At 37.8% G+C, this 68137-nt stretch overlaps 4 protein-coding genes, 1 long non-coding RNA gene, 2 other non-coding genes and 3 pseudogenes across 10 annotated transcripts; 7 read left to right on the plus strand and 3 right to left on the minus strand.

The window, feature by feature from the left end:
• Nucleotides 1-2623: 2623 nt before the first annotated feature.
• LOC122659886 (gamma-tubulin complex component 5-like) lies at nt 2624-13499 on the plus strand. Of its 3 annotated transcripts, XM_043855041.1 has the most exons (20): nt 2624-2704; nt 3683-3799; nt 4544-4662; nt 4781-5044; nt 5135-5232; nt 5531-5693; nt 5797-5907; nt 8361-9341; nt 9439-9591; nt 9682-9781; nt 10251-10345; nt 10931-11122; nt 11593-11649; nt 11742-11813; nt 11999-12097; nt 12176-12307; nt 12451-12624; nt 12882-13060; nt 13116-13139; nt 13236-13499. In XM_043855041.1, exons 2-18 carry the CDS (start codon nt 3778-3780, stop codon nt 13047-13049), a joined length of 3000 nt encoding a protein of 999 aa, XP_043710976.1. In that variant the 5' UTR covers nt 2624-2704; nt 3683-3777; the 3' UTR covers nt 13050-13060; nt 13116-13139; nt 13236-13499. The 3 variants fall into 3 exon arrangements, with proteins under 3 accessions (XP_043710976.1, XP_043710975.1, XP_043710977.1); XM_043855040.1 differs by having other exon boundaries at nt 13116-13499; XM_043855042.1 differs by having other exon boundaries at nt 4547-4662; nt 13116-13499.
• Nucleotides 13500-15884: 2385 nt separating this feature from the next.
• Nucleotides 15885-19387, plus strand: LOC122659027 (annotated as a pseudogene).
• Nucleotides 19388-22561: 3174 nt separating this feature from the next.
• Nucleotides 22562-22635, plus strand: TRNAI-AAU. Its single transcript has one exon. It is a non-coding gene; the product is annotated as a tRNA-Ile (tRNA).
• A 172-nt stretch (nt 22636-22807) lies between these two features.
• Nucleotides 22808-23202, plus strand: LOC122657520. The gene is made up of 2 exons (XR_006332320.1): nt 22808-22896; nt 23001-23202. It is a non-coding gene; the product is annotated as an uncharacterized LOC122657520 (long non-coding RNA).
• A 448-nt stretch (nt 23203-23650) lies between these two features.
• LOC122659028 lies at nt 23651-25333 on the minus strand. Its single transcript, XM_043854189.1, has 2 exons — nt 24467-25333; nt 23651-23669 (listed from the first exon to the last, which is right to left on the minus strand). Exon 1 carries the CDS (start codon nt 25331-25333, stop codon nt 24482-24484), a length of 852 nt encoding a protein of 283 aa, XP_043710124.1. The 3' UTR covers nt 23651-23669; nt 24467-24481.
• Nucleotides 25334-30985: 5652 nt separating this feature from the next.
• Nucleotides 30986-37576, minus strand: LOC122657518 (desiccation-related protein At2g46140-like). 2 transcript variants are annotated; one of them, XM_043852241.1, is made up of 2 exons: nt 36578-37576; nt 30986-31023 (listed from the first exon to the last, which is right to left on the minus strand). In XM_043852241.1, the coding sequence occupies exons 1-2, from the start codon at nt 37484-37486 to the stop codon at nt 31018-31020; spliced, it is 915 nt and encodes a 304-aa protein (XP_043708176.1). In that variant the 5' UTR covers nt 37487-37576; the 3' UTR covers nt 30986-31017. The 2 variants fall into 2 exon arrangements, with proteins under 2 accessions (XP_043708176.1, XP_043708177.1); XM_043852242.1 differs by lacking the exon at nt 30986-31023 and adding an exon at nt 35416-35427.
• LOC122658113 lies at nt 31939-33967 on the minus strand (annotated as a pseudogene).
• TRNAI-AAU lies at nt 34111-34184 on the plus strand. Its single transcript has one exon. It is a non-coding gene; the product is annotated as a tRNA-Ile (tRNA).
• A 1666-nt stretch (nt 37577-39242) lies between the features above and the next one.
• LOC122659029 lies at nt 39243-47032 on the plus strand (annotated as a pseudogene).
• A 6484-nt stretch (nt 47033-53516) lies between these two features.
• On the plus strand, nt 53517-56043 carry LOC122657854 (peroxidase 10-like). The gene is made up of 4 exons (XM_043852649.1): nt 53517-53773; nt 54073-54264; nt 54803-54974; nt 55577-56043. Exons 1-4 carry the CDS (start codon nt 53555-53557, stop codon nt 55981-55983), a joined length of 990 nt encoding a protein of 329 aa, XP_043708584.1. The 5' UTR covers nt 53517-53554; the 3' UTR covers nt 55984-56043.
• Nucleotides 56044-68137: the final 12094 nt, after the last annotated feature.

Below are 68137 nucleotides of genomic sequence, written 5' to 3' on the forward strand. Positions count from 1 at the left end.
AACGTTTTAATCAAAAAAACTTCCGTCCCAGCATTTTTTCGTATTTTTACAAAAAAATACATTTTTTAAGCGTTCGAGTATTAAACGTGTATAATTAGCATATTATATGATTTTTATACTTTTTAAACCTAATGTTAAAAAAAAACAAAAAAAAAAAAAAAAAAAAAAAATCAAAAAAAAAAAACAAAAAAAAAAACAAACAAACAGAAATATCTATCGTTTCACTTTCCCTTTCTCCATTCTCTGCGATTTACGAATTGTCGAACTCGAACCCTAGCAGCTACCCCCCCAATCTCCAATCATCCTCACCATCTCCGTTCAACAGTCACCGGCGATCATCCAATCCTCAACGGCAACGGCTTCTCTTCTCAATCTTGAAGGCCTCACGGTTCTCTTCTCTTCTCTTCTCAATCTTAAAAAACAAGAGAGATACACAACAGGTTTGTATTTTTCCCTTGTTTGATCTCACAATTCCTATGACCTATCTTGTAAAGAAAATTGTTCTTCCTAATTTCATTTTTTTTTTCTTCTCTGTGAATCGATTTAACCTTAAAAAAAAAGAGAGGGAGAAGATGGGCAAATTCACGGTCCTATCTGCAGTTTATTGTTCTTCCTACTTTGATATTCACATATTTGAATCATGTTAATGTATGCATGTGATTCATGCTGAAATTGACTGTGACCATTGTTGCTGCTATTTCATGAATTTTAATTAAAGCTTTTGTATGACTTAAATGATGAGCAGATGGATAGCGTGAAGTATGTACTAGAACCAATCTCTTGGGTTCGTGAAACTATTATCGCGAAATCCATTTGGTAAATTAAACTCTGCCAAACTGTTGCAGAGTAAGATGACGAAAGGATTCTGATTATAGACCCCACTAAAGATCATGGAGCATCTTCTCCATTGGAAGTTTAATGGGAAGAAGCCAGGGAAGGGTGGTGGTCAAGTCCTTTACTACTGACAGCAAACTAGGACAGATGGGGAAGAGAGACATACTAGAAAACTTGATGTGACTAACCCCTATCAAATTATTTTGTATGAAACTTGATCAATGGGTTTTGCGTACTGATAAAATTTTGATAGATTGACATAGAAAAGAAATTTATGGGGAAGCTTTGATATACGATTAAGAGATAGAGCAGTCATCAAATGCAATGAACTTAGCTAGAAAAGATTTGAAAATCGATTGAAGATTGAGTTAAATAACTTTAGAGAAAAAATTAGAGACCTATGAAGAAATGATGACTTGATTCGAGAATGAGGCAGATACGCAGGCTTATAAACCGCGCTTCAAAGTGATGTTCGGCAGAAGAATTGTAGCCGATTCTTTCCTTTTGTTTTTCGAGGATAAAGAAGAAGAAGGGAAAGAGATGTTTAGGGTTCGACTCTCATTTTCATTTGAATTTGGAGAAGATTTGCAAACGAGGAAGATGAAGAAAGAGATGGAGTTTGACCTTTAGGGTTCTCTTGTTCGAGAGAGCGAGCTTATGAGAATCGTGTTTGGAGAAGAATTGTGCATGAAGGGAAAAGATGGGGGTTTGGAGAAGATTTGAAACAAAGCGGCGGATGATTAAAGAGATAGTTGAGCATTTTGAAGTGTGAATCGATTTGAGGTGTTTTGAGTTTTGAGGTGTTTTTTATTTTCCATTTTTGAGTGTTATTATAATATAAATATCTATATTATCTATATATATATATATATATATATATATATATATATATATATATATATATATATATATATATATATATATATACTTATAATTAAATACGAGGTCGGAACAGCTACCATTTGGATAAGCACAGGATCTAAACCACTGACCCAGCCCACCCTGCCCGGGGCCAGGCTATAACTAAACCCAAACCCCCTCGGGTTGAAAAATCGAGGAGTCGGGTCGGGCGGGCTCAGGGCGGGTTCGGGCCAGCCGGGCTTTATTGACACCCCTACAGCAAACTAAGACAGATGGGGAAGAGAGACATACTAGAAAACTTGATGTGACTAACCCCTATCAAATTATTTTGTTTATTAGGTGGTGAATGTATGTTACATAATAAATATATGTCCCTTTTTTTAAAAGTATTATTGCCTCTAGGCTGTATTAAACACGTATTAAACACGTATCATATTATTATCGTATGTATTTTATTAAGTCGGATTTTTTAAAAGTATTATTGCTGTCTAGTCCATTTAATTGCCGTACGTATCCATTCCCGTTCAATTGCCGTTCCTGAACTTACTAAGGCTGTCACCGCTGCAACTCATGGAAGGGAGGAGAATTTTTTTCATTGGAAATACGCCAAGTCGTGTTTTAATCGCGTATAATACGGGTCTCAATGGAATCCGCAGATTTTTAAAACGGTTTTTTGAGCCATACCTGTGTGTATACGCGTATAGTATGCATATAATACACGTATAATGCGCGAACCACTTTCTCTTTTGGCGCTTTTTTTTTTATTCCTTTTCTTAATTCTTTCACACAACACACATCCAGTGATCCAGTATGCAATTTCAAAATCCATTTTTCTTTTCGGGGAAGTTATTTTCTTCTTACTTCTCATTTGAATTAATGATCGAATCTGAATCTGTGTTCCTCGTGGTCTGCCTTCACATCAGGCCTCAGGGCGGCAAGAAGATGTGGCTCTGTACCTGAAGGTGGATATGGCTTCGGAGTTCCTGCGATAACCAGATTGGAGTTATAGGTACAGTGTCACTCTCTTCTTGTCAAACATCTTATGCAAAATGTTCTCTCTACACTCTCCCAACACCCAAAACTTTGCAAAGAGACTTCACCTTTAGCGCCCTTCTTCCCTTGAATCTTAATCTCAACAGCAAACCTTGAACATCATCTTCAAGATTCTGCCCTATCTATCCCCTCTTCAACTCTGAAGCCCACTTTTTTCATCAAAGAATCCGCCATTTTTTCATATCACCTGAGAAATGATTCCTTTTTTAATCCTTGTAGATTAATCTATTAGTATGACTTCTCCCAGAATACATCCCTTCCTGTATGGCTACAGTTCTCCTATCTTCACCTATCCCTTACTTTTGATACTTTGGCATTCTGTCTTGTGCCAGTTTTTTCTTTTGGAACTGATATTAATCGCTCAAGAATTTGGGGCAACGTTTGGTGTTGATACCGTATCAACAACATGGAATAATAAGTTGAATTTCTCAAAATTAATTGTGAGGGGTATGGTTAGAAGTTACATGCTACATACTTGAGCTCAAATTTACTTGGGGCTTGACTGTTTGCAAGTAGAGGGAAATGTAGGGAAGTTAAATTAATTTTAAAAAGAAGAAGGGGAACTTCTGTAATCATAATTGCATAACTAGCTTAAAATCTTACCTAATATAGTTATTTAATAATTTAGTGATTCAGCTTTTCAAGTGAATTTTTTATTTTCATATTCAAATCAAAGCATTTTGATTGAAAAGTGAAGTAAAATTCAATTGGTAGATTTAGTAAGTTTTTTTTTTTGTTGTTAATTACATACTCATTATTGGTAATGATTAGAAAATCCATTTTATATTTTGTTTTAATTTCATTTCCCTTCCTTCCCTTCACTTCACATCCAATCAGACGGAGCCTATGTGTCATTGCATATTTCATCTGTAATGAATTTCCTGATATCGATTTACATAATTATGGACTTGAGCTTGTCATATTTCTATTGCAGGTAGATGGTTTCCAATTTTCACATTGATTAGAGCCGTTATCAGTGGGGCTTCCTTGCTTGAAGCACAGACTGTTACAAGCTTGCAGAGTATTTAAATGGGAAATCCCATTTACAATGGTACTAGTAATCATTTATCTCTGGTAGTTCACTTCAGATTGCAAAATACTATGGTACTTTTCTTTGAGTAAGGTTTTGCTAAATTTTGATTTAGAGCTCATGCTTCAGGATTTGTTGGACCTGGTCTAGGTTCTGTTTTGTATGGTGTTTCATGCCTTACGGAATATCCTCGTCAGTTGATCCTTCTCATGTTAAGGGATGAACTTAGAGATTATCATATTTGATTTAATGGGTGAACAGGTGCATCTTGTGGAAGTTTTTAGTGGCATTTTTGAATGCTTGTTGTTCTATAAGTATGTGGCTTTTGTAAAACACTTGAAGAGTATTAACCATGCAATTGTGTAATTTTCAGATGGCAAGGGTACAAAAGGCTTCATTTTGGGGTTTGACTTGGAGATTCATCAGAGTTGTTAATACTCTGGTTTTGACTTGAGTGGTTGATAACTTAGACTTAGTATTAATTGTCATTATAAAGCAATAATTTCAATTCTTAGGATAAGCTCAAGAAAATTGGCACAAGTCGATTATTATGTCCCCCACCCCCCGAAAAAAAAAAAAAAAAGAAAAGAAAAGAAAAAAGAAAAAAAAAACTAAAAGAGAAAAGAAAAGGCTAGGGGCTTGGAACAATATCTTGGTGTTGCATGAGCTTTTTTTTATAATGATGGATGGAATGGGCTATACTAAGTGCAAGGCCATTCTGAATACCGTACTAATACTGTTATGCCTCTTTGACAATGTTTGCAGCAGATAGATTTACAACAGGAACTGCAAAAAGTTTAGTCAGCAGGCTAAATAGCATTTTCTCAGATGACCTTCCCTTGGCAGCTCCAGCTGCCAATTTGAAGGCCAATGAGCTTGATCTGGTATACTAGTATCTTGATTCATGTAACTTATGCTATATTTGGATCTAAATGCGTAAATTGTTATACTGTCTGGTCCTACTTATGCTCATCTTAATCATGCTTTATTGTTTTTATATAGGTTAGGGGTGTCTTACGAATGCTACAAGGATTCTCCAGTTCAGTGTTTTTCTGGGATGATGGAGGGCAAAGTTTCTGTGCCAAAAATGAGATTTATGTGACTCACCTTTCGCAGACAAGTCTCAGGGTCATTCTCAACCAGTTTATCTATGGTGCAACATGCTTCCAGCTGGTTGAAATTTTCATCAAAAAGATGGAGAGATCTTCTTTGGGATCACCTCCTACCTTGAAGGCATTTGCAAGTTCTGTGTCTTCATGGCTTAAGGTATCTATGTTTCCAATTTTTTACCTGTCCATTTTGAGTTTTTCATTTTTCATAATGGAGGGAAGGCTGACTTCTCGTGTTGTGAAACAGAGATTGCGTGATGTTGCTTTAAGGGAGGAAATGAAAATAGCTGAGTCTGATGCTAAAACCACTCCAACCCTCCTAGGATTAGTAAATTCCTTATCAAGGTGCTGCCTTTGACTTTAACCATGTAAGCTGAAAATTACTATGATTGAAACTAAGGAATCTGAGGGATAAAGTAGTAAAAGCTTTATGTTAGGGACTACAATCAATCACACCTTTGGATTTTCCGTATAGAGCACCTTTTGTTCTCATGGCCCAAATCTAATTTTTGAAAAGCTGCAGCACCTCGATTCCTTTTAGTACTGGGTAGCAAACTGAATTGTGTATGATTCATTCCCACTCCCACATCATACATGTGCTATACGCTGTATTTGCAACTAAGCTTATGTATCTATTTCGCAGCCTTTGTGCAAGTGCTGAATATCTACTGCAAGTAGTGCGTGAAGCAATACCCAATGTTTACCTTGAGGCTGGATCTTCTTTTCCAGCTGGTGAATTAGCAGTTCATATCCTCGACCACCTTTACCAGAAGTTAAATGAAGTTTGTCTCATGCAAGGTGGCGAGGTTGAGGAATTTTTTTAACCATGCTTGATGCTCTAAATTCCCTCTGCTTGTGATTATCTTATTCTATATGATTCTTATGGAAGATCATTTTTCCTGATTTCAGGAAGAATCATACCAGATGCTCTTGTATATATTTGTTGGGAGTTTATTTCCATACATTGAGGGGCTTGATTCCTGGCTTTATGATGGAACTCTTGATGATCCATTTAAGGAGGTAATTACATTTAGGTGTTTTATATGTTGTCCTAAAGTTGAAATTGACCATTTATTGGGCTAGTCATATTAAATGGTGGAGATAATGGGTTGTTGTCATCCCTCTCCCAGGATGCAACTTCGGTAGGCGAGGGCTCCACTTATGGTTGATGCTGAGACTTAAACAGTTAAAATTGTAACCAAACCCAAACCATGCTGAGGTGCTTGACTTAACGCCACTCAATTCTAATTTGCAAACAATTACTAAACATGGGTTGTATTGGGTTATGAGTTGGGCTATAATATTATTTATGTGGAGCAAGAACTAAAAGGGAAGTTCATCCCTAAGGAAAGTGGTTAATATTTATATGGGGAACTATCTTTGGCCTAATCAGCCAAGTACTGACGGCAAGCATAATAGAATAGACGGTGGCGACAGCTGCATTTCTACCTATTTCAGTTACTCAAAATCTCAACAATCAAGTTAGTAGGCATACTTTTGGAGTTTTGGTATCTTCGGCATTGTTTTTTCTTTCTCGTGTTGGATTTAGTCTAATCATTTTTTTTTACAATATTTTGCAAATCCAATGTATCTATTTTGAAGATGGGTTCTAAGCCCAGGTCTCTTTTCTTTGGTCTAGAGGTCTGGTGGAATTGCCTGTCTCGTGCTTTATATATATATATATATATATTATTATATGTATTAATTATTGTTGATTTAACAACTTCTACTATAGAACTTAATGCTGTATCATGCATGTATGTCGAACATGTTCCTAGCAAGTTTCGAACGATGGAAAAGAAATTGTATTGCGAATCCTGAAGTTTGGATAAGACCTAGTTCAGTTGATTATTTTGATCATGTTTGGTAAATATGATGTTATGTTAAATATGAAATAATCTGCACATGTTTAATTGTTTTACCTTTTAATGAAGTTTTAAATACAATCAGGTCTATGCAAGTGTAGTATGTATCATAGTTGTCAAGGTGTTGCCTAGGTGTCCAGCTGCCTTGGTCACCTAGGTGGGGGGCCAATGCTTTGGGTCGCCCATACGCCTTGACAACTATCGTATGTGTATAATTTGGAAGATTAAAGTGTGGAATCCAAATGAATGAACTTAGGTAAAAAGAGTAGAAGAGACCAGAGTCATACAACTGCACAGGAAGAGACTGTTATGGGTTGGAGTGTTGGACTGTTAGAGTTCATGTAATAGGGGTGTACTTTTGTCACTGGTTTACTTTAATGTCATATTGAATTGTAATTTTTATCCTTTTTACTTTTTATCTTTTACCTCCCTAGGGAGGCATATGTAATTTGAAGGAATGTTTAATGGACAATACAAGGGAGAGAATACGATTCTCTCTCCCAGCGGTTCTCTGTCAAGTCTTCTCCTCCTCTCTTCTCCGCTTTTACTCCTTATTCCTTAGTTGAATCAATACATACCTGATTTCTATCTTGGACTTCTAGACATTTAGAACACCTATGTCCTGCTTCCACATGGAATAGTTCATGTATCAGTGTATCACTGACATTTTAAAACAAAGTCTCCTAGTTACTTGGACATAGACTGCTTGTTAGGATGTATTAGTAAATAATAATATGTCAAGTCATGCAAAATATGGTTCTATTCATGAAAAAGTTGGCCCTAACTCTTTTTTAACCTTAATAATGTTTTCCATTGATTAATGTTGTATCTTTTCCCTGGACTCCTGTAGATGGATGGGAAATGGGCTGTTCTTCCTTGCTTCTTTTCTAAGGTAGTGCTTCCAAACCGTAGGTTGTAGTTCTATTTTTAGTTCCACCAGGTGGAGTAGCATATATAAGCATAAGATTAGGGAGATCCAAATCCCTCCGCATCCAATTCTGATTGATGAAGTTGTTCCCCCACTAGATCATAGTAGATCTGACCCCTTTCCCAAATAAAGGAGTTCTGGCTGATGGTGTTCCTCCATTGAGATATACTAGATGCTATCAATCCTCGGATCTGGTGCAACACTTTCCTTTCTCCTCCGCACCTTCTGGATAAACAGGGGAAATTCATACTTTCCTTGCAACAAAGAAATTAACATTCTCAATTAGATTATGAGATTTATCATTTCTTACATAAAATTTCTAAATGGTAAACTAGCATTGCTACATGAATTTATGCCTTTGTTCAGGAGTATATCAGTATATGGTAGAGAGGAATGCTAAATAGCAATAGACAGTTGGACCAGTGCCTGTGCAGCCACATTGGAAAAAAAATTGTCTGATGACTGGGTCATTCTGATATCATCACTTGAAAAGGATTATTTGAATCCATTGTTTTGTTTGTTATTGCAGACAAATAATTCTTTTGCTGTTATGTTTGAATCTATTGCAAAGCTGTAATCCTACTGTTAGAATTAGCCAAAATTGACATTCAATATTCCTATACTTTAACAATAACCTTAACATTCCTTCTATTGTTTTGCTGTTTCACTTGGTATTGTAGTTGTTTTTTTATGCCAATAATACAATATCAATCGATGAGGCTGCATTCTGGGAAAAGAGCTATCTATTGAGACCATTACAACACCAAACGTTAGATCCTGGGCTCTCTTCTGTTACTTGTGCCAGCAATGGTGAATCAGTAAAAGGGACTGATCAGAGTGGAGTAGTCATTGAAGTCTGTCCTCTGTTCATTAGGGACATAGCCAAAGCTATTGTGTCTGCAGGAAAATCACTACAGTTAATCCGGCATGTTCCTGGGGAATATAAAACAATATCTGATTGTATTGATGGTTATGGAAGTCATGTGGGTGGGAATGACTTGAGTGGGATACTTTGTCGGAAGAGCATTGGGGGGTTAACCTTGTCAGAAGTATTCAGCCTATCCTTGGTGGGTCTCATAGGTGATCATGATCACATCTCTATGTACTTAAAGCAGGATAGTCCATGGAACCCCTCATTTACCCATTTGCTCGAGTCTTGTACAAGGAAACAGAAGCTGGCAGAAGGAAATGACGCAACTTCCCTAGCTTCTACTTTCTCGGAGAAGATATGGTTCAAGTTCTTAGATGATAGAGTGTTACAGAAAAAGGAGAGCTGTTCAAAATCTGCAGTCAAGGGTGCAAAAAGTTCTCATGAAGTGAAGGATAAAGATATAGCTCATAATTTTTTGAATGAATCAACTTTCCTTTGTTCATTCTGTCCTGAAAATCCTGTTATCACTGTATGCCAAACACCACTGCTTGAAAACAGTGAAAAGTGGAATATGTTGCACTTAGGTAGAAATTTCCACCTCCCTCCTTTAAATGATGAGAATTTACGAGAAGCTATTTTTGGTGTAAAAGATAGAACACCCTATGCAGTCAGAGGGACAGACTTTACTTTCGGTTTTCAATTTGGGGAGTCTGAATATATTCGTTCAGAGGATGACATGAAGACATTAAGAGAATTGTACTTCTTCCCGACCATTCTACCTTCTTTTCAGGTACTATCAGTTATCTGATTAACAATAACCAGAATAGTTTTGCTGTTATAGATTTTCCTAGAAACTCTTGAGAAACAAATTCATTATGCTGTAACAGGAAGACCTGTGTATTTCAGAGGTCTTACCTTTCCAGAGAAACAGCACCTTGGTCTCAAGAGTTCTTAACTGGATTGGAAGTTTTGAAGCAAAGGCTACTCCACTTCCTCTTGTTATTATGCAGGAATGCTTCATTGTCTACATCAAGAAACAGGTAGGCAGCTCAAGCTGGTTTCTGAAAATTCCTAATATGATGTTGAAGCTTTCTATCCACTCAAAGTTTCTACATTCATTATTGTGCCAGGTGGATTACATCGGCAGGCATATCTTGTTAAAGTTGATGAATGGTTGGAGATTGATGGATGAGCTTGGAGTATTGCGTGCTATTTACTTGTTGGGTTCAGGTACTGTTTAGTTATTTTAAATCCTATAGAGATTGGTCTATCTGGTTTGTTGATAGGAAAAAGGTTATTTACATGGCAAAATTTTAGGGTACTTATTGGGTGTTCCTATATAGAACACTTAGTTCTGCACTGTTGAAGGATGAGTTGGTAATTTCAACTGTTCAATTGATACATAGGGCACTGTTTGGATTGGCGATGTGTATTAAAGTGAAATTCAACCCAACTCCCCACTCCCCAAAAAAAAAGAAAGATAAATTCAACTCTATGACCCCATGTATCAACATCTTCCCTTGTATTTTTCATCTGTTGATTTGTTTTCGATCATTTTTCAAAAATTGAATTTTTAATGGATTTTTTAAATATTAGGGCTGTATAGGAAGTCCTTCCTACATGGGCCATACAGGAAGCATACCACTTGTTATATGAAGCTAATTTCACATTTTTTTATTTGTGTGTTGTCATATGTCAGGTGACCTGCTGCAGCAATTTCTGACTGTTCTTTTTGAGAAGTTGGACAAGGGAGAATCTTGGGATGATGATTTTGAGTTGAATACGATACTACAGGTGCAGTGAATCATGTTTCAGTAAAAAAAAATTGATATAATTAGTTACAGATACGTGTCTAGCAGAACTAGTGGGCAATGTACTGGTGTGGCGTGCATGCAGGGTAGTGGGACCCGCTATTGGATCTGTTCCCTACCATGGAAATCTACAGCAAAAGCTGACTGGCTGAGTGGTTTTGTGTTTTTCTGTGGCATTCTTTTTCGAGTTTCGACTGATTGATATATTCTTTGTAACTATCCATTGAATGTGAAGAGGCGTAAACATCCTATGAGTTTCAACCAGGGAAATAGTCTAGCTGGTTTCATCGAATGCTGGGCTCCAGGAGCCCTGCATCGGCATCGCATCTGCCAGTACTCTGGAATACTTGATGTTAAGGCAAAAAAATTTATGCACGGCCGTGCATGTGCCCAACCGGCATTAAATGCAGTCAGATTCGCATAAGTGCCCATCTGAAATGTCATAACTCCCCTGCCCCCCCCCCCCCCCATTTGATGAAATCGATAGGAGAATCTCCCGTGCACGAATACCTTCCCCTTTTTTTAATTCTAAGGTTGCTGTTAATGGGAGACTGCTTGTTGACTGCAGGAATCCATTAGAAACTCTGCTGATGGAATGCTTATAAGTGCACCGGATTCGTTGGTTGTGTCAGTCACAAAACAGCATGCTTCCAGTGGTGATGGTCAACATAATGCAGCTAACCTTGTCTCGACTCCTCATAAAGGTCGCAACCTCTTGTTTGGGGTTGATGCCCTTGATTTACTGAAATTCACATACAAGGTAGTTCTTCTGGTATATGGAGGCTGGTCCTTTCTTTGTACCTGTTTAATTTTATAAATTGGCGCGGAATGACTTTCAGCGCAGTGACAATGACTGCCGCATGGCAGCTCAATTTAGAGATATTTAAGTGGACATGTCATTCATGTGATCATATACTCATGGGTGAATTTTTAGCCCAAGTAGACATCAGCATATACCAATATAATGCTTTGAAAACTATTTGAAGAACAAGTAACTCTTGAAAAAGCTCGATACGTTATGGACTATGCGGTTGAGATAGGTTACTGAATATGACATGTAGCCTATACCTGGAATTCCCATATGTCCAACACTTAAGAATGAAAAATCAACAGTCCACGAGGCAAAAATAGGTGATTCCGGCACTGTAGGTTCTGGACACCATTTTCTTTCTTTATTTATTTATATCTATCTTATATTTTCTTTTTATCATAAGTTGTTGCATGTGATAGGTCTCTTGGCCCCTTGAACTTATTGCTAACACTGAGGCAATTAAAAAATATAACCAGGTATAGCTTTTGCATTTGCTTTTCATCTGAATGTAATGGATAATCATCTACTGTCTCGATTTATTATGTGTTCTGATCATGTTGGTTGTTAGGTCATGGGTTTCTTATTGAAAGTGAAGCGTGCAAAATTTGTTCTTGACAAAGCTCGAAGGTGGATGTGGAAGGTTGGTTGTTTTTGAAGTCTTTCGCACTGTTCTTCTATCTTTCGTTGTAGTATGATAGCTAAAAAATGGATGAACTCACATATCAATTACCAGACTCATTTAACAGGCGCTAGAGGCATTTAGTTTCCCTCCCCATTTCTTATATGATGGTCATTTTGGTGGTATCTGTTGATTCCTTCCATCAGGGTAGAAGCACTGCAGCAATCAATCATAAGCATCACTGGTTAGTGGAGCAGAAGCTCCTCCATTTTGTGGATGCTTTCCACCAATATGTCATGGACAGGGTACAATCTTGACATATCGTGTAGTTTTTTATGATGGAATTTAGAACTCTTTAACTCTGACAAGGATTTGGTAAGCAGGTCTTTCATGGTGCATGGCATGAACTCTGTGAAGGTATGGCATCAGCTGGTTCTCTTGATGAAGTCATTGATGTGCACGAGGCCTACCTCTTATCTATCCAGCGCCAGTGCTTTGTGGTTCCAGATAAACTGGTAGGGTAACTGTCTCAAGTTTCTGCTGGGGTTTGTCCGTATTTGGGATTTATTTACATGCTCTAGTCTCTGTTGAACTAGGGATCTCACCGTGAAAGAAATGATGTATACTGTTGTCTGATAATCTGTTATGGAACTCACAGTGGGCATTGATTGCAAGCCGAATCAAGAACATTCTTGGGTTAGCTCTAGACTTCTACTCCGTTCAGCAGACTTTAAGTAGTGGTGGAGGTGCCCTTGCAATCAAGGCAAGATGTGAAATGGAAGTGGACCGGATTGAGAAACAATTTGATGACTGTGTTGCTTTTCTTCTGAGAGTAATCTTCTATCCATCTCAGTTATATTGCTTGCTTACGTCTTTTTGTGACTTGAGCTACAAAACCTCCACATTGCTGTTTTACATATAATATGTCTGCTTGCTTACATCTTTTTGTGACTCGAGCTACAAAACCTCCACATATGCTGTTTTACATATAATATGTCTTCTGCTTGCATGAATATAGTGGTTCCACCGGTATTTGTAGTAGCAGACATACATACATACAAAGCTGATTCTTGCCTCATATGTGTATAGGTCTTGTCCTTCAAGCTCAATGTGGGGCACTTTTCTCATTTGGCAGATTTGGTTACAAGAATCAACTACAACTACTACTACATGTCTGATAGTGGTAACTTGCTAACTGTCCCTGGTGCTGAAAGTGCTGTTTCTAAGCTGGGTAAAGGGCTTTCTGGTCAGGCCTGATGGATAAGGGTATGATCAGGAGAACTTTTCCCACCGGGTCAATTAGGGCTACTTTTGCTTCTGGAAAGAATGGCCAGCCTGTCAATTATGGTTTGTAAAAGCATATTTATATCTTAATGTCTGCTTATTTGAGTTGTACAGAATTTAGAAATGGCTTTTCCTTTTAGTGTTTTTTTTTGTGACAACAATGAGAACCAGAACAAGCTCTGTGTTTATCATGTAAACACAGAGAACTGGAAGGTGGTCCTACGTGGTAAAGAAAACAGCAATTGAAGGGACGCAAAGGAAATTGAGCATGGTCCATGTTGAAGAATACAGTGCTTTTAATCATGAACATTAGCGAATTGCCCCTGACCAATAACAGTTTTTCCAGTATACGAATCTTGTAATTTTGAAAGACGGTTATCTACTTCTCTAGACTAAATTTGCTGCAAATTTTCCAGTTGGTGGCACTACTTAAGGTTGGCAATGTAGGAATTTGTCCCCTCCCCCCTTCCTTTTTTGCTATGTGAACAATATTACTTGCCGTTTTGATTGTTAGATATCTCAATTGTATAACCCATCATGTATCAGGCTCTTCCTTTTGATTTTTTAATGGTTACTATTCTTTAAACTGTTTCTTGTACACAGTTTGCAAAAAGTAAAAGTCATATTTGTGTTAATTTATACGTGACTAGATAGTGATGAGGACAACATATCCATTGAATCCAGGGACAAACTTAGTTATGACATAGCTATTGTAGACTTGTAGTGGGTGTGTAGGAATCCTTCTACCCACTTCTAAAATTTCCCTTCAACATGTTTATTAAACTGATGCTTGTTGATGCAGCAAAATATGTAATGTTGCATCAACCAACCTAGTTTTGAGACCTTTTGGTATCAAAAAAATTGAGATGGGGGGGCGGGGGGAAGGTGGTTTGGATCCACCAGTTCAGAACCCCTCTTTGTTTGGTCGAGTCCACATCTGTTCAATGTTGCCATCCAAATTTTGGGATGTACAAAAAATTATCACCTAAACTCATCTGAGATACTCAAAATTTTGACTAGAAAAGGGAAGCCTTGACACTTGAGTAGCCTTCTTCCCCATCACTTCCAGGAACCCAACTTCTCTTCATGCTGAATCTTTTCCCCAGAAAGGTTCTCACACCCCAAAAGTAAATACTTCTATAAAGATGCATCCTTGAAATTATTCCTGCTGGTATTGTATGACCCTGTGCTAAACTAATATTGGCTGCTTCATACTTACGTGTCTGAGACTCAACCGAAAACTTAAGGGCTGGTTTAGTCAGGACCCGAACCAGGGTTTGAAGAATCGGGATCTGGATCAGCGATAAATCGGTCAATCAGCCCAAAATTGCTCTAACCTTAGATTTTTGGAATGGAATCGACTAGAAAGTTGGGATTCAGCTGATTGACAAAGCTTCCTAACAAGACTGGGGAGGGCTCCAGGAAGCAAAAGACTGGGGATTTAGAAAAATGATTCTTCATTCTTTGCTGCTGAGGTGGGATGAGCTTCTTCATCAACCTTTGATAATAGGCCATGGTTCTTTAGTATTTACTATGGATGTATGTAAGTTTTATATATGTTCCGAGATATAATGTCCCTTCTTTAACATCTTTTCCTAAAGAAACGGTGGGCTTTGTTGGGTTGGGCTCTTTTCATGTCAAAAGTGAGCCTTCCCCTCCCCTATCTCAACAAGTCAAACTTTAAACGTCTAGTAGGTATCTTCAAACTCTTCCATTGACCGTCCATCCAGAGTGCAGGGAATGTTCACGTACGTGAGTGTAAGTGAACAACTCACGGTCGCTCAAATGGAATCTATTTTATGGGAATGTTTCATCTAAACGACAGTGAGTCATTCACGTACGCGAACATTCACCCCCCTTAGAAAGGTGTTTGAGGTTCGATGAAATTTGAGTTTCAAATTACGACATGGGCTTCCGCTTGCCCGTAACTTGACTCGGCTATTAGATGAGAACCTTCCGTTTTTAACCAATATGAACCTATTAGATGAGAACCTTCCGTTTTTAACCAATATGAATGGGCCGAGTCCTGAATAGAATCCAAAGAAGAAATTCTAACTGATTGTCAGAACCTTGAAATCTATACCAACACCACAGATGTTGGACTTGGTGCTTTAAAATGCTTAAAAGCCCCCGTTTTGTATTTATATATATGGGCAAGAGATTCACTGCCTGATCAGGTACTCTTGCCTCAACACGGGAGCCAATAAGAGCACACGCAGGGACATCAATATGGATGGACATTTTTTATTTCATGCTGCCAAGGCTATGGTGCATGGGCCTATACATAGGACGATTGCAATGACCGCTCCACCTCCATGAAATGAAAACTCCCCTATTGGATTCTCCCACACGCACGTGCTCTCATTAAAAGCTGTTTTAGTGGCGGATCAAAAAACTGGATCTCTTGGGTGGGGAATCGATTGAGTTGGGATCGATCCAACCCGATTCCAAACCGATCTGGATTGAAACCGTCTGGACTCGAACAGAGTCACGATTCCGAATTTAATAACATAGAGAAAGGAGGTGTTTGGTTTCGTGGCCCATCCCATTTTAGGCCAATTATTAGGAAACAGAGTTCACAATGCCATTCGAAACCTGCGAGCCACGCGTCAATATATGATTGGCTTATATAACCAAATGTAATACAAAACGCCGTGGTGGCGGGAAAGCAGAGCAAGATCCGATCAAATCAACTTGTATAGGAGGTTGCATGAGGGGAGAGAGGGACACAGAGAGAGAGAGAGAGAGATAACATTTGGAATTTAGAAAGAAAGAGAGAAACCAGAGAGAAACCAGAGAGAAAAGGAAATGGCAGAAGAGAAAGCCGAAGAAAAGCTCAATGAATCCAGACAAGTACAGATGAACAATTTCAAGGCTACTTCAGTCAAATTCAACGCCGACGCACCCGAATTCGTCCCTGGAGCACAGACCCAGATGCCTCTTTCGGATTACTCCTATCCTTGCTTCGACTTTCTTGATGGAAACAGCGACTCTGATTGGTTCTATGTTGCAGAGCAAGAACAATTAAACGCCCACGCACCAGAATTCGTCCCTGGAGCACAGACCTATATGCCTCTTTCGGATTACTCCTATCCTGGCTTGGACTTTCTTGATGGGAGCAGCGACTCTGATTGGTTCTATGTTGCGGAGCAAGAACAATTCAACACCCACGCACCTAATTTTGTCTCTAGAGCACAGACCCAGATGCCTCTTTTGGATTTCCACTTTCTTGGTGAGAGCAGAGGCTTTGATTGGGTCTATGTTGCGGAGCAAGAACAAGTCCAGCAAATCCCCAATTCCAACATTGCACTCCCCGACACTACCAACAACTTCCTCAGCAATGGTCTCCACCGAAAGATCATTAAACTGGTATTGTTAAAGGCCATTACTGGTTGTGGTTCTTGTTCTTGGACGGATTTGTTCTTGTGGACGATTTTTCTTTCTCCAGTGATTTATATGATGATCTGTGAATTGGATTTCGCTTTATTTTCTTTTCCGGTCTAGATGAGATGCATTACTCATCAGGGAACTTGCAAATACTAGTAATCAGGAGTCAGGACGGCTCTTGCTTCGAGTTTAAAACTAAATGTAGGAAAATCTCCTTGTCCAAGACTTGGAATTGCTTTATATGTCATATGATTCTATTCTTTATGAGAAGCACCTTTCTTTTAAGCAGCCATAAAAAACAGCAATCTAAGAACTTCCGTAGTTAAATCTTGTTGATTTTAGCACTTCAAAATTCATAGGTGTGTAAGGCAGAAAAAGCCCACTTCGGAGTCTTCTTACTGGCAAATTCTTGATGGATATCTAACATAGATAGGTGAGTTGCTGGCGTAGATAGCACCATTTTCCTAGTTCAACAATAAATCATGGTTATTTATCTGTTGTTTTGATTGGTAGATCATTCTGTTAATTCAGGGCCTTCTTTCATCTTCCTCATCCCAAGTAGCTTTATCCTTTTATCATTCTCAGTTGGATTTTGATATAATGTTGGTGATGGAATTTGAGGTGTCACTTTTTTAACTTCAGAGTGAAAGTTCTCTACACTGATGTCCATACATGTATCCCTTTCCAGCACCCTGAAAGTTCAATGCGAATTGGGTAATCAGGTTCTTTTGAGAAATTAGGCCTCCTAACTTTATACCATCCCACAGAGAATTCAAACTGTATTCAATCAAATTGCAGATAGGATCAGACCTCTGGCTTCAGTCCTATCTTTAGGATTCCAGAGAGGACCTCTTTGTCAGAAAGGCAGTTTCTTCCTTGGTGGATGGACTCAAATTCTCATCCTGTCATGAATTTTCTGTTTCATCGGGATTTCAGTTCCCATGCTTCTAGATATTTTCTGGCATGATATAAATCTGTTCTAAAACCATGCTGAAACCAACCCAAGCATCCATGTCTGAGTCAATCATTTCCTGCGGGTAAATGCCATAATGGATTTCTAGGTTCTGTTCTGCATTTGATAACTGTTTCATTTCCATGTCTTCTAAGTGCTAGGGATTGGTCTCCTACATTGATATTATAGCAGTTTTTAATTATATCTTATACTTTTATATGGACTTCAGTTTCAGTTTTATTTTGAGTCTGAAATCGGTCTATATGCATTACAGGTAGAACACCAGTTCAGTGATATGAGTTTGGTAGCCAATGATTTGTTAGCAAAGCATATAGATAAAGACCCTGAGGGTTATGGTAAGGATTCCTACATTGATTAGAGAATAATATGGCTAATATTGCTTGGGGAGTTGTTTGATATTTTAGTTTCTAACAGTTTTGTTTGCGAAAATTGGTAATGTTACAGTTCCAATATCTGTTGTTGCATCCTTCAAGGAAATAAAGCCCCTCGTCAAGAACAATCATTTGCTTGTCGAAGTACTCCGAGCATCACCAAAACTGGTAACTTTTCATAATTTACTTAAATCATTCCTTCTTTTGTTCATTTTTATACCAATTGAACAATGGTTTGGTTTTTTTTTCTGCTGATACAATTTCTCCTTTTCTTGTGTTCTGAAGGTCGTGAGTAATGATGGCAAGAAAGTCAAACGTAAAGACTTTTTCACTGAGCGAGACAAAGAGGAGTTGCAGGTCAGTACACCTGAATAAATTCCCTCATCTCATACTCATGCTTCAAACTCAGCTCTTTTGAATACATATCATTTTCTTTTCTTCTGTACTTTCCAGTCTCGTACAGTTTCTGTTGACAATTTGCCTGAAGATTATTCTCACCAAAACCTTGAGAGAATTTTTGGTGTGGTTGGAAGGTTTGAACTTCACCGAATAATTGCATTCTACTTCTGATGTTTTACAAATCAAGAAAACCTTGAATGTATATTAACAATACACTTCTGTGATGGGCAGTGTGAAGACCATCAGAATATGCTATCCGCAAGAATACAGTGCTTCTCGTTCAAAGACTGACATGGTCATCAGTAATAAAGTATAAGCTACAGCCGTAGTCAACTTGAATTTGCTAAGATGTATAGCAAAGAAATTTTCTGATACCAGTTGCTTTCTGTCTACCTTCTTTTCTCTTTTCACGTTTAAGCTTCATGCACTTGTGGAGTTTGAGACTATAGAACAAGCAGAGAAAGCGGTAAGTGAACTTGCATTGTTAGGACTTGAGGCTAATAAAAGAGATTTTTTTTATCACCCCTGCCCTATAATGACAACTTCAAGAGGCTAACTTGAGCAGGTTGAAAAGCTAAATGATAAAAGGAACAGAGGAGAAGGCCTCTGTGTAAGATTGCTGCTTAGACGTTCGGTCTGTCTACTTAAATAAAAAGATCTTTCTCCCAGTTCTCTCTCTTGTCCTCTTTATTTTTATGATCATCTGACAAAGTACATTTGCTTTATTCTTTATGGTCATGGTCATTGAAATTTTTTCCAAATTTACATTCTTCAAATGTCAGCCAAGATCTGTTATGAAGAGTAGGAAATCAGATTATGATCAGTTTGATAAGAACTCAGGTGAAGATGAGGCACCTTCCTCCAAATCATTGGAAGACTCCCATAAGTCTAATACTGTGGAACTAACCATTGTAAGTTAGCATGTTTATTTAAATGATACCTGCATACTTCAATTTTGTTGCTCCTGGAGTATAATACTGTGCCATTGTGATTTCACATGATACATGTTGGTAGACTGAGGATAATTCAATCAGGACAAAGAGAGGCAGGGCAAGAGCGAAGTCCCATGGATGCACTCAGGACGTGGTCTACTTTCTTCCTCACAACCTAGCAGCTCCATCCAGTGCAAAACATCTACCAAACTGACTCCGAAGAGACTACCCAGTTCTCCTGGGGAGTGATTTGTAGTTCTCTGGTTTTGATACTGTGTATTTGGTACTAAGAACTTTTCAACATTATAAATAGAATCAATTACTGAAGGTGTATAGTACTCCATAGTGGCATTCAAGACAAATATATGTTCTCTTCACCACAACATTCTCTTTTCTTCCCCCCCCCCCCCCTTTTGTTGATTGTATGATCTATACGAGTAATGAAGTTATGGAAGTTAGGTGCACAATAATCTCCTCTCTTATCCAAGTTGATTCCCAATTTCTTATCATTCTTGTTCTGGTCATTTGATACTCAATTGGGTTAAGTCTAGATGAATTCACAATTGCAAAGATAGGTGTAACTCTTTGTTCTTTTACATCATTCTGTTGGTACTTCTTTTATTTCATTGCAATTCATAAGTAAACATAACCGTAAGTACAGATTATGCATCATGTAGTTCAATTCGGCAAGACCAGGGCCGTTATCTTGTAATCAGATCAGGATAGAATGGAATTGAAGCAATCCTGTGGGGACTATTTACAACATATTTTAAGCTTCACTCCTATCACACAAAATTTCTAACACAAACAGTAAATGATAAATCAATGGAATTAACAGAGAGGGTCTGGGAAGTAGAATGTATCCTCTCTCTTCTCCTTCCCTCTCCTCCCAACTCTTGATGTCCAACCCTAACTAATAACTTGAATGCTGAATCAACAGATTCATTGAACAACTCTTGAGTAAAGTAATTGGGGAAAAGAACTCTGTCCGGGAGTGTGGCCTACACCAGCACTCCCATGAGTCTATCCCTCTCCTCCCTATATGAAAAGACACCTATGCCCCCTTGTTTTGAGGAAGAGAGAGATGACACATGGGAGTGCTGGCGTAGGCCACACTCATGGACAGAAAACTACTTCCCGTATCAGTATTTCAAGACTATGATACGATATAGGCCAAAACAGTTTGATACAATATGTAAATATCGATATTATCCATACGTCCAATTTAGTGGTTCAAAAAAAAAATTAAAGTATCGGTACGTATCGCATTGTACCGGCTGATACTGTGTCATGCGATGTGATATTGTTGATACATTACGATATGACCATCATAAAGGCACAAGCAACTTCAAATTGTAATTCTAGAAACCAAAAAGCACCCGGCGGACGAGTTCTCACACAAAACTTCGATTTTATGCCCTCTTCTTGCTCTTTCAAATATCCAACTTGGGGCTTTGATTCCTTGCTGAAAGCTAATCAAATGAAGGAAACAAACTGCACTTTGGTTTAATCAATACTCATATCTCAAATTGAAGAGCTCCCAAAAGAATATATGTTTCTCAAGAACTTTTTTTTTTTTTTTTTTTGTGTGGCTCGAATCTTTATTTTTTTTCATTAGTTACATGGATTTAGGTAAAACTAACAAAATGATTGCATCAAACATGAGTTATTGCATGAATTGATGATTGATTACTTGATTGGGGTGAGTATTGTGCTTATGTTTGATCGGTGCACAACATCATTCTACTTGCTTCTATTCTTGTAGATCCTTCTAGATATGAGTTTGAATCATCCTGACACTCTTCATGGCATTAGACTATTACTACATATAAGAAATCTCATCCCTTATAACAATTTTAATTTAATGCACTTGTCTTGTTATACGTTGTTCCCCATTTTAGTGTTTATGCATGATACATGTTATATATTGCTTATTAATATATATATTTGTTTCAAAAGTGTATTTCCAGGTATACCATGGCAATTTCCATGTGTATCTTTAGCGTATCTTTGATATTATACAATATGTCTCTTAAAATCACCCCATTGATATGATACGCGATACTAATACTTTAAACTTTGGTTGGAATTGCCTCATCACATTTTTGCATGGACCAACTAGGTGTGCAAGTCCATAGATTCCTTAGGTTGTGTTTGGTATGTATTCTTGGAATGCACAGCCTAACTCTTTCACCCATGGTCTTAAATATCTAGTTCTATTACTTATTTAATGTTTATTTGTCATCTCAACTTTACAACATCAACATTTTGTGGGTTTTAGACACCCCACCTTTATCGGAGGAAAAAAAAAAAAAAAAAACAGACACCCCAGCAATAAGATTGCAACTCTACACTGGGGTTAAAGAGAATGAACTATACAATTAAACTTTGACAGTGTTTGGATTTGTATGGTGGACTATTTGAAATTTAGACTGTATAAATATGATTTCTTGGAATACATTATCGACCTCGAATACATACCAAACACAACATTAGTGTACAATTTGTCCTAAAAATTTTAAATCAATAAATGAGTAGATGATCATAATATTTTTTTTTACCAAATTTGAAAAGTAAATATTAAAAAAAATAATATTTAATAATAATAATAAACTACCAACAACGAATCCTCTCTTACCAAGTATTCTTTCTTTCTCTCCCCCCTATAATTGTTCCACGTTCAACTTTCGTTTGTATCACCGATACCATATATGTATTTACTATGCAGTATTTCTTTTATTTTTTGGTAGAAACCATGGAGTATTGACTAGTGTATTAAGTTGGAGACCCATGAAATGATTTAATGATTTATTTTAATAATATATTATCTTTTGGTAGATTTTAGGTTCGTAGATGTTACCATTTTTTTAATTTTTAAATCCAAGGTTGTAAATTCTATAAGAATTAAAAGTTCAATAAATTGGCAAAATTTACCCAAATGATAGAATTTGTAATTCTATTAATTACAATTCCAAATCCATGGATTCCAAAATAGCAAAATATAAATCCATTAACTCTAAATCAAATTTTTGTGATTTAAATGCACCCTTATGGAATTTTGGTCATAGTATACCACTAGCAAGAGTATCTAGAGGACACTTCTATTGGTGTATTTAGAACTTGACACTTTTATTTAATTTCCCTTTATTTTATTCTCAAAAGTATTTAATGAAGTGTTTGCAACAAGGATAAATCTGTCATTTCATATAGGAACTATATATTAAATGACTTTCAAAAATTTTTTAAAACCCTTGCATTAATTTGTTTGTATGGGAATAAAACAATAGACAAAAAAAGTAAAATTACAAATCTATTGAGACCAGGTGTTAATGAGAAATACCCTAACTAATTGCATTAGGGTGTGTTAGCAGACTGTATGAAACAGAATACAAAACCTAAAACCTTTCAAAACATAAACAAATCGGCCTATTAGCTCAGTTGGTTAGAGCGTCGTGCTAATAACGCGAAGGTTGCAGGTTCGAGACCTGCATAGGCCAAATGTGTTAATTATTTATTAATTAGCCTTGCACCTCTCATTTTTTTCATAATCTTATTAATTAGTTGCCTGTGCACCTCTCATTCAGTTTTTTTCATAATCTATAGTATCATTATCTTCCATAGTGGACTCTTTTTCAGTTGACGAAGAAAGTGAGTATAACGTGGAACTCTTCTTCCACCCACCTTGTTCAATAATCAATCCAGGCTTCAGGCAATAACATCCGGGTAGAAGATGAGCAGGACAAGATTGTCAATGAGTGGTAACCAACTAAACATTTGAAATGCTTGGTTTTAGTTGTGATCTTAATTTGTTTGGTTCAGTCTTCTTTCCCATTTTTGAATTGTTTATGATCTTTTGATGCAGTTGTTCTTGCTGTTTCGACTGCACGGAGGGCTGCTTTGAATTCTTATGCTGCTCCAACCTTTGTTAGGTTTACTGTAACTCTCTTCTTTTTGTTTTGTCAGTGTCTGGGTATTTGATTCGGGAGAAGATAGCTTGGGCGCATACTCTGGGGAATCGAAATTAAAGCAAATTCAAGGATATGATGTGATTAAACACTTGACAACGATTTTCATCTTTGCATCTTTGACAACTTTCAACTCTCACTAGTTTTTATGATCTTTTTCATTTATTTTCTCTTTCCTTGATGCTTACAGTTGATACATCCATTATTAGCAAAACCTTAACACCAAGATATTGTTGAATTCAAGCTATGCATAAAAGTAATACAATCTACCAATGGGAGTTCAATACAGGTCTCACAAATTTCACCTCTATTTTTTGAAATCATTGAACTGAGGGAAGATTGTGACTGGGGATTAATTTCCACCTGAAAAGGCTAATGATGTAATCCATCCCAACTCTCTTATCATCTTCATTGAAGGAAGATACAATTGGATTAACAGACAACAACGACAACTCAGCCTCATCCCAACTAAATGGGGTACGCTACATTAACAGAAAAGCGATAATTAAGTTTTACAACTTCTAATTCTCCAAGGTGGTTTGCCACAATACTGTGTTGTTTCAGTCCTGCACCAAAATGCAACAAAAGAAAGTGAATTAATTGCTGGAATTCAGAATGGAAGAAATTATACTTTCAGATCTCACCAAACAGCAATTGAAAGTGCTGATTAAGAGTAAAAAGAACGAGATCCTTCGATAAATATACTCGACATTTAGAAACACATCTGCACTTTTACTATCTTCAGGGGACCTAAACTCCTCTGAAAACACCATATTCTGAAAAATTGTGCTTGAACTTCTTTAGCCTCAGAGATCATGCTTCTCACAAGAAGAATATAATATAGGGATACATGGCTTGGATAGCATAGCAGGCATTCCATTGTTGCTAAATTGTTTTTAAAATGTATGATGGTTAAGATAGAGAGCTAAACAAACATTCGGTATAAGCTTTCATATGCTGATCAAAAATTAATTTTTGTGAATTTTTTTGAAGAATATATCATAAAGTCATAAAACTGAATAAAAATACGTAGAATCAAATTCCAGTTAATTTATATTTTGCCAATATGTTTGTAACATTCAATTTTTCTCGTTCTAGGTTTATTTTGCATCCAATCTTTTCTCGTCAAAGTTTTTATGAAGTGGAATCATCACTGTAATAAAAATATGAAATGAATCTTGTGATGTTCATTCCCTGGCCACCTATTTGGCTAGGAAAAGACCAGAACAGCTGTAGTTGGCTAAGGAAAACGCAAGGTGTTCGAAGAAATGCACAAATAAGAATGGTCAATTGAACAGTACAAAAGATAAGTGACAAGAAAACAAACAACGAAGCGATGATGATAAGACAGGAAATAGGGTACCTCATCGTCATTATCTTATGCCTTCTCGAGTTGTGTATTGCCCCCTTCCTTACTGAATGGAAGTTTCATCGGTCCAAATAGGGTATCCACATTGATGCTTCCTTTAATGGAGTAACCAGTCCCCTTTCCACTTATCATATCCCATAATGCAGACCCAAAGTCCTTTGGCCTAAATGAGATTGGAAGCTCAAAAAACCCTGAATTTTTCTTGCCAATTTGGGCCGTTTTGAAAAGCTTGGCACCACCTATTCTTATCTTGGCAAGCCATACCTCGCAATCTAATGAGTTCAACCCCAAATCAAATTCATTCTGGTTATCCAATTTCAGATAAAGGGTTGCATTCGTTTCTTCCAAAGAGAATTTATCAAACTTAATTTTCTCCAAATCGACATCTGGTATATAAGGCACAGGTATCTCCCCAGTTTTCTCTAATGGAAGCAAAATGTTTCCTATAATAGGTAAATCCACAATAAACTCAATTCTGACCTTATAAGGAATAAGATTACCCGGTTTAATGTCGTTGTAAGTGTTCTTGATATCATCGTAGATCACTGTCAAAGTGATGTTAATCGTTTCAGATCCATGAGCATGAATGGTCCCTGCATCAGGGATGAGGCCGGACATGAGTTTCCTGCCATCGCTCTCAATCAAATACTTTACATCAACTAGAGGGATCGGAATTGGATTTGGATTCTTCACAAGAACATCGACAACGAAATCGGCCCTCTTCAGGTCTATTGAAGAAATGTGAATTCCAGTAATATTTGCAGTAGGTTCCCCTAATCCTACAGCTTCTTCAATCGATAACAAGAAGATAATAACAAGAAGAAGTTTAAGATAGTGGGAATTGGTCATGCCTCTATTCATGACTAACGCCCCAAACAGGAACAAACTAACTCCCACACATCTCTTATTCCCATTAATCCTACTCTTAATAATAAGTTAATAACTACCCACCATGAAAATAGCAGAAGGCACCACTGCCCCCTTCCCTTGGACGATCCTTGTCCACAAGGTCGATTCCAGGAAATTTCTGTTCTATCCATTTCAGACCTTGTGGTCGGTGCCACTCCATTGAGAGCTTTATAAGGGGTCATCTTAATAGCAGAATGGTAACTAGTATTATACCACCATTCCGCTAGTGGAAGCCATTTCACCAAACCCCTTGGCTGAGATTCTACAAAGCATCTCAAATAATTTTCTAGGCATCGATTCAGCACTTCAGTTTGACTGTCCAGACTCTGGATGATAAGCTGAACTGAACTCATGTATTTAGAACTTGACATTTTCATTTAATTGTCCCTTATCTTATTTCCAAAAATATTTGAGGGAGAATATTTTTTGCGTCGGGGTGTGGGCTGTGCTCAGACACATGGGGGTGGGCGCAATGACCATCCTGCCCCCCTGCATGGCAGGCCCATGTGTCTGGGCACAGCCTGCACTGCGGCACAGAGAACATGAGCCCAATATTAAATAGTGTTTTCAATGAGGATAAATCTATCATTTCAAATACTAACTATATTAAATGGTTTTCAAATTTTTTTTAAAACCCGTGCATTAAATAATTTTTTGGAATAAAATAATTGACAAAAATGTAAAGTTACAAATCTATTAAAACCTTAGGGGGTGTCAATAAGAAAATACCCTAATTGCATGAAAAAGAATATAAATAATAAAATCATTAAATCATAAATTAATTGGTCTATTGGCTCAGTTGGTTAGAGAAAGATACTAATAATCTGAAGGTCGCAGGTATTAGCCTACTAATGTAGTCTTCTTTCCCCATTTTTGAATTGTATTGTTTATGATCTTCTGATGCAGTTGTTCTTGCTGTTTCAACTACACAAAGGGCTGCTTTGGATTCTTATGCTGCTTCAAGCTTTGTTAAGTTTCTCTATTGTACTGTAATTCTCTCTTCCTTCTTTGTTTTGTTAGTGTCTGGGTATTTGATTCGGGAAAAGATAGCTTCGACGTATTCTGGAGAATCAAAATTAAAGAAAATTCAAGGATATGATGTGATTAAACACTCGACAAGATTGCAACCAAAAAAAAAAGGAAAATTTACACATACCACCCCTGAGGTTTGACAAAAGGATTTTTTCACCCCCCAGCTTTGGAAAATTCTACGTACCCCCCTGAGGTTTGCAAACGGTAACAAATAAGTCCATTCCGTCCGTTCATAACTAACACTGTTAAAAATTAGACTTGAACTGATGGAATTGCCCTTCTAAGAAGAAACCAAAAAAAAAAAAAAAAAAACCAAAACCTGCAACTCATCTTCCCCAAAATCGATTGGGGAAGATGAGTTGCAACCATCCCAGTGCCTCATTGATTCATCAATTACCCTTAAAAGAACTCCAAAAAAAAAAGTTTGAAGAATCTGCTCATTTTCCATCGGAGTGTGAGCACAAAGGCACTTGTATTTCACAAAGTTTGAGAACCATTCCTCAGTGTGCTCTGAAATAATCTGTTTTCTGTTGAAAATTCTAGGATATGCTCCTCATGATTCCCAAGAAGAAAGCCCAACTCATCTTCCCCTTTTTCAAACCCTAAAAGTTTGGGGAAGATGAGGGGAAATCGAATTGCAGCCTCTGGAACCGTCTCAAACAGCTTGAAATCTACAGATTTGGTCTCGCCTAGGTCTGCTGGAAAGATCCAAAACACCACAGCTCTAGAAATCAAGTGGTCTTTAGACTACAGATTTCTGAAATTGAAATCAGTGGTAATCACTTTAGGTCTGCCCCAAATGCATATTCCACTTCATGAACTAAAAACACAAAAATCAAATCTCCTCATACCATTTCCTTCCTTCGCCTCTGCAACTCTTTCTTTCTTCTTCGTCACAACCTCTCTAATACAAAAGAAAAGCCGAAATACAAACATGTTTTTGCAAGTTGTAAGCACAATGCAGACCAGGGCCGATCCTTCTTCTTGATCGTGTTTCCTTCTCTGGGTCTCTCTTCTTTTGTCTTCAAATGCTGCACTCATTTAGTTACAAACCATGTTCTTGCAAGTTGTAACGTCTTCAACTGTTTATTTATTTCATTTATTCAAATTTATTTGTTGTTTTGTGAATAAAAACCTTGAAGATTAGTAGTGATATCAGAAACTTAGGGTTCCAGATGTTTTTATCAATTTGAGAAGGGTTCTCTTATCTGATTCCGAACAATTTGTTGGTTTTGAAAAAGAGAAAAATTTCTCTGGTTGTTTAAAGCCCTAAATCGTGGGAGCTCCTTGAACATATTCAGTTTTAAGTGGATCAACGTGGTGTTTTGATTTCATCAATTTTTGCTGTAGATCGGCATTCTCTGGTGAAATATGTGTTTCCGGTTGAGAGATTGCCGAAATGGGTTTAATCGAAGTGTTTTGCAGGGAGGATTGCAAATGGAGAGAGTGCAAATGGGTTCAATCGAAGGGGTTTGTCCTTTTATTTCTCTTAATCATAATTACATAAGCAAAAGAAAAACCCTTATGGTTTTGAAACCTGCAATTCGATTGGGGAAGATGAGTTGCTGGTTTTTTTTCTTTTTTTCCTTTGTAAGCGTAATTTTGTCCGTTCATCTCTTCTTTTTTTGGGGGTTCTTCTTAGAGAAGGGCAATTCCATCAATTCAAATCTAATTTTTAACAGTGTTAGTCATGAACTGACGAAATGGGCTTATTTGTTACCGTTTGCAAACCTCAGAGGGGTACACAGAATTTTCCAAAACTAGGGGGTGAAAATATCCTTTCGTCAAACCTCAGGGGTGGTATGTGTAAATTTCCCCAAAAAAAAAAACACTTGACAAGGATTTCCATCTTTGCATCTTTGACAAATGACAACTTTCAACTCTCACTAGTTTTTATGGTCTTTTTCATTTATTTTCTCTTTCTTTGATGCTTACAGTTGATACATATTGTTAGGATTTTCCCAAAATGCGACGAGTGTGGGCTTAATTAATTATCGGGTCGATCATTGATGGGAATAAAAAAATACAAGGGCTGACGTGGCTTGCTACTATTTATTGAGATGGACCGAACCGGTCTGGCCCATTGTGGAAGTGGATTAGGGTTTTGGGGAGTATTATAAATACTAATGATGAGGGGTCCCTGCAGTCACTATTCTCTTTTCTCTTTTCTCCACAAGAAAGGGAGCTGTGGGAGAGTCTAGGAGACTGTAGAATATCCCTATCGCGGTTTGCAAACATCAACTGACGGATTGCAGCTGTTCATGGGTAGATTATTATTTGTTCTTTATCAACACACGTGGGTGCCAGGTATACTTTGCTTTCCCTGCTATTTTGATTCGATTATATTCTAAAGATCTGTATAGGGACGGATTCGGGTTTGACAAAATCCTTGCTTGTTCTAACACATATGTCCCTAATAAATTTGGAATTCTTTGGACTCTATTTGCCTTCGTTTTTGGAATGGGGATTATGGCTCCAATAAGAATTGCACTTAATTGGATGGCACAAAATTTGTACCCTTGTTTCTGTTGGAGGTCTGGGTCTTCGAAATGGCTCTACTAATAACAAAGCCTTAATTCTTAAATTAGGATGGAGGCTTTTGGTTGAACCTGAATCCCTTTAGGCAAAGTGTTTAAAGCCAAATATTTTCCCAACTCATCAATTTTTTACCCAAATACCCTTTTTAAAAAGGATCTTGGACTTTGAATAACATTTCCACCCATTTACCTACTCTATGGAGCATGGTTTGGCGTAAAATTGAAAATGGTAATAATACCCACTGTTGGTTTGACCCATGGATTCCTTCTTTTCACGAGGGAACTCCTTGCCTTCCTTCCCTTAGCCAAGGTAACCAAGAGTTTACCTTAGTTAAGGATCTCATCTATAATAATACTTGGAATTTTGATTTACTTTCTCTATCTCTTCCTCCTGATATCATTACTAGAATGTCCAGTATCCAATTATCTGATCGATTGATCTCTGGAAATGCAACCTTTCAAAATTAGGAAACTTCTACACCCAAAATACTGCTAATTTCATTTCAAAATCTAATTCTAGTACCTTATTCTCTAAGTGGTGGACATTTTTTTCTGAAAAACTAAACTCCATCCTAAATTTAAAATGTTCTTTCAACGTGTCTTAAATGCAGGATTGCCCGTCAAGGCAGCTCTCACAAAATGGATGGCGATTAACTCTGCTTGTGTTTTGTGTGGCTCCTATGATGAGTCCATGTGACATCTCTTTCTATCTTGTGATTGGACTAAGCATATCTGGGCTTGTGGTCCCCTTGGCTTGAGAACAAAATTTCTTCCCAACCCTTCTCTGACACATTTGTGTTCTCTTTTTCTCTCTAGCAATTTGGATAAACAATCTCCTCTTTAGATCTGTTCTGTTTTTATTATTACTTGTTATTATATTTGAGATGTAAGGAACAAAGTAATCCATGGGACAGCAACAACTGATCCCCAGTATGTTTTAAGGTCTGTATCTAAATGGCTTAATTATCTAAACAGTAACTCCCCCCCCCCCCCCACCCCCAACCCTTTTCAAACCTGATGATATGCCATTACTTTCTAATCATTGTTTTCCCCTGTCTCTAGGTTCTAATGTTGAAATACATTGCCTTGTTTTAATTTGTGCAGGCCGTTTTGAACTTCAATTAAATTATCCGGTTGGGCTTTTTGTATAGTGATAGATGGAAAAGATTGTTCTAACCTCTGCAAGGCACCTCAAACACCTCTGATGTATTGAATGCGGAACTCACAAGATTACTCCATGGATATATGAAAAACAGCAATCGCTTCCAAAATCAACATGAAAGAAGTTTGGAGTCACAACAGAGATTTAGTCAACCTTCTCTTTGTCCCTTATTGTAGTCTGGCAAATTGTTTCTGAAAACTCTGTTAACCCACTGGAGTCTCATGTATAATCTCTTTTCAGTTCATTTATAATTTTTTTTCTTTTCTCATCCAAAAAAAAAAAAAAAAGTTTCACAACATACTACAGTCTATGGGTATACTTCAGATCAATGCATCTCTGTCAAGAAAATTGTTCTCAGTTACTCAAGAGTCGGAGAAGAATTTTATTCTTAATCTCCACCTTTGTTACAGCTGTTGCATGTCTTAACATCTAAAACTGTTGGGAGTCACTGCAGACCTTACAATTCCCTGCTAATCGTTTGATACATCCATTATTAGCAAAACCTAACACCAAGATATTGTTGAATACAAGCTATGCATAAAAGTAATACAATCTACCAATGGGAGTTCAATACAGGCCTCACAAATTTCACCTCTATTTTTTGAAATCATTGAACTGAGGGAAGATTGGAACTGGAGATTAATTTCCACCTGAAAAGGCTAATGATGTAATCCATCCCAACACTCTTATCATCTTTATTGCCAAGATACAATGAAATTTCTACCAAACAACCCAAAAAGAGAAAAAAAAGAAGGGTACAATTGGATTAACAGACAACAATAACAACAAAACAACTCAGCTTTATCCCAACTAAATCCGGTTCAGCTACATTAACAGAATAGCAATAATTAAGTTTCACAATATAATTAATTCTCCAAGGTGCTTTGTCACAATAATGTGTTGTTTCAGTCCTGCACCAAAATGTAACAAAAGAAAATGAATTAATTGCTGGAATTCAGGATGGAAGAAATCATACTTTCAGATCTCACCAAACAACAATTGAAAGTGCTGATTAAGAGTAAAAAGAACAAGATCCTTTGATAAATATACTTGATGTTTAGAAACACTTCTACACTTTTACTATCTTCAGGGGACCTAAACTCCTCTGAAAACACCATATTCTGAAAAATTGCGCTTGAACTTCTTTAGCCTCAGAGATCATGTTTCTCACAAGAAGAATATAATTTAGGGATATATGGATAGTCTAGCAAACTTCGGAAGTTGAATGGTGATCAGAACCTGACTTCTCTGGTTTCATGCAAGAAGGGCACATCCAACCGATGTTGCATTATCTTATCACATCTACAATGGATAATGGATAATCAAAAGGCTTTTAGGCTCAAAACTGTGGTTGCCATGGACAAGCAAGCAATCCATCTCCTGACAATTTATCTTTTATAGGTTTGTAAGCCAATCTTCCTCAGCACAGTGTATGGTGCTAATGTTCAAGGAGGCAAAGTTCAGCAGAGTGATGGCAACTACTTGAAGATTAAAAGCATTAAAATGTCCCACCACTCAAGCATAGCAGGGCATTCCATTGTTGCTAATTTTTTTTCAAAATGAATGATGGTTAAGATAAAGAGCTAAAAAAACATTCGGCATAAGCTTCCGTATGCAGATCAAAAATTAATTTTTGTGAAATTTTTTGAAGAATATATAATAAAATCATAAAAACTGAATACAAATATATAGAATCAGATAACAATTAATTTATGTTTTGCCAACTTGTTTGTAATATTCAATTTTTCTCGTTCTAGGTCTATTTTGCATCCAATTTTCTCAACATATTAGCAAATTCAAGATGGAACTAAGGCTCATCAAAGTTTTTATGAAGAGGAATCACTGTAATAACAATATGAACTGGATCTTGTGATTTTCATTCCCTGGCCACCTATTTGGCTAGGAAAAGACCAGAACAGCTGTAGTTTGCTAAGGAAAACGCAAGTTGTTTGAAGAAATGCACAAATAAGAATGGGGTCAATTGAAGAGTACAACAGATAGGGTACCTCATCGTCATTGTCTTATGCCTTCTCGAGTTGTGTATTGCCCCCTTCCTTACTGAATGGAAGTTTCATCGGTCCAAATAGGGTATCCACATTGATGCTTCCTTTAATGGAGTAACCAGTCCCCTTTCCTCTCATCATATCCCATAATGCAGACCCAAAGTCCTTTGGCCTAAATGAGATTGGAAGCTCAACAACCCCTGAACCTTTCTTGCCAATTTGGGCCGATTTGGAAAGCTTGGCACCACCAATCCTTACCTTGGTAAGCCATACCTCGTAATCTAATGAGTTCAACCCCAAATCAAAGTCATTCTGGTTATCCAATTTCAGATAAAGGGTTGCAGTCGTTTCTTCCAAAGAGAATTTATCAAACTTAATCTTCTCCAAATTGACATCTGGTTTATAAGGCACAGGTATCTCTCCAGTTTTCTCCAATGGAAGCGAAATGTTTCCTATAACAGGTATATCTACAATAAACTCAATTCTGACCTTGTAAGGAAGAACACTACCTGGTTTAATGTCGTGGTAAGTGCTCTTGATATCATCGTAGATCACTGTCAAAGGGATTTTAATCGTTTCAGATCCTTGAGCATGAATGGTCCCTGCGTCAGGGATGAGGCCGGACATGAGTTTCCTGCCATCGCTCTCAATCAAATACTTTACATCAACTAGAGGGATCGGAATTGGATTTGGATTCTTCACAAGAACATCGACTACGAAGTCGGCCTTCTGCAGGTCTATTGAAGAAATGTGAATTCCAGTAATATTTGCAGTAGCTTTCCCTAATCCAACAGCTTCTTCAATCGATAACAAGAAGATAATAACAAGAAAAAGTTTAAGATAGTGGGAATTAGTCATGCCTTTATTCATGACTAACTCCCCCAACAGGAACAAACTAACTCCCACACATCTCTTATTCCCACTAATCCTACTCTTAATAATAAGTTAATAACTACCCACCATGAAAATAGGACTCTCTAATTCCAAATTGAACTTGTAGGCAACTGACCCTATTTTTTTGGATAACCTTGTATGGCCCATAGTACCTTGCTGCTAGCTTCATGGATCTTCTTGCAGCCACTGACATTTGACGATAAAGCTGCAATCTGAGATATACCAAGTCTCCCACTTCAAAAGAGCTCTTGGACTGACGCTTGTCAGCAAAATTTTTCATTCTCTGCAGAACAAATTCTCCTTAAGTAACTAGTGAACTGTGTCTCTGTCCCTCAATTCTTCTTCAACTGCTTGGACCTTGGTGGACCCAAGAATGTAAGATAACAATGTGGGTGGTGCCACTCTCCAGAGAGGTTCATAAGGAGTCATCTTAATTGCAGAATGGTAACTAGTATTATAACACCATTCCACTAGTGGAAGCCACTTCACCCAACTCCTTGGCTGAGATCCTACAAAGCATCTCAAATAATTTTCTAGGCATCGATTCAGTACTTCAGTTTTACTGTCTGACTGAGGATGATAGGCTGAACTCATGTGCAAATGGCTTCCTTGCAACTTGAAAAACTCCTTTCAAAAAGTACTTGTAAAAATTGGATCCCTCTCTGAAACAATAGAATTTGGCACAACATGTAGTAGTTTGAAAATATTTTCAAAGAAGACCTTTGCCACAGATTTCTGTATGATCATTGTATCTATGAAATTATGGGTTGACCCACTAATCTATCAAGATGGTAAGTTGGCAATGGCGGATGGACCCAGTAATTCTCATAGTTTGTGGTGCTCGCACCCCAGCAATAGCATGTAAAGATATGTCAGGTGTTGCCTCTGTTTCGCCAACGTCCCAGGTTCCCGTATCAGGCTTGACATCATAATCTAAAGCTGCCCCGTCGTCCTCCATCAATCCTTTCACCCAAAAGAGTTTTTGAGTTTTGCATCGGTGATTGGGGAGGTAGGAAAAACGTTTTTGAGATCATTACCAAACGGGCACTTAGAGACTATGAAATAATATAAAAAACAAAATCTTTAAATTATAAATCACTTGGCCTTTTAGCTCAGTTGGTTAAAGTGTCGTGTTAATAACGCGAAGGTCGCAGGTTCAAGACCTGCATGGGCCATTTATTAAATCTTTTGAAGCAGTTGTTCATGCGGTTTCGTAATTTCTTGATTTTGTCAGTGTCTGGTATGTGATTTTAGAGAAGATAGGTTGGGCGTATTCTAGCGAATCAAAACTTCACTTTTAGTTGTGATCATAATTTGTTTGGTACAGTCTTCTTTCTCCATTTTTGAATTATTTATGATCTTTTGATATATGCAGTTGTGCATGTTGTTTTGTAATTTCTTTGTTTAGTCAGTGTCTGGGTATGTGATTCGGGCGAAGATAGTTTGGGCGTATTTGTTTGGTGCAGTCTTCTTTCTACATTTTTGAATTGTTTTTCTTTTGATGCAGTTGTTCGTGTTGTTTCATAATTTCTTTGTTTTGTCAGTGTCTGGGTATGTGATTCGGGAGAAGATAGTTTGGGCGTATTCTAGGGAATCAAAATTAAAGAAAATTTAAGGATATGATGTGATTAGACACCCGACAAGGATTGCACCATAAAAAAACTTGACAAGGATTTCCATCTTCGCATCTCAGACAAATGACAACTTTCAATTCTCACTAACTCTCACTAGTTTTTATGGTCTTTTCATTTATTTTCTCTTTCCTTGATGCTACACATGGCCCTAATAAGTTACACTACAGACTACAGTCTATGGGTATGCTTCAGATCAATGCATCTCTCTCAAGAAATTTGCTCTCGGTTACTCAAGAGTAAGAAGAAGTTTATCCGTAATCTCCACCTTTGTTACAGCTGTTGCATGTCTTAACATCTAAAACTGTAGGAGTCGCTGCAGACCTTACAATTACCTTACTAATCCTTAGATACATCCATTATTAACAAACCTTAACACCAAGATATTGTTGAATTCAAGCTATGCATAAAAGTAATACAATCCACGAATGGGAATTCAAGCTATGCAGTTTTTCTCTTCTTTTTTCACCTCTATTTTTTGAAATCATTGAACTGAGAGAAGATTGTGACTGGGGATTAATTTCCACTTGAAAAGGCTAATGATGTAATCCATCCCAACACTGTTATCATCTTCATTGTCAAGATACAATGAAATTTCTACCAAACAACCCAAAAAGAGAAAAAAGAAGGGTACAATTGGATTAACAGACAACAACAACAACAACAACAACTCAGATTTATCCCAACTAAATGGGGTTCGGCTACATTAACAGAATAGCAATAATTAAGTTTTACAATATAATTAATTCTCCAAGGTGGTTTGTCACAATAATGTGTCGTTTCAGTCCTGCACCAAAATGTAACAAAAGAAAATGAATTAATTCCTGGAATTCAGGATGGAAAAAATCATATTTTCAGATCTCACCAAACAACAATTGAAAGTGCTGATTAAGAGTAAAAAGAACAAGATCCTTTGATAAATATACTCGAGGTTTAGAAGCACATCTGCACTTTTACTATCTTCAGGGGACCTAAACTCCTCTGAAAACAACATATTCTGAAAAGTTGTGCTTGAACTTCTTTAGCCTCAGAGATCATGCTTCTCACAAGAAGAATATAATATAGGGATATATGGAATGGATAGTCTAGTAGACTTTGGAGGTTAAATGGCAATCAAAACCTGATTTCTCTGGTTTCATGCAAGAAAGACACATCCAACCGATGTTGCAGTATCCTATTATATCTACAATGGATAATGGATCATCCAGGGCTTTTAGGCTCAAAACTGTGGTTGCCATGGACAAGCAAGCAATCCATCTACAGACAATTTATCTTTTAGAGGTTTGTAAGCCAACCTTCCTCAGCAGTGTATGATTTTAAAACCAGATGTTCAAGGAGGCGTCGAAGTTCAGGAGAGTGATGGCAACTACTTGAAGATTAAAAGCATTAAAATATCCCATCACTCAAGCATAGCAGGGCCTTCCATTGTTGCTAAATTGTTTTAAAAATGTATGATGGTTAAGATAAAGAGTTAAAAAACTTCAATATAAGCTTCCATATGCATATCAAAATTTAATTTTTGTGAAATTTTTTGAAGAACATATCATAATATCATAAATCTGAATAAAAATATGGAGAAGCAGATTCCAGTTAAATTATGTTTTGCCAACTTGTTTGTAATTTTCAATTTTTCTAGTTCTAGGTCTATTTTGCATCCAATTTTTTCAACATATTAGCAAATTCAAGATGGAACTAAGGCTCGTCAAAGTTTTTATGAGGGAGAATCACTGTTATAATAATATGAAATGGATCTTGCAATGTTCATTCCTTGGCCACCTATTTGGCTAGCAAAAGACTAGCATAGCTGTAGTTGGCGAAGGAAAACGGAAGGTGTTTGAAGAAATGCACAAATAAGAATGGTCAATTGAACAGTACAACAGATAGACGGCAAGAAAAAAAACAACGAAGTGATGATGGTAAGACAGGAAATAGGGTACCTCATCGTCGTCGTCTTCTGCCTTCTTGAGGCGTGTATTGCCCCCTTCCTTATTGAATGGAAGTTTCATCGGTCCGAACATGGTATCCACATCGATGTTTCCTTTAATGGAGTAACCAGTCCCCTTTCCTCTCATCATATCCCATAATGCAGACCCAAAGTCCTTTGGCTTAAATGAGATTGGAAGCTCAACAACCCCTGAATCTTTCTTGCCAATTTGGGCCGACTTGGAAAGCTTGGCACCACCTACGCTTACCTCGGCAAGCCATACCTCGTAATCTAAAGAATTCAACCCCAAATCAAAGTCATTCTGGTTGTCCAATTTCAGATGAAGGGTTGCAGTTGTTTCTTCCAGAGAGAACTGATCAAACTTAATCTTCTCCAAATTGACATCTGGTTTATAAGGCACAGGAATCTCGCCAGTTTTCTCCAATGGAATCGAAATGTTTCCTATAACAGGTATATCCACAATAAACTCAATACTGACCTTATAAGGAATAACACTACCCGGTTGAATATCGTCGTAAGTGCTCTTGATATCATCGTAGATCACTGTCAAAGGGATATTAATCGTTTCAGATCCATGAGCATGAATGGTCCCTGCGTCAGGGATGAGGCCGGACATGAGCTTCCTGCCATCGCTCTCAATCAAATACTTTACATCAACAAGGGGAATCGGAACTGGATTTGGATTCTTCACAAGAACATCGACAACAAAATCGGCCCTCTTCAGGTCTATTGAAGGAATGTGAATTGCAGTAACATCTGCAGTAGGTTTCCCGAATCCTATAGCTTCTTCAATCTTCTCTCCAATGTCTTGGATGAAGCCCTTCACCTTTCCTAAGAAACCCCCCTGCTCTCCTTCTTCTTCTTCTCCTTTCTTGTTCGTGGGTTTATCAGATGATGCCATATCTTCAGGGAAAACAAAATATTGATGGAGAAACTCAACCGAACCAGATCCAAATAAGAAGAAGAAGTGGTTAAGACTGTAGCTTACAAAGAAGGATCCCTTCTTGTGGTCAAAAATTTGGGAAGTGGAATGTTTGGGTTGGCGTGTTTTCCTACACCAATTAAGCGGGCCGACATTAAATTTTTTTTTTCCCCACAAACTTGGCACTAAATACTAACAGCAAAAAATCAGATATTGGGGCGGGCGAAATGACTGTGCACCCCATGGAAAGCTGAATTTCCTAGGGACGTGGCACTGATTTTGACTATTTTTCTAAAATATAGTTGGGTCCGGTTGATTCAAATGTTTCATAGTGAGATTCAACTATGAACCGTTGATAAATCAGTTGTTTGGGACGATTGGTGTGTCTTTTTCAATCCCTTAATAAGTTGTTCTTAGTTCTCAGAGTTGAATTGCAGGAACCCTTGAGTTCAAATACGGCTCCCCTAACCTAATAATGTATTGGGTTGATTTGCTCACCGGAAGATTCTTTTTAACATGTTCCAACATAACGAAGCATATGGCATGCACCCCATGGAAAGGTGAATTTCTTAAGGCACGGTGGTCATTTCGCCCCCCTCCTATGTCTGGGCACAGATGTAGTGTACCACACACACTTAGGTAGTATATTTTCTCACAACATTTATTTATTAATAAAAGAGAGAAGCAACATGGTTAACTTTTTAGGATTGGTGTATGGTTTATATGATTATACTTTCATTAAAAAAAAAAAAAAAAAGAGAACCAACATTAAATAGTTTTGAAATTGACAATTTGTACGATTCATCAATGAAGTTGACCAGATCAAAGGCTCAAAAAAAAAGCGGTTGCCTTTATGAAGAGCAACCCAGATCGAGTGATAGGAATAAAAACCTAGTTAGAGGTTAAGGTTTGAGATAGAGGAATATTGAGAATAATTTTGGCCATCTTAGGGTGGAAAAAAATAGATATTAAGGCATGATTTCTAAATAGATTAATCATTAATTCATTGACTATACAAAAAATTAAATGAGGTTAAATGTATGATTAAATACCAAATGAGTCAAGGTTCGACAACTAATTATCCTTCCAGATATTAATGTTCTTCCCGTCTCTCACTTGTCGAACCAAAATGCAAGTGAGAGAGATTCACATTCTATTGCATACATAAAAAGATACGGACTTAGTGGACATGTTTGCCGGATGCCACAAGATGGTTCAATTGACTTGAAAAAGTTTTCTCTACTTTAATCAAAAAGAACATGTGAAGAGTTTGCAAATCATATCACATCAATGAGAATCAAACTCCAAGAGTTCACATATAATTCTAATAAAACTTTATTTTAATCCATCATAGGCCTTTGATACATCCAGTTTAAAAGTGAAATACCATATCTTGGGTAATTATGATATTGTTAGAGTTTCAAGACCTTTAACCAATGTGAAATAAAATGATATATGTGGAAGGAATTTTTTGGGGTAAGAATTTTATTTTTTTTGTCAATGATACATCAAGAATGTATTGATATTGTTGTTGCAAATTCCTACGCACCGTGGTGTAGATTAAGAGAACCGTTAGAAAACGTTTTCCCGCTTCGTCATCGCGGTCGAACACTCGAACTGAATACTCAAGCTCTCGAGCTCCTCCAACAATCTCCTCTCACAGCCGCAGGTGGTTCTTCTCTTTGCCCTACTTTTTCCACTTCGGTTTCTCTTTATCCACCTGAAGTGAACCGTAACCATCGATCATCTGACGGAAATTCTTTGTCCCCTCAAGTACTCTGCATTTATAATTGGAACTCTAAATCTCCCTTCCAGCGATGATGTGTCTTCTTCTAATCAGCTATCGTGCAGGTTGAGAAACAGTTTCTTTGTGTTCTCTGACGGTGCTTCTAGGGTTTGCTGTGCTTTTCTCGATCTGGATATTAATTTTATCGGCAAGCAAATTCATGTTGTTGCCTGGAGTTTTATTCCTTTTAAATGTGGTGGTGGATTCTTGAAAATTCTCAGATGGAGCCTTCGGAATGCCACCACTGGAATACGTCAATTGTCCCATGCGGATGCTTTTCTATTGGCTTCCGCTTCACATGTTCAGAAAGAGCATTTCAAGCCTCGTTCTTCTGTTCATGGCAGATTAGAATCGGTCAGGCCTGTTTTTGTCATTTCGTGCACTGTTAAGTGTTAAGGGAAATGCCGATCCTGGCGAAAATTCTAGGGTTCTGATGAACTTGAGTGGATTCCTTGCAGAAATAATGCCTGTGAGTGTTATATCTTCACCAATGTCGCTTCAGAATCTATGTCAAGGGGACAATTGTTATTCTTTCAGCCGACCTATATTTTCCATATTTTAATAGGCCTGCTTCGTTTTGGCATCCTGTTCTCTCTAAGCTGCTTGGGAATGTCTTGCTCTTGGGTAAAAAGGAAACTGATTTTCATTGGAAAAGAAGAGTCCTGCTGAATGTTTACAAGTACAGAAAAATCTGTGTTGCATATACTCAGGTCATTTGTCGGAGAGTCCCTACTGGAAGGACTGAAATCAAGGGGAGAAGTGAATCTGGTGCGTATACTGGCGGTGTCACAGGTGTTTAAATGCAAGGAGTGGTTGTTGAGCTGGAGGAGAAAGTGTGGCTTTTACTAACTGATAATGTACCTTACTGCATTCTCTAGGTCTCTTGTAAGTTAGTCTCCTTTGTACCATGGAAAATTTGTCTTATTTCTCATACAAGGGGTTCACTATCTGTGCTTTTGCACTTTTGTTTTCTCAATGCTGGGTTGTTTTTTACCCTTTTATAGATTTCTGTCAGGAATGTTCACTTTGTACATCCCAATTTTTCTTGGACAAGAATGCTCTTGCTTGGGGGCTTGCTTTAAGACTACCATCAATGTCTCCCCTTTTCGCCCTTGGAGTCTCAATGAGGAGTTTTGATTTAATGTTCATTCTGTACTTTAATGCAATCTTAGCCAATGGAGAGATCATTTTTCGAAGAAAAACAATTTCTTATTGCAAGTGTCAAATGTGGCCCAAACACTAAGATTGTGGCTTAAATTCATTGGGATCTTAGCATTTTCTGCCAGATTATGGTGGGTCCATTTATGAAGCTTTTGAATATTTTTGGAGATGCTGCCATTTTCTGCTACTCACTCATCTTACTATTTGGAGTGTAGAGTATTACTTACAATCTCAAATTTCAGAAAAAAATTTCTGGCATGTTGTCAAAGAAGAAAATGTTAAGATCCAAACATGCATACACTTGCTTATTACTCCATTGATTTGGCTCCGATGACCATCTTTTCTTGTTTTTAATTGTCATATTCATTTCCCCATCCTCCCAATTAAATAAAAGGCTATCAGGCTATGTGATTTCTATAATATCTCTGTTTTAAGCTGTGGACACTTGAATGGTGTACCAGCCAGAAGGATTGGTTCAAATGTTTGCTAGTTCGGCCCTGCCTCCATCTGTCTTTAATCTTGTGTAAATTCGTAAATTCAGTTGCTTTTGAGTTACATTTAGTCAAAGATTTATTGTTCTTCATTTTTTTGGTTGCATATTATTTCATCTCTTAGTGTTTGTTTCTTTTACAAAAATAAAAGTGATATTCAAAGCTGCAATAACTATAGAAGCATAAAACTAATGAGTCGTGCCATGAAATTATAGCCGAGGGTTATTGAAACTCACTTGAGACAATAGAATAATATTACGGAGAACCAATCTTGTTTTATGCCAGGAAGATTCACGACGAAAGCTATTTACCAAATTAGGAGACTTATGGAAAGATTTAGAGATTGCAAGAAGGATCTCCATATGATCTTTATTGACCTAGAAAAAGCATATGACAGAATCCTTAGAGAGTTAATTTGACAAGTACTAGAGAAGAGAAGTGTTTTAAGTAAATATGTGGACATAATTAAAGATATGTATCATGGTGTGGTGACAGTGTAAGAATTGTGGGGGGCCAAGGTAATGAATTCTCAATTACAATTGGGTTACATCAAGGATCAGCTTTAAGCCCCTATTTGTTTGCACTTATCATTGATGATTTAACTAGAGACATTCAAGATGAGCTTCCTTAGTGTATGTTTTTGCTGATGATATTGTTTTGGTGGGTGAGACAAAAGTAGGGATTAACACCAAGTTAGAGTTATTGGAATCAGAAGGTTTTAAGATAAGTAGAACGAAGATGGAGTATTTGGTGTGTAACTTTGGTTCCATTAGGATAGATAATGAGGTGGCGAAAATTGATGAGGGAGATTCCGCAAAGTGATTATTTTAGTTGGCTCAATCATAAATAAAGAAGGTGATATAGAGGATGATGTTTCACAGAGAATTAAAATAGGATGGATGAAGTGGAGAGGTGTGTCTGAGGTGTTATGTGATCGGCGTATTCCTTTAAATCTTAAAAGGAAAATTTTATAGGATAGTTATACGACCGTCTATGATGTATGGTGCGGAATGTTGGGAAGTTAAGAAGCATCATATAGATAAAACCAGTGTAGCGGAGATGAGGATGTTGACATGGATGAGTGGCAAAACTAGGAAGGATAAAGTAAGGAATGATCATATTAGAGCTGGTTTGGGAGTAGCTGCGATACATGATACGCTACGAGAAACTCGTTTGAGGTGGCATGACCACGTTCAAAGGAAGCCTTTGGATGCTCCAGTGTGGAGGAGTGATTTGATTTAGATTGAAGGAACTAAAAGAGCCAGTGGCAGACCTAAAATGATTTTAGGAGAAGTGGTGAGGAAAGACATGCATAACTTAGGCCTTGTATCAAGTATGACCTCGATCGAATAGAGCTGATTGGAGGGTAAGGATCCATGTAGCCGACCCCATTTAGTTGGGATAAGGTTGAGTTGTTGTTGTTGTTGTTGTTAGTGTTTGTGTCGTTTGCAACATGGAATATTGATGGAATTCAGTAAGCATGATCAGGGCAATTGTCATAGTGAGCTGAGTGATGGGTACTTGAAATTGGTTAATCAGTGGTTTCATTTTTTGTATGCCTTCAAAATTTTATTGTGCTCTTTCTCGTGAGTAAAGAACTTCCAAAGAGCTTCAGATTTAATCTGGAATCTTATTGGTATGGTATCAGGTAAGGACTTTTTTTCATTATTGGCAGATATTATATTATTTTTGAGAAATTTTGAATATTTCATACTTTCAGGTGGTTCCCATGACTAATTTCGTCCGCCATTGTGAGGCCATGTGGCTAATCACATTAATTGAAATCAATAATGACTCATAAGCAATGGCGAAGTGCAACCATTCAGCCTCTTCTCATGTGAAGGTAATCTTATAGGAGATTACTCCGAAGGATTATAGCAAGTGAAGATCTTGAGGTGGTTATGTTGGGCAATCTTAGTGGTTAGTATCAAGTAGCATCAAGGATGTCTGTGTTTGTCTGTATATGTATAGATACTTAGAGAGTATAGTATGAATACGATGCATCTTGCTTGAAGCATAGGAAGACAATAGTCATGATTCTGGAATATTTGAATTTTTTTGTTTGAGAAGTGGTCTGATGGATGTTTTTTTTTGAAAGAAACCTATCCAGGCTTTGGTTCTCTAAATCTAACACAGCTAGATGCTTATTGTGTATGGCATTGGGGGTCAATAACTTGGCTGAAGTCTCATTATGCCTATTTACTGTTCATTCAGATTTCTCCATCTTCTGGGAGGTTGTAGTTGATTGATGCAATTGGCAGCACTGAGGTTGTGGTACCAGATTTGCCATCTAATTGTGATGTCAGAAGCATATATGAGGTTATATTTGATGATGAGTTTATTACCTACTCTCTGTCGTCTGTTCGAGACTTCTAGTCATTTACTTACAAGTGAGCATTTCACTGTTGCTAATGAACTTTCTTTCTTTCCTCCTTTTTTTTTGGTTGTCTTTTCAGGTTCAATACTATAGTGTTTTTATAGAAGGCTTACCTGCACAAGTGAGTTCTTTCAGCTTGCTCAGAAATGAATCATTTTCGTGCAGAAGTATCTTTTTGACCAGTATTATCTATGAAAGAAATAATTAAGCAACGCATGTCCACTTATATATGAGCAATGCAATTACCTTAAATGGTAGGTTTCCTTCTTGTTTGGATTGCCATCTCTGTTTCGTCTAGGACTTTGGGAAGATGTTATTGTGTCCTAAACCTGTTAAGTCAAGCAACCAATCGATGGATTCAGTCATCTATACACAAAGGAAACTTGCTGGAGCAAGACCTGGCTGATAAAAGGAAGTTGCAGGATGCAGGTCACAACTGGTTTCAGGCAATGGATATATCAAATAAAGGCTGGTTTCAGCAGCTCTAAGGCTAGAGTCGCATTAGGTCGAGTAACTCTTGCCCAAGGCTAGATAAGTAAAAGGGAAAGGAAGAGGGAGATCCAACCACAGTCGTGAGGGACTTCGAGCTAGATCACGATGGAAAAAGGGAGAGAAACAAGTGAGGAGGAAGAAGAGAGGGAAGAGGAACTCACCGAAAGGGGGAAAGGAGGAAGGGTTGACAGCCAAGCTGCCCTAAGCCACGCAGGCTACTACCAAACAACTCAATATTCAATTCTGAAATTTCTCAATTGAGTTACATTCATATAAATAAGAAACTGAAGACCTAAAGCAGAAATTAACTCAACTATGGAAACTAAGAAAACCAATTTAACTCAACTGAGGAAACTCTCCATAGGTTTGCTGTAATGGGAGTAAACTGTTACAAATTGGACTCTAATAAAGTAACCAACAAGATAAAGGAAATAAATTCATAATAAATAAACTATTATCCTAAGTATCCTACTGAACCAGAACAAAGTTAGGACCTGGTTCATCTTGGTCTGGATGGCAAGATTGGTCAGGCCGGTTCAACCACAAATCTGCATCATAAAGTTGGGGTAGCAGTTGATTGTAAGAGAGGATAAGCTTGTCACATTATGGTTCCGATGTGTTTTGACTTGGTGGATGATTTTGTCACGTAATTAGGTTCTGATGGTTTAAACCTAGATTGATATTTCTCCAGTCTGAAAACTTTTTGATCATTATCTCATTAATCCATGATAATAATCAGTAAAATAGAATGGTATGACTAGATTAATAACTCTTACAAATGTAGATCAACTTATCAATCTAATGCGTAGGAAAGAAATGCTGTCAAGACCACACAGACACTGCAGCTTGGGTACAAAAAACTAGTAATACACAATTGAGTTCTCATCACCAACAAATTCATCTCAGCATGGGAAGCAAATTTACCTGGTCAAGAGAAGACAATTCTTCCCAGTCTGGTTAACATCAACATTAATTGTTGTGATCAAGTAAACTAAATGTAAATCAGACGCAAGTACAAACCCTTGCAAGATCATCAAGCGCAACCCATATTAGGAAAAAAAAAGAAGTATCAATTAGGAAAACTATGGATGACAATCTCAAAAATGCCTTGGCTTCCTTGCATCCAATACCCTGTCTCCTGGACCTTATTCAACAGACCCCCTCCAATTTTTAGGGTGTTGTAGGTGTTTCATCCCTCCTGATCATAATCAATGGAGAAACTTATATCTGTGGGTGGATATTCTTCCTGTAAGCTAAACTGATTGAAGCTCAAGTCCTGCATGACTTAACAGTCAGTGGCGAGCAGCATATTCTGAGTTATGAACCCTGCGTGACCAAGAGACTAGAATCGAGTCAACCCGGTTCAATTGGAAGGTTAGTCAGTTGGTTCAGTGATTTCAGTCTTTTTTGCCAATGTTGTACAAATTAGATTTCTCCAAGTGACCTGCATTCTTCAATGGCTCTACTTTGTTCCAATCCACATCAAGTAATGCATTGGCTAAACCAAAAAGGTTTTATCTTTCCCAAGCCAATTGTATAATGTAGAGCCAAGTTCCCAACTACTCAACTAGGAACGCAACTCTATAGCAGGGTCAACAAAGTATGGTCTGCAGATGATTAGACCAGCAGGGTTCTCGATTGGCAATAACAGCAGCCTTCAAATAGCAACTGAACAATGCTTCCCAACAGTGGAATCAAGCCTTTGAATGGCCTTTCTTAAAATTCATAACAGAATACTCAATGAGATTGGTGGAAAAAAGAAGAAAATAGAAGATAGAAAAGGTAGTATAGGATTGGATCGAGCATCCCACAGGTATAGGCATCTCATCCTCCCCACTGCATTTCACAGCATAGCATGCTTTGAAAATCAAATCTCTTCTCTCTCTCTCTCTTTTCCTCAATGCGTTCACTATAGAATCCAGCCACATCCTTGTATTTATAAATTTGAAAATCGATCACAGCATTCTAGATGTTTTCCTAATTAAAAACAATTACAAAGCAACCCAATCCTAATAAAGAATCCTAGAAAGGGAAACTATAAGTAACCTATAAATACGGATGTAAATGGATATCCGAAAATCCGAATCCGATCCGCATCCGTATCCGTTTAGGGACATCCGTATTCGTTTAGAGATATCCGGGAAAAAATCCGAATACTTAATAATAAAAAATTAAGTAAATAACGATCTTGAGGATTTTTGAAGATTCAATAGGTTCTAGAATACGAGGAAAAGATAATCATGATCTCAGAGATATGGATTGAGAGTAAATTGTATCCGCTAAGGGGAGGAAGGCCCAGGTTACACAAGGCAGAGATGTAAACGGGTGGTTGAAAATCCGAATTCGATCCGTATCTGAATCCATCTGAATCCGTTTAGAGGTATTCGTATTCAGCCAGGGAATATCCGGATCCGAGCTGAATCCGATCCGTTTACATCCCTACCTATAAAGGGAAACTAAGGCACAAATAGGGACAACATTTACTCATGCTGAAGTTTATATTATAAGCTCATGCCTTGGCTCAACATGTGAATGTTCTATTATTCTAGTTTTTGGTTGTAATGAAGCTACTGTAGTATTTTATACACTTGTTCATTCTCATTAACTCTGTAAAGGAAGTTGATTATCAGCATAGTGGCATGAATTTCCTTCCGATATGTACTTCAGACATTGTTTTTAATTCCTTACAGGATACTGTTCCATCAGGCTTTATCTCCGAACTAATTCATTGCTTAGAGAGTAGGCCAATACAGTTACGTTTCAGGGTACGTTGCCTTGCCTGTAGTTCATTCTTCTCGACTAATTGTGCTCTTTTTATTTGGCGTTTTATATTTTGAAAGGGTGACTACCCCTCGTTCAAGTATAATCTTTTATGCATATATTTCTGGTTATAATGCACCTGTTCTAAATTTGATAGGTTGTGGATATATGTGTCCGAGTTTGAGAAACGCCCAAAAGAATTTTTTTTGAGAAGCTACAAATGAGGGAGCAGTCCAAGGATCCAATTGTCAACATCCCTCTTGCTGGTTTTATTTTGGGTGAGTCTTGACTTGATCAAGAGTTCAATTGGCGTTTCTCCATGGTGTGTGTAGATGATGGATCATCCACTTGTTGTTGCTGGAGCAATGCAGTGAGAGCGGCAAAATTGCTAAGGCTACGTACATCAGAAAACCCCAGTCAGTGCTTTCAGTAGCAGTTACTTGATGTTGAGGAGGACGGGAAGCAACAAGGCACCAAGCACCACCAGTTGTTGTGAAGAATCATGGGGCTATGCTTGATACATCATCAAGATTTTTTGTTTTCTGCTACTCCAGATGAGGTCTTCAGCAGCTTAGAGGACAATGCCATCAAGTTCATAACACTCCATGCTTGCTGTGATTCAGTTTTGGTGAGTTACCTACCTCCCACCCAAGAGACAGAGGAATGTTATTGAGGTTGAACTTTTCTTTCAGTCTCTAAGCACAACTCAGTTCAGTCAATATTGATAATCACTATAATCTGATGAACCAAAACTGTACTTAGTAGAGTGGGCTTTAGTTTTAGTATTTGCAATATAGCCGAATTAGTTGAATATGCTGTTCTCACTCAATCAAGGAGTTTGGCATGTCAAACTCTGCCAACGATCTCTTTATGCTTCAGCAGTCAGAGGCACTGACTCCTTGCGACAGGTCCCAGGTTCAGGTGCAAGGATTGTAGGAGAGAGCTCCTATATTTGCCATTAAATCTTGGGCATGCATTCGCAAGCTGGCCAGCCAAGCCTAGCAGGTCTGCTTTTGGTGCCTTGCCACATGGTGAGTCAATGTGCCTTGTTGAGAGGTTGAGCTGGGTCACTGAATTGCAGTGTCATGCAGATCTGTCTTGCTGCTGCTAGTAAATCATTTCCTAATTCAATTTTCTTTCTGGAGTGTTCTCTGCAGTGCCATGGATTCAAATGCTACTAGGCGGCTGGAGAAGGAGCTTGCAGAAATGGAGATCACAGTGCATTCAAAGTAAAATATATGGGCCTAAGAAATTCGGCATATAGATTATTTGACTGATGCAAAGAGGATAATTCAAAAGCTTTTTGTCAGGTAGCATTTGTCCCTTTGTAAATTAATCAGATTTATTTATTTACTTTTTATTAATTCTTTGTTTTTTTTTTTTTGGGGACTGCAAATTGTATTCCCATGTGTCTTTACCATGGATCAAGAACTCGATTGAAACCTGTTGAAACCATCAAGATATCTCGGTTTCGCAGGTTTCCGAGACGAGTTGGAAGTGGATTTTTAAATGTGCAGGGTTTCGACAATGTATCAGTGGTTTCAACTAGTTTCGACAATTTCGACCATGTTTCGGTCGAAACATGGTTGAACCACCTTGAACTAGGCCTATATAATACCTCATCTCGACCGAGAAAGGCATATCTCGACTTGGTTTCGACAGAAACCCCTCCAACCAAGGTTTCCCCATGTATGGAAGAAAGTACCAAGTTTTGACCAAAACTCGGTTTCAGCCAGGACGAAACCCGAGTTCGTAATCCTTGGTCTTTACTAATGATGCAGTGATGCATGTGAGAGTAGAGTTTTAAATTTCATGGGAGATCCAATGATTCCATTACCTGTTGTCCTTAATGTGAAGATAGTATAGGACATTACCCAGTGCTGGTCCTGCCTATTCAGGGTTCTGGGAGGGGTGAGGTTGGAGACAGTCCTAATCTTTGGCATTTTTTGCACAAAGTGGCCGCTCTCAAGACTTGAACCACTCGGTATTTGCCTTGGCAACTCGAACATTTTTACCTTTGCTCCAAGCAATGGCGCCTTTAATGTGAAAATAATATAAATTATAAAAATGAAAAGGGTTTCTTTGTTTCATAAATGTGGAAGAAACCTGGTGTTGTATGTGAATTTTGTGTATTCTTGTCTTGTTTTTATTTTTTCACATGCTAATGTTTGTGGAATGTTAATGGACTTACTAGGTTTAACTCTTAAAAATTCTTGCTGGACTTCACTATGAAGTTATATGATGTTGGAACTTTCTTCTTTCCTTCTTACTTTCCTTTTGTTTTAGCCATTGAACTGCTCCCAAGGCTCATGTCTTGGCGTGAGTATTGAAAAGATGGGAAAAGAAAAGAATGTGCCACATTTGGACTGTCAATGGCTCAAACTCCAATGAGACTTGAGAATTTCTGTATTTGCTCCACTTAAATATCTGATAGATTCTTATACAAATTTGATTTATGTGTTAATTTTATGACCTTTATATGAACCATTAATTAAACCTCAAACCTCTCTAAAAGTTTAACCCAATTAGATTTCTTATAGTTACTCTTCAACCTGAGATCATGGAGAGCATTTAATTGAATGGCTTAGGCTGGCTGCTGTTTTATATGGACATGGCAAGGGAGACTGGAGCTGCGGGCTGCCTAATGGCCCTTTGGAATCAGCCCACTTATACAAGTGATGGAATACAAGACATCGTATCCCAACAAGATGGAGGGCGTGATCCACTGTGAAAGATTTATTTAAAAGGTAAAGGTCCTAGCAGGGGCACCAATTCGTTAGCCATCCAAATCTTGTTCCATCTGATACTAAGAAGTTGCATGCTCATGTCAAGGCCGTGAACGCCAAACCCATTAACTCAACTACTATATATGTCACTAGTTCCAACCACCAGTCACCTAAAATCCACTTACTAATGAAGAACAAAGATAGGCACAAAAAGATTTACGTGGTTCAGCAAGATTGTTTATGCCTATGGTGAGATGAGATCTGCTATACTATCAATGCAAAATAGTATTACAACCACTCGTTTTCACACTTCTTAGGTTGATTAAAGAGAAAGAACGCTTACTACAAATTTATAGCACAACCCATGTTGATTAAAGAGAAAGAACCCTCACTACAAAATTATAGTGAAAATCTATACAAAAAAATTATTTACCGAAATACTCGTAGACCCATTAGCTCGTCGAGGCTCCAATAACGAAGATTAATGTGCAAGGTGGGCCGATTCTTCTAGGCCTTGAGGCCTCTGACGTCTTAACGAGCCTTCAAAATCAGCCCACTTATGCAAGCAATGGAATACAAGACATTGTACCCCGACAAGATGAAGGGAGTGAACCATTGTGAAAAATTAATGTAAAGGTAAAGGTCCTAGTTGTGGTTCCATTTTGTTAGCCATCCAAATGCTACCCCATCTGGCATGTTCATGTCTAGGTCGTGAACACGTAACTCATCAACTCAACTACTATATATCTCGCTAGTTCCCACCACCAGTCACCTAAATTCCACTTACTAATAAAGAACAAAGATAAACACATAAATATTTATGTGGTTCAGCAAGATTACCCATGCTTATGGTGAGATGAGATCTGCTTTACTATCAATGGAGAATAGAGTTACAACCGCTCGTCTTCACACTTCTCTCAAGTTGATTACAAAGAAAGAACCCACACTACAAAATTATAGTGAAACCCTATACAAAAAAACTATTTACCGAAATACTCATGGACCCGCTACTTCGCCGAGGCTCTAGTAATGAAGATTAACATACAAGGTGGGCCGAGCCTCTGGTGTCTTAACTACCCTTCAGAATTAACCCACTTATGCAAGCGACGGAATACAAGACATCGTACCCCAACAAGATGGATGGACTGAACCATTGTGAAAAATCAATGTAAAGGTAAAGGTCCTAGCTGTGGCTCTAATTCGTTAGCCATCCAAATCCTACCCCATCTGATACTAAGAAGTTTCATGTTCATGTTAGGATTGTGAACACCAAACCTATCAACTCAACTACTATATATCTCACTAGTTCCCACCACCAGTCACCTAAATTCCACTTACTAATAAAGAGCAAAGATAGGCACATAAAGATTTATGTGGTTCAACAAGATTGCCCATGCTCATGGTGAGATGAGATTTGCTTCACTATCAATGGAGAATAAGGTTATAGCCGCTCGTCTTCACACTTCTCTCAGGTTGATTACAAAGAAAGAACCCTCACTACAAAATTATAGTGAAACCCTGTACAAAAAATTTATTTATCGAAATACTCATGGACCTGCTAGCTTGCCGAGGCTCCAGTAATGAAGATTAACGTGCAAGGTGGGCTGATTCCTCTAAGCCTCGAGGCCTCCGCGTCATAACGAGCCTTCGGAATCAGCCCACTTATGCAAGTGACGGAATACAAGACATCATACCCCAACAAGATGGAAGGACTGGACCATTGTGAAAAATTAATGTAAAGTTAAAGATCCTAGTTGTGGCTCCAATTCGTTAGCCATCCAAATCCTACCTCATCTGATACTAAGAAGTTGCATGTTCATGTTAGGGTCGTGAACACCAAACCCAAAGTTGCATGTTCATGCCAAGGTCGTGAACACCAAACCCAAAGTTGCATGTTCATGTCAGGGTCGTGAACACCAAACCCATCAACTCAACTACTATATATCTCACTACTTCCCACCACCAGTCACCTAAATTCCACTAACTAATAAAGAACAAAGATAGGTACATAAAGATTTATGTGGTTCGGCAAGATTGCCAATGTCCATGGTGAGATGAGATTTGCTTCACTATCAATGGAGAATAGGGTTATAGCCGCTCGTCTTCACACTTCTCTCAGGTTTATTATAAAGAAAGAGCCCTCACTACAAAATTATAGTGAAACCCTATACAAAAAATTATTTATCGAAATACTCATAAATCCGCTAGCTCGACAAGGCTCCAATAATGAAGATTAACGTGCAAGGTGGGCCGAAGCCTCGAGGCCTCCGCGTCTTAACGAACCTTTGGAATCAACTCACTTATGCAAGCGACGGAATGCAAGACATCGTACCCCAACAAGATGGAGGGACTGAACCATTGTGAATAATTAATGTAATTAAAGGTAAAGGTCCTAGGTGTGGCTCCAATTCGTTAGCCATCCAAATCCTACCCCATCTGATACTAAGAAGTTGCATGCTCATGTTAGGGTCGTGAACATCAAACCCAATGTTGCATGTTCATGTCAGGGTTGTGAACACCAAACCCATCAACTCAACTACTATATATCTCACTACTTCCCACCACCAGTCACCTAAATTCCACCTACTAATAAAGAACAAAGATAGGCACATAAAGATTTATGTGGTTTGGCAAGATTGCCAATGCCCATGGTGAGATGAGATTTGCTTCACTATCAATGGAGAATAGGATTATAGCCGCTCGTCTTCACACTTCTCTTAGGTTTATTATAAAGAAAGAACCCTCACTACAAAATTATGGTGAAACCCTATACAAAAAATTTATTTATCGAAATACTCATGGATCCGCTAGCTCGACAAGGCTCCAATAATGAAGATTAACGTGCAAGGTGGGCCGAAGCCTTTAGGCTTCTACGTCTTAACGAACCTTTGGAATCAGCCCACTTATGCAAGCGACGGAATGCAAGACATCGTACCGCAACAAGATGGAGGGACTGAACCATTGTGAATAATTAATGTGAAGGTAAAGGTTCTAGTTGTGGCTCCAATTCGTTAGCCATCCAAATCCTACCCCAACTGATACTAAGAAGTTGCATGTTCATGTTAGGCCGTGAACACCAAACCCATCAACTCAACTACTATATATCTCACTAGTTCCCACCACCAGTCACCTAAATTCCACTTACTAATAAAGAGCAAAGATAGACACATAAAGATTTACGTGGTTCAGCAAGACTGCCCATGCCCATGGTGAGATGAGATCTGTTTTACTATCAATGGAAACTAGGGTTATAGCCACTCGTCGTCACACTTTTCTCAGGTTGATTACAAAGAAAGAACCATTACTACAAATTTATAGTGAACCCTATACAAAGAATTTACCGAAATATTCATGGACCTGCTAGCTCGTCAAGGCTTCAATAACGAATATTAACCAGTAAAGTGGGTCGATTCTTCTAAATCTCGAGGTCTCCGGCCTTTTATCAGTCCACTTATGTAAGTAACAAAATACAATACATCGTACCCTAACAAGATAGAATGAGTGATCGATTGTAAAAACTTAATTTAAAAGGTAAAGGTCCTAACGGTGGCCGCAATTTTTTAGCCATTCAAATCCAATCCCATCTAATTCTAAAACATTGCATGTTCAGTGTCAGGCTGTCAACAGCAAACCCATTAACTCAACAACTATATATCTCACTAGTTCCCACCACCGCTACCTAAATTCCACTTACTAATGAAAGAAAATAGCTAACTTTGCTATCTTTTACCTTTTATTATGGCCATTGACAAAGGTTATCCCCTTTTTTAGACTTGTTCAAAGATACCCAACTTAGCTCCTCTTAATGAATGTCATCATCATCACATTGGAAACTAGTTTTTTCACTCATTTGGAGGTTAAGTCAAACCACGAGCACACTAGAGAGACTCGAGCTCAATATGTTATATATCAGCCACCCAACCAACCATCCTTCAATTCACCACATCAACCCAAATATAGTTATAAAACCATGATCCACCCAAGTTCCATATCCAAGGGTAGTGCATGAACCTCACGTCCCTAGTGACCAAGTATTTCTAGCCGCCTTGTTTCTTCTCTCTTCATTAACAATTGATTAACTAAGTGGAATTTTACCAAACACCTAGTGGGAGTGCCACTCAGAAGACCAAACAAAAGAAGCTTACATAATTTTTTATTCAAGAAGCTTGTCTATTGTGTATAAATTAGACTTATATATACCCTAACCGTGGGTTGTTTTAAAGCATTAACATCCTTAGTCATATCCAAGCAACCATGAATCCTTCTAACTCCAACACTTACTCACTCTTTTCTTTGTTTGTCTTGTTGGTTTTGAGTTCCTTGGTCTCTGGCCAACTTGATTACAAATTTTATGATAATTCATGTCCAAACTTGACAAAGATTGTTAGGAATGGCGTGTGGTCAGCTATCTCCAATGATACTAGAATGGCAGCCTCTCTTCTACGTTTACACTTCCACGATTGTTTCGTCAATGTAATTAACTTGCCTTAACACTGCTCCACTCTTTGGTTGTGTTTGGTATGTATTCTAGGTCGATTTCACATTTTTGGGCGATAAAAACAGTCGTCGAAACAATAAAAACAATTGTTTTTGTTGCCCAAGAATGCGAAATCGACCTAAAATGCATATCAAATGCAGACTTCTTTTCCATTTTGAGGTGTCCATGTCCATGAATTCATTCATGGGTCTTCATTACCAAGTTTTAATTTTAACTTCTTACTCAAGAATTTTAACCAGTTTTGGTCACCATCTTTGGACTTTTTGATTTTTAGGGATGCGATGGATCTGTTTTACTCGACGACACAAGCAGCTTTACGGGTGAGAAGAATGCTGGGCCAAATCGAAATTCTGTTAGAGGTTTTGAGGTCATTGACACCATCAAGGCTAACGTAGAGAAGTCTTGCCCTTCAACTGTCTCTTGTACTGATATCTTGACTCTTGCAGCCAGAGAAGCTGTCTATCTCGTAAGAAACTCTATGTGCATTTCTCCTATGTTTTGTCATCAAATATTATTGTTTCTCTACATTTAAGAAGTGTTGGGTTTTGATGTCTTGTATTCCGAGATTGCTTAAGTGTGTTGATTCCGAAGGGCCATTCAGAGGTCGTAGGAGCCAAAGGTCCCGTGGTCTCATGGACTGGAGGTTCAGCACGTCTTGCGTGTTAGTTTACATTTTTTATGGGCCTGGATGTGCTAGTGGGTCAATGCTAGGGGGAATTTTTTTTAGGATTATATGGGTTTTTTTGTTAAAATTCCTATATAGGGTTTCGCTAAAAATTTGTAACCAAGTTCTTTCTGTGTAATGCAATCTAAGAAAGGTGTGAAGATGAACGGTTGTAACCCTATTCTCCATTACAGATATTATCTCACCATTGACACATAAATCTTTGTATGCGACTATGTAATTGTTGTTTGCGATTTTCATTCTTTTCTACATTGTTTTAGGTTCTCGTTTTTTCTACAAAGAAGTAATGCTTTTATCTGTTTAATTATTGTGTTTTCAGTCAGCGGGATATTCATATTATTGGATTGTACCACTAGGCAGGCGAGATGGCACGACGGCAAGTCAAAGTGCAGCTAATCAACAGATACCATCACCTTTCGAACCCTTGGAGAACATCACGGCTAAATTCACTTCAAAAGGTCTAACAATGAAGGATGTTGTTGTCCTCTCAGGTATTGCTTTCTTCATCATGAATTTTATCCTCTCAATTTGCCTGTCCGTACTTGACGTCAAGTACATCTAATAGAGGGAGGTGGACCCCACATAGATCCCACCTCATGCAGTATGTTCGGGCAAGGGGTAGGATAGTCATTTTCACCCCCTCTATTAGATGTACTTGACGTCAAGTACGGGCAGGCAAATTGAGAGGATAAAGATCCTCTTCATCATCTTGCAATTTACTTTTCTTTCTATTGGGGTAATAATCCCACATTGGCTGTGGGTGCTCTCACTGTCAAGTCTTTGAACCAAATTGGATTTAAGATGGAAGTTTAATATGGTATCAGAGTGGGTACGTTGGGCCTCCGTCGATGATGGGCCTTGTTCCACCCACAAAAAGACAGAGCCAGAAGAGGCCAGCACGTAAGTGGAAATATTGAGGTAATAATCCCACATCGGTAGTGGGTGCTCCGACTATCAAGTATAAGAGCCGCAAAAGGCCACCCCACTTTGAACCAATTGGTTTTAAGCTTTCCTCCTTCCTTTCCTTTCCATTCCTCCATTGAACTACACATAATTAAATGTGTTTTTGTTCCTAAAATATTGTTGCATATAGGTGCACACACCATAGGGTTTGCACAGTGTAGCAGCTTCAAGCAAAGACTCTTCAACTACAACAGCTCAGGTCAGCCAGACCCAACACTTGAATCATCACTCCTGAAGAACTTACAGACTACATGTCCAGATGATAATTCAGACACCAACTTGGCTCCTCTAGATCCTGTCACCACTAATAAGTTTGATAATGTGTATTATAAGAACCTGGTTAACAATTCAGGACTTCTGCAATCAGATCAAGCTCTTATGGGAGACTCTAACAGTTCAGCCATGGTAAACTACTATAGCAAGTACCCTTACTTGTTTGCACAGGATTTTGGGACATCAATGGTGAAGATGGGAAAGATAAGTGTGCTTACTGGTAATGATGGAGAGATAAGGAAGAACTGTCACGTGGTTAATTAATTAAATTCAACATGAATGCTCTACTCACTTTGTAACTTAACAATGAAAAGCTGCAAATGTAACAAACAGTAGGAGTGTCTCATCAATGACACCTTTTAAGTGTATTAATAAAACTTAGGGACACGGAATAGTGATACCCTGGTTTGATGAAATATCATTGTAGTTTTATTTGTGAGAAGGTTGTATTATTTAAAGTTTAAGATAAGGGTATAAATGGGTTTTCAAAAATATGTTATTATCAAAAAATGTCATTTGTCATGCATATTTTTCAATTATGCATGTGAAATGACATTATTATCCTCATTAGAAAAAAAAATTGTGTTATATCAAAACGGGAAAATAGTAAGGTTACAAATTATTTAACACTTTGAAGTAGTAGGAGCCTCGTGCAGTAGGTATGCCCACCCAGACCGTTCTTTTGATGTTTTTCTAGATTTCAAAACGTTTGTCAATGTGCACCCTTTTGCTTGTGAAAAAAAAAAAGACCACCACACAAACCACAAACTAGGCCTTAATGAGAGAGGAAATTAATACAATGCATGATCATACACGTTTTGATTTGAGTAAAAACAATAAAATAAAATTAAGATTTTCTTATTAACACCCCTCAAAATGTCAAAGAATTTATAATCTCACTTTTTTACCTTTTTAGTATAACATAATATATTTTTTTTCAATGAACGTATCGTTTCACATGTATGCTTGAAAAAAGTGTATGTCAATAACATTATGATAGGTCATTTTTAAATTACTTTAGAAATTTTTTTTACCCTTAACTTAAAAGACTTTTAGGAATAAGACAAGGGTCAATTGAAAGAGAGTGTTAAGTTCTAAATGCACTTATAAAAGTGTTATTCAAACACTCCATGTTCACCTATAAGTGTCATTTTGGTCGTGTAGACACAGGACCGCATAAAATGACTACCTTGCTCTTAGGAATTTTTGCCTTTCCATGAGATCATAACGGTCATTTTGTGCGGCCCTGTGTTTGAGCATGCGGCCAAATAGCATTTTTTTTTGGAAAAAAAGAAAGAAGAAAAGGTTCTCTGACCACATAGGGCAATGAGATTATTTTATGTGAGAAGGAGAGAAATATATACCCAGAAGTGTTAATATATGCTCTATATTTTAGAGAACAATGTCCCATTATTTTATATGGAGAGGATCTCTATGCAAGCATTATAGAGGATCGCATCAAGAAGAAACGGTTTTGTACATAAGGAGGCAACAAGATCAGTTCATGAGAGAGAGAGAGAGAGAGAGAAAACTTTTTTCCAATTTTAGAATAGGGAAAAAGATCTCTACATGGTGGTGTTTCCTACCCCCCCCCCTCACAGGCCACCATGAGATGACGCCTCTCCCCCTGAGTAGATATCCAGGGTGTGCTCACCCATTGGTCCAGATGCTTATATAGAAACCATGCAACCAAGTAGAGATCTCTTACACATGATGGGCTAAAAGATCGGTCCCATACTCCCATCCATTTCGATTTGAATTGGCTGTCCAAAAATCAGCTAAATTTGGTAAGATTTTTTTTTTTTTTTGGGTCAAGAATTTTGTAAGAATTCACTCATTAAGAATTAGGTTAATCAGAATCGACCACCGTCAGTTCCAAGTCAACCCACATTATAGCGATTCCATTTTAAAACCTTGCTAAAATGTCAACGGCGCACAAACGACCAACTTAGTGGGAAAATAAAAAGAAGGAAAGAGAACGCTACTTGGTAGTACATGGTGCACGGTTCTTGCGTAGACATAAAGCTACACAAAATGACAGTCTTACTCTCAGGAATTTCCGTCTTTTCATGGGACCAAAGGTCATTTGGCACGCCCTGTATCTAGGCATATATAGGGCCTCACACCGTAAAAACCTACTCAACAATTCAGGACTCCTTAAATCAGATTAAGCACTTATGGGAGATCCAAAGACTACTTCAATGGTTGATTACTATAGCAAGAACCCTTACATGTTCTACAAAGACTTCGCGGCATCAATGGTGAAACTAAGCAATGTTGGCATACTTACGGGACAAAATGGAAAAAATAGAAAGAAATGTGGAGCACTCAACTGAACTTAATTACAATAAATGTTTACTTAGTAGTGTATTAGTACCTATAATATAAGTTAATTAATACTTTTAGTACTGCTGCTTTATGCAATCCTGAAGTTCTACATGGAACAATGAAGTCAATTATTAGTCTAGAATGGCACCTACACCAACATAGGGGCCAATGGGAGAATGCAAGGAAGCATCAACAGGGTTGGGATTTCTGTCTATCATGGGGTACTGTGGGACGTTATTTCTCACACGTGTCTTGGCATAGGACCACGCTGCTTTTCAAGCTTTATCCCATATAATATAATTAAGGGCTAATGTTCTCTGTGCTGCAGCGCAGTCTACGCCAAGACACATGGGTTTGTCATTCAGGGGGCAGGGTGATCATTTCGCCCACCCCCATGTGTCTAAGTGCAGCCTGTACCCCCGGCATAGAAAAGATTCTCCCTATAATTAATGCATACGATTTTTTTTTATTTTTACTTTAAAGGAAGTGAAATTATTATGCCCACAATAGATGCTATATCCATCTCATCAGTCAAATGTAATTTAATTTAGGAAGAAAGTTCTTAATTTGTGGTGTTTTACCCACATTACTAGAGGGGGAAGAGAGTGCCTTATGACAAAAGGTAACAACAGAAAAATAAAAAACATGACCTCTTGGAAGCCTGCATTCTATTCGCAAAGTACCAACCAACTGAACAAATAGTTGTCTGCGTTTCCAAATACTATATGAGTGGCGATTCTTAGCTCAAGATACCTCCTTGTTTGTGCCAGTTCCATTGAATTACTAAATGGGCTATTATTAGGATCATTCGAAAAGTTGATTGTTAAATGGGCTGAGCTTGAGTACTAGTATGGGTTCATAACTTGATGGCCGTTATACCCCCTTCAAACCTAGCCCGATTCCCATTGAGGGCCCAATAAAATTTAACTTAGAAAAACAGTATCCTAGACTTGCAAGTTCAAGAAATCATTTTAGTTTGCACACTTATTGGAAAACTTTTTTCGGCCAAAGAAGATAAAATATTATTCCATTCGTCATTTAAATTGGTTTGTCTCTCAAAATAAAACTTTGAATTCAAAAAAAAAAAAAAACATAATAAGACAAATAAAATATGACACAATCATTGATTTATGTATTTATCTCTCTTTAAATTTTTTTTGTTTCTTTTTTTGGCATTCAAACATAGTCACACCAACAGAAAATATGTTATAAAAATGGTCTTAAAAGAAAAAAAACAAACTTATTTAAAGTGAAATGTAATAAAGAATGACCCAATTTTTATGCAATAGTCGTGTACGTAAATGATCGTGCCTCCAATCATTGGATGGGGTGGAGGGTTCACCCACAATCCTATAATATTAAAAATGACCCTATAATTTTCTTTCTCCATTATTTATTGCTTATTTAATCTTTTCATTTTTTTGTTTTAATTTGTTCTTAGGCAACCCCATCCCATGGCTCCCACCCAGCTCCATCCTCTCCGCTTCTCCGCCGCTCATTAATTCCATCCCTACAACACCATCCTTGCAAACCTGCGTCACCCTCCCTCAGCCGTATCTAGGGCTGTAAACGGATTGGATTTGGCTCGGATAGTGCTATATCCGCATCCGCATCCGATTAGCTATCGGACGGATTCGGATAGTGCTAAACGGATACGGACACAGATACGGATCAGATATTTTATTCGTTTACATGTAATATAGCTTTTCGGATAGCTATAGCCTATCCATATCCTCATCCGTTTAGCTTTCGGACGAATTTGGATAGTGCTAAACGGATACGGACACGGATACAAAAACGGATTTTGGCTATTCATTTACACCCCTAGCCCTATCCAAGCCCACCCTCCACGCCATCCCACACACACACGCGCGGTCCATATCCTCATCCGTTTAGCTTTCGGACGAATTTGGATAGTGCTAAACGGATGCGGACACGGATACAAAAACGGATTTTGGCTATTCATTTACACCCCTAGCCCTATCCAAGCCCACCCTCCACGCCATCCCACACACACACGCGTGGAAGTACTATGTTGTTGCAAGCACTACATGACCAGATAGTGATCTCTTGCTCTATATATATTGGAGAAGAGTTTTCCAAGAGTGTAGCCCTTGTACCAGCATGAGGACCAATGAGAGCATACATTGGAGCATCAAAGAGGTGGGATTTCTACCTTTCATTGGGCTAGACAATCATTTTGCCCCACCATATGTCTAGGCGCAGGAGCCATGCATATATGAAATGTGCAAGACATTGATAACTTTTCGATAATGACATAATAATAAGTTACTTTTAAATTATTTAAAAAAAAATTTACTCTTTACTTAAATAACTTTTATGAATTAGACAAGTGGTAATCACAGAAGGTGTCTTTAAGGCCAAATGTTCTCTATACCTAGGGCGTAGGCTGCACCCAGACACATGGGGGTGGGTGAAATGAATAACCACCCTGCCCTCTGAATGATAAGCCCATGTGTCTAGACGCAGGCTGCACTGTGGCACTGAGAACTTCTGTGCAAATTTTAAATACATCTTTAGAAGTATCATTTAAAGAACCCATCAATTATCTTTGAAAGGATAAAAATTAACTTACAAAGAATGGGATAAAATTAAGAAGGGGTGGAGATTTGCCAACAAATAGAGAAAATTGTAAGTTGTGATGGCTTGGGGAGGCAGGAAGCTTCAGGATTCATGGTGTAAATTCAGTGAGAGAAAAAGAGTCGAAAGGGAAGGGGGAAGGGGTAAAGGTGCATTGATACCCTGAAGGCCTGAACAAGGAGACCTGTGTCCAACTTTCCACCCTTTATTCTTCCTTTTTTTCTGATAGAGTTTTGACAGATCAACGTCCTCTTCTCCTCTGCAAAAAGCCAAAAACTAAAAAGAAGAAGAATGGCCCTTTCTTTTTGACCTTTGTCACCATAACTGTGACAAGCCAACAGTCTTGGAATCATTCGTACGTGCCCTACAAAAACTTCCTTCCTTTTAAGTCGTCCTTTCTGAACCATACTAAATATTCTCAAGTTTCTCAAGTTCGGACATGGACCCCTCACATATATCTCGACCAATCGCATTGAAGTGATCTTCACGTACCATTGACATGTGATCCAGATCCTCTATTATCGAGCTGGCCGACAGGATCGTGTTGTCCAGACACGATGCTATGTGCAATGATCGTCTTATCCCCACTCAAGCAAAACGTTTGGGCAGGGGTAAGGTGAATATTGCGTACAACATCGTGTCTAGACAGCATGATCCTGCCGGATAGCTCGACAGTAGAGGATCCAAATTGTTAAAGATGGGGTAACTTTTCAAAATAAAAATAAAAATCGTCGTTACTTGGAAAATGAAACACCAAGAAAGAAACTATGATAACTCTCACTACCTTACTTTTGATTAGTCCAATGTGATGATCTATCCACTATTGAATATTTTCAATTGTATCATCAACGGTCCAATTCTCAAAGCTTTATTCCCCCCTTATTTATCCCCAAGGAGATATGGGAAGATTTCACAATGCAATTTAAGTAGTTCGGCATTCTTGTTGTTGGGTTGGTTATGTCTTGCATTCTGTGGGTTCACATAATTGTAATTGAGTTTGTATTTGTAATTGTGATGGGTTTTGGATTAATTATATATATATGTGTTGCATCAAGAAATCTTGAGTTGATCAGATAAGCAAGGGAGAATCGATCTTCTTTGACCGGGGATGATGAGTTAGATAGTTTACCTGACCCATAGGCTTACTATTTATATGCTAAACGAAGCAGAGGTTGTGCCTCACTAAGAGAAGATGAGTCTTGCACTCTATGTTGAGCTTGTTAAGGTAAGAGTCCTATTAGGAGAGTGATAGCTAGAGAGTCCACCGTTAATGAGAGTTTCCATGTTGATTGGTGGAAGATCTTGTTTCCTTGTAAGATTGCACTTGCTCGCTAGTAGTGTTATATGCGTTGTATTGGGATTTGGATATGTTTGTTGCCTTCTATGTGGCGAGTGGTCCCAATCATCAGTCCAAGACCCATGCCCCTAACTCCATAGAAACTTGAGAGAGAGAGGGAGAGAGAGAGAACTAGCTAGTGCACTTTGATCTTCTAATATCTATCCGTTACCAAAAAAAAAAATCTTCTAATCTATGTGTTGCATAAATTAAATAGTATTTATATGGTGATGCATTGTATTTGAATTACTACAAAGCAAGCAGCCACCTTAAATCATTCCTCTCCACTTCCTTTTGGCTGCCTGCTTTTGCCCTTGTTTCTTCTCTCTTTTTTACGTACATCAGTAAGCTTTAGCCTTATCATGTCATCAAGCACCAAATCTCTTCCTTCACCCATAAAGGAAATAGCAAAACGGGGAAAGCTCTCTTCTCAACATACTAATTAAGTATGTAGAGAGAGAGAGTGAGATATGCTTTACCTTTTTTTTAAGACAAATAGAGTTGATATCTATCTATCAATAAGAGAGAGCTTTAAACCTGTGTGGTGCGCTGTGCTTTACTCTTTTTGGAGCAAATAGAGTAGAGAGTCATCGTTTATCCATTAGCATTGAATTGTTGATTCATATCGATCAATAATGTGGTTCGAATTATAATTTTTCGTGGACCTTTTTATACCGACTTAATTCCTCTCAGGTTCTTTGTCCAGTTAGGTTCGTAGGTTCTTCTCATAGGGGATCGGAAATGACGACCTCACCACCTGCCCGAACACACTACCCGGGTGGGGTGACGTCGTCATTTCTATCCTCCCTATGAGAGGAACCTACGAACCTGACCGGACAGGAAACCTAAGAGGAGAAAAATTCCTCTTATACCTAAGCGCTTATACTATATGTTAGCTAGCTAAAGGCTATACTCAAGTACATAAATTCTAGTTTTTGGACTATGCTTATATGTGAGATGATGATCAATCCATGGCCCTGGTAAACAATTTTAAAATGTTTGAGAAAATAAATAAATAATATAAAAAATAAAAGGTCATGTTTGTGAACAGACCATGTAGTCAATCACTTGCACATATCTATTTTCTGGCATGGAAGAGTGTACAAGAGATTGGGTGTATCTAAAGGATTCATTACTATGGTGATTGTAAAGGTGATTGGTAGTATTAGGAAGAGACAATAGGGAAAATATAATTGCTTTCATTTGAAATGCAATTCATGAATCTTTTATCACTAACATCGGAAAAGTAATTGAAATAGTGAAAAAATCTAAAAATATGAGTATTTCTTAGATGAATGCTCAACTAAGAGGAAGAATTCAAGCAAACAAGCACACACAATAAAAGAAATTTACCGTGGTTTAGTAAAATTGCCTATATCCACCCGAGAGAGATAGATGTTTTTCACTATTTTTTTAAAAAACTCTCAGCACCACTCTCAATTGCATAAAATGCTCTCCTTTGCTTTGTGCTAGGATTTTCACATTGAGAAAATATATAGGAAAACTCAAAACACTAATCTCCACACAATTACATTCTACCCACGTACGTGTTGAGATGATATACCTACATAAGGCTCACCAATACTAAAACGACACGTGGCAAGGCCACAATCGCATGGAGCAACCCCCGTCCCGTCGGGTTATACCTGCACGGTACTCAATCGATCGACCCAGATCGGGAAACCTAAGCTGTGTTTGGTATGCATTCTAGGTCGATTTTGCATCCTTGGATGATAAAAATAACAGCATCCTTGGATGATAAAAATAGTTATTTTTATCCTCCGAGGATGCAAAATCGACCTAGAATGTGTTCCAAGAATGCATACCAAACACACCCCAAGTCATGTGAGGATACAATCCCCGATCGTAGTGGTGCCTGAGGTATGTTAGTCTCGAGTTTGAGATCCCTCTTCCTCTATTGCCTTAATCAAAGTAGTTTTTTTCTGGAATAAGTGTTGGTCCTTTATGGGTCCTTTCTCACCCCTTGTGGGTCTGTTGTCTTGACCCTTTGGTAGGTTTGTGGGTCCATTTTGTTCTTCTTTAATAGATTAAATGCTAATTAAAAAAAAGGGAAGCAGTTTTCTGGTCGGGAGTGTGACCTACGCCAGTACTCCCATGTGTCTATATCTCTCCTCCTTAAAACAAGGGGGCAAAGGTGTCTTTTCACATGGGGAAGAGAGAGATAGACTCATGGAAGTGCTGGCGTAGGCCACACTCCTGAAAAGAAATCTTTTTCCCAAAAAAAAATAAGGTTTCTATGAAAGTATGAAGTTAATTTCAACTTTCAATACTGGACATGGTTCATAATCTTGGATCGGATCGGTCGATATCGGCCGGATCGGATCTGTATTGGTCAAGGTCGATCTCGAGATTAGATCGATACGATAAGGTTTGACTAAATCGTTTTCTGAATCGGCCAACTCGGTTTGATCGAACCGATCCGATCCTTGACCAATCTGACTGAATATTTTTTTATTTTTTCAAAGTTTTTTTTATATTATCCTGATCGATACCAATTGATATTGACTTATTCGATTTGGATAATATAGGTAAATCCAATTCCGAGATCACAACACCCACCAACTCTAGCCGATACATGACCCGATCTATAAAATAAAAAAACGATTTTATGGGTTTTGACCAATCTGATCCCGACCCCGAAACATGGTTGATACCGAATCCGATACCTGGATTTTGAAAAACATTGGTATTAGAGGCTCAACAGGGATCGAAGACTACAAATAGGTACAGAGCACGGGTGAGACAATGACAAATAGTTACGAAGGGGTATGGGAACAACTCATGACTGCGATTAGTCATGGAGCTGTCAATAAGGAAAAGGAAAACTGATCATGACCTGCATTAATTAGTCCCCTACTCCCCCTTCGTCCTCGCTCGGTCCTCCTCAGAGCCGCGTGCTCACGCTGTGTAGAACAGAAGTGTCTCACCAGAGATGGTTTTAGTGCACGGTACCGAAACGGGTATCAGCAACATGCAAAATCGATTTGATATCAATATAGTATAGATCGGTTGTATCGGATAAAATTATCCCTGAAATTCTTTAAAACATGAGTTTTCTGATCATTTTATCCCTTATCCGTACTATACTATCGATACAATATCGATACGATTTTGATATCAATGACTAGTAAAATCGATACTTATCACTCAATACGGGCGATACAATACCGATACCAATACCATTCCATTACCACTACCATGGCTTGCCAATTGCCACAAGTACGTACGTGCTATTTTCCTTACATCGCATATACTACTACCATGGTTTGAGCCTTTGAGGTATCAAAACAGATCGGATTGGTATCAGAATAGATCGATCCCGATCAATGATTGATCCGGCAAGTTATTAGTTGATCACAACTTGGATCGGTCTATTTGGTTGGATTGTCTGATCCGAGTATTTTATTTGGCTTTTCTGATCGATTTTTTTATTTTTATTTTTTACCATTACCAAAACTTGAATTTTGGTCATTTTTGACCGATTCAAGTAAATTTGGATCGATCCAGATCGATATCTGCCCGGACTGATCCTTGAGACCGAATCCTTGGATCACGAACCAAGGTGGGTGATGCGAAGACAGATTCTTGTTTTTGAATCTTATTGCCTAGATGGCCACTGTGTATTTAGAATATGTAATATTCTTTTGATTATTTTCTTATTTTAATTTTAAAAGTTTTTTAAAATGAAGGTTAAAGTAAATATCAAAATTATTAGAAAGTAGTTTAGATTATCTTTCTTGTGTGTTTTTAAGATTTGTCATTCTCTCATAAGTATTTCCAAATTCACATGTACAATGATAGGTTTTACCTTTGGTTTTTCTGATAAGAAATGATAGGTTTTACCACAAAAAAGAAAAAAATGTGTTAAAACAAAGAACATTGAAACAAGAAAAATAAGATTACAAATTATTAGACACTTTAAGTGATGTCAATAAGAAAATCCAAGAATGTAAAAAAATAAAATACCTTTAGATATCTTTTCTACCCACTAAGTTGGTCAGGTTGGTCATCTGATATTGGCAATCATTTTTGCTCACTCTCATTTTATATGGGAGCTTGTATCAAACTTAATTTACTCAAGTCCCTCCCTTCCTATTCCTAATAAATGAAAGGCTCACTCTCTAGCCCAGAGGCCCCTGTCTATTTCTAGTATGATAGATTGGCCACAGTCTACTCCTTGACTCCTTCATCTTTGTGAGAATGATGCCTTATGTCTGGCTAGTCCTCCCCCCTGCCCCTCCCCTTCAATAGATTTCCCCTTTACCGAAAAATAGATAAATGATAGTACGCTAAAAAATGGTGTGAAAAAGAGACTATGCAACTAAGCTAGCCCTATATTTTTTTTATTTGGTAAACAGCTAGCCCTATATTCAGTGGATCTATTATCTTTATAGTCAACTATTCATGTTGTGTCAAATTGCATATCAATTTGATTTTTTTATGTCATATTATAATGTGTCACAATTCCATATTAGTCATATGAGGGTTGATCCTACATCAGTTACGAAAGAGATTCAATGTATGTTGATATGGTGGAGGTTCGTATCAGTAGTATCAAAGTATCCGATCATTGGTCTAATCCATCATGCGAAAAGGGCGACCTGGTGTCAAAGTGAAGCTGCTAAGAAAGAGCTACCAGCTGCCCTAGAACAGGGTTGAGCTATATAGAAAGGGCTACTTGATCTAGACGGGCTGTCGTAGATGTCAATTTGAAAGCATGGTTATATGTCGTGATCCCATATCAGTCATTTGAGGGTTGATTAGATCCCACATCGATTATGAAAAGGAATTTGATGTGAGCTGATATGGTCTTGGATTTCCTCTCCTAATAATCAAGAGGAGGGTTACCTACCTCTCTGGAGATCGTTGTGCCGCCAGACGCCACTATCTAACTCTCACAATCCTTGTGTACTCCAAAAACATGCCCCAAATAATAGGAGTTGTGTTTAGATTGTCCAGGCTGTCCCCAAGTCACAAGGTTTAGATGGATTACCCCTGACTATCAACCCAAGCCAGAACCCCATCATCCTAAAAGCCAATTTATAATTTCCGTACAATCAAAGGACTTTGCCTATATTTTCACATGCTAAGTAATGCCTTAGATTGTATCGAATGTATGACCATACTTGAAACATTAGTTTCATTAACATTCAAAATGAAAATTCTAACCCAAGAATCATGGTGGTTCATATCCAATATGAAAATGCCTGGATCGGAATGGGGTCTTTCCCTCACCATCAAAACATTTGTCTGTACCTGCACCCAGGCACAGCCTAGCACAAAAAGTTTGTTGTATCCTGTTGAAAAGGTAGAAACGTATAGAGGTGTGTCGGTCTTTTCGCGTTGGGCTGTGTCTGAGCATAGGTATATGCCGAGGCATAGCACCGAGTAACGTTCTTTCTTCTAATATTTAATTACTATTAATAAGACATGAATTGGTCTCATCATTTATACCATTTTTTTTTATTAGTATTTTCAAATCTAAATGTATAAAAACGGTATTGGCTTGTCAACAAAAGGAAACAAAAATAGATATGATTTCCTTGATACAAAAAATTTAAGAAAATAATTTTCAATTATTCTTCTCAATCTTCTGAATGGAATAGTCTTAATTAGGGGTGTCAATGGGTCGTTTTGGTCAGGTTTTGGTTCGGGTTTTTTAGTTTCAAAGTGGCTTTTAGAGAAACTGAGACCAATCCAAAAAGAACTTTTCGGTTTTGGTTTCGGTTTCGATGCGGTTTGGTTTCGTGTCTGTTTTGGTTTATGATAACGGATTGATATTAGTTTGGATTCGATTCGATACCGGATTTTTTTAAACAAGTTGGATTCGGTTTGTGCCTATTTTCTTCTCTTTCTCTTTTCAACTACATAAAATATTTCATTAACCCCACATTTAAAAAGGAGATCAATGGAACAAACATTGTTACAAAATCAATTTTCCTATTTTCATAACCTCATACTCATTGATTTGTAACAATTTATCTTACAGCCATAAACTTGCTCACTAATATTGAAATCAATTCAATGATTCATAACCTTATACTCATTATTTTCTTATCGATCGTTCCGGTGCGGTCCGATTTTCAACCGGTCCTATCGTACTCCAGTCCAAAACCAATCCAATAATGATCG

The sequence above is a fragment of the Telopea speciosissima genome, chromosome 4 (assembly GCF_018873765.1).
Source record: "Telopea speciosissima isolate NSW1024214 ecotype Mountain lineage chromosome 4, Tspe_v1, whole genome shotgun sequence".
In the NCBI taxonomy this organism is placed as follows: Eukaryota; Viridiplantae; Streptophyta; class Magnoliopsida; order Proteales; family Proteaceae; genus Telopea; species Telopea speciosissima.

Bases quoted from the DNA above. Each gene is read 5' to 3' on its own strand.
- LOC122659028 (XM_043854189.1), bottom strand. From the start codon at position 25,333: ATGAATAGAGGCATGACCAATTCCCACTATCTTAAACTTCTTCTTGTT.
- LOC122657854 (XM_043852649.1), top strand. From the start codon at position 53,555: ATGAATCCTTCTAACTCCAACACTTACTCACTCTTTTCTTTGTTTGTC. The intron at 53,774-54,072 runs GTAATTAACTTG...TTTGATTTTTAG, and splicing joins TCCACGATTGTTTCGTCAAT to GGATGCGATGGATCTGTTTT. The intron at 54,975-55,576 runs GTATTGCTTTCT...TGTTGCATATAG, and splicing joins GGATGTTGTTGTCCTCTCAG to GTGCACACACCATAGGGTTT.
- LOC122657518 (XM_043852241.1), bottom strand. From the start codon at position 37,486: ATGGCATCATCTGATAAACCCACGAACAAGAAAGGAGAAGAAGAAGAA.
- LOC122659886 (XM_043855040.1), top strand. From the start codon at position 3,778: ATGGGAAATCCCATTTACAATG. The intron at 9,592-9,681 runs GTAGGCAGCTCA...TTATTGTGCCAG, and splicing joins TTGTCTACATCAAGAAACAG to GTGGATTACATCGGCAGGCA. The intron at 11,650-11,741 runs GTATAGCTTTTG...GTTGGTTGTTAG, and splicing joins CAATTAAAAAATATAACCAG to GTCATGGGTTTCTTATTGAA.